Below are 72,089 nucleotides of genomic sequence, written 5' to 3' on the forward strand. Positions count from 1 at the left end.
CGCACGGATCCAGTGTTAAAGCACTTAGGCTTTCACACTGGGACTGCAGATAAGGAATTTTTCTGGTTGCTTCACAGGCGCTATTTTTAGCTCTAAAGCAACTGAAAAACGCCTCCAGTGTGATAGGGGTATAAAAAAAGTCCTGCAAGCAGCATCTTTAGGGCGCTTTAGGAGCATTTTGCCAAGGCATCCTTGAAGAAACCTCAAGGCACCCCAGGGTGCCTAAGGCAGTGGGCACCCTGGTTGAAAAACACTGTTCTAGAGTGGGCACCCTGGTTGAAAAACACTGTTCTAGAGCAAGTGTGTCAGGGAACCAACCGTGGAAGAACTGGCAGACCTGTCTTGCACGGACCAACGAGCACAGTGTGCAGACGCGCGCAGTGCGCATGCGCACGCAAATGCGCACAACGCGCATGCGCGCGCATACGGGCATTACTGCGCACGCAATGCGGGCGGGACTCCTGGCGTCAGTGCCCTATTTAAAGCTTTGTTGCAGCAGTTACCAACTGCTGCATGATCTTCAGCCTTTGTGTGATCCTGAGCTCTTGTTCCTGTTTTCCTGTGTACCTGTTGATGACCCGGCTTGCCTGACCAGACTTCTCCGTGCATGACCCCCGGCTTGTCTCTCGGCTTACCCTTTATCCTGTTCCTGTCTGCTTGTTCCAGCGTATGACCTCGGCTTGCCTTCTGACCTGCTCCAGCTACTTTCTGCTTCCTGTGTATGACTACCGGCTTGGCTCCTGACTCCGCCCCTGGGTTTTCCTGCCAGTCTACCTCATCTGGTACTTCCGTGGTACCCCTGCCTGACTACGTATCCTGGTATACAGCTGATCTCCAACATCTACTCAGCAAGTCGCAGCTGGCAACCCCTGCATCTCTGGGCATAGCACCCCCTGTGTCACCTCCAGGGGCCGTTCTGCACTTAGTCGCAAGGGAAGCCCTCTCAGCACTTCAGCCTCTGGTAAGGTACATGACAGAGTGTCAAATCCATAAACATCTAGAACCAAAATTTGTTGAGAACATGTTTATAGAGTACTTTCCTAAATTACGGAAAGCCAACAAAATCTATTTTTGAAATGAAAACAAACATGGACTTTACCTTTCTATAAATAGGCCCTTCCGGTAGTTGAGATGTCGGTGAGGCAGGTACTAATAAACAGGAACCCAACCAGCATTATATTTGGATAGTGTCATACAACGGGCAAGCCAGGATTTGCAGTAATTGCTCGGCTATAAAACATAATTGCTTTGATACAGAATAAATAAGGTCGCTGATTATTTTTATTGTTATTAGGAACTTGGCATTTGTGGCCAGCGGAAGGAGGTTTTTGCAGTCTGTAGCAGTTTTGGGATTGTGAATACGATTATGGGCATGGCCAGATCAGCTACTACGACTGTTACTTTTATGTACCCACCATCAGTCCCACTATATTGGGGTCTGTAGCTGGCCAAGGTGCAGGGTCCCAAGTCCTAATATGGTCTCTTTCATGGGAATCCATCCACTATCCATTGAATGTCCACTGAGGAATAGGATGAGGGTTCTGGAGGTAGTTGGGGACTCTGTAGCAGACTTGGTGGCCCTGTAAGGGATGAGATTTCTGGAGTGAACTGGGGAAAATGTGGGAGATGGGGGTCTCTCCAGGAGGCTGCTTGATTTGAAGGGGCACTGTAGGACTTTGTGTGAAGTTGGGGGCTTTCTGCTGGGCTGGAGGCTCTGTGGCTATCTAGGGGCACTAAAAAGGGTCTGGGGGCACTTTTGGAGGCTTGGTGGCACTGTATGAGGTGGGGGGGCACAGTGGGAGCTGAGGGCTAGCAGAGTTCCTGCGACCATGCTGGAGGCCGTGGGGCACAGCGGATCACTATGGGAGCTGTCTGGTGATGTGGGACGCCAAAGGGCACTGCAAGTTACTATGGGAGGGTTGAGGTGGCACTATGGGAGCTGGGTGGTGAGGTGGGAGGCCGAGGGGCACTGCAGGTCACTATGGGAGGATTAGGGTGGCACTATGGGAGCTGGGTGGTGATGTGGGAGGCCGAATGGCACTACAGGTCACCATGGGGGGGGGGGGGGGTTAAGGTGGCACTATGGAAGCTGGGTGGTGATGTGGGAGGCTGAGGGGCACTGCAGGTCACTATGGGAGAGTTGAGGTGGCACTATGGAAGCTGGGTGGTGATGTGGGAGGCTGAGGGGCACTGCAGGTTACTATGGGAGGGTTGAGGTGGCACTATGGGAGCTGGGTGGTGATGTGGTAGGCCGAGGGGCACTGCAGATCACTATAGGAGGGTTGAGGAAGCACTATGGGAGCTGGGTGGTGATGTAAGAGGCCGAATGGCACTGCAGGTCATTATGGGAGGGTTGAGGTGGCACTATGGAAGCTGGGTGGTCATGTGGGAGGATGAGGGGCACTGCAGGTCATTATGGGAGGGTTAAGGTGGCACTATGGAAGCTAAGTGGTGATGTGGGAGGCCTAAGGGCACTGCAGGTCACTATGGGAGGGTTGAGGTGGCACTATGGGAGCTGGGTGGTGATGTTGGAGGCCGAGGGGCACTGCAGGTCACTATGGGAGGGTTGAGATTGCAGGATGGGAGCTGGGTGGTGATGTACTAGGCTGAAGGGCACTGCATGTCATTATGGGAGGGTTAAGGTGGCACTATGGGAGCTAGGTGGTGATGTGGGAGGCCTAAGGGCACTGCAGGTCACTATGGGAGGGTTGAGGTGGCACTATGAGAGCTGGGTGGTGATGTTGGAGGCCGAGGGGCACTGCAGGTCACTATGGGAGGGTTGAGGTGGCACTATGGGAGCTGGGTGGTGATGTAAAAGGCTTAAGGGCACTGCAGGTCACTATGGGAGGGTTGAGGTGGCATTATGGGAGCTGGTTGGTGATGTAGGTTACGGAAGGGCACTGCAGGTCACTATGGGAGGGTTGAGGTGGCACTAAGGGAGCTGGGTGGGTATGTAGAAGGCCAAATGGCACTGCAGTTCACTATGGGAGGGTTGAGGTCGCACTAAGGGAGCTGGGAGGCAATATGGGAGGCAGAGGGTCACTGTGGGTCAGTATGGGAGGGTTGGGGGGCACTATGGGAGTTGGGTGGCGATATGGGAGGACAAGGGGCACTATGCTTGAAGTCTAGGAGGAGGTAGACCAGGTCAAGCATTGGGTCATGGCCTGGTGAGGTATGTAAATGGTCTACATCTACAGCAAGGGCATTATCCTACGCTGCAGTTTGTTTTTTATCTACAGGAGCCCCTGTACTAGACTTTATTCTGCACTCAGGTCTAGGTTTGCTTTTCTCCACCAGTGTCCAACACACACACAGGGAGGTGTGAAGTGTGGAAAAGGACCATAAATCTCTAATGGCTCTTCAAATACCTCAGTGTACACAACATCATCCTTATCCAAACCCTGCTAATCCCACCAAAGCTAACCCCCTCCTCACTGTGTGAGTAGACAGGGACCCTCTCCATTATATGAGGTGACAGGGGCCCCCTCCATTATATGAGGTGACAGGGGCCCCCTCCATTATATGAGGTGACAGGTGCCCCCTCCATTATATGAGGTGACAGGGACCCCCCTCCATTATATGAAGTGACAGGGACACACTCTATTATATGAGGTGACAGGGACCCCTCCATTATATGAGGTGACAGTGACCCCTTCTATTATATGAGGAGACAGGGACCCCCTCCATTATATGAGGTGACAGTGACCCCCCTCCATTATATGTGGTGACAGGGACCCCTCTCCATTATATGAGGTGACAAGGACCCCCTCCATTATATGAGGTGACAGCGACCCCCCTCCATTATATGTGGTGACAGGGACCCCCTCCATTATATGAGGTGACAGGGACCCCTCTCCATTATATGAGGTGACAAGGACCCCCTCCATTATATGAGGTGACAGTGACCCCTTCTATTATATGAGGAGACAGGGACCCCCTCCATTATATGAGGTGACAGGGACCCCTCTCCATTATATGAGGTGACAGGGACCCCCCTCCATTATATGAGGTGACAAGGACCCCCTCCATTATATGAGGTGACAGGGACCCCTCTCCATTATATGAGGTGACAAGGACCCCCCTCCATTATATGAGGTGACAGGGACCAACTTCATTATATGAGGTGACAGGGACCACCTCGATTATATGTGGTGACAGGGACCACCCTCCATTATATGAGGTGACAAGGACCCCCTCCATTATATGAGGTGACAGGGACCACCTCCATTTTCTGAGGTGACAGGTGCCCCCGCCATTATATGAGGTGACAGGGACCATCCTCCATTATATGAGGTGACAGGGACCACCCTCCATTAAATGAGGTGACAGGGACCCCCTCCATTATATGAGGTGACAGGTCCTCTTCCCTGCCTATGTACTGAGCTCTCTGTACTGATAACAACAATCCCCCACCCCCTCACTCTCCCCCCTCCTCCTCTCCCTCTGGCACATTCTACCCCAGCAACCAACAGTCCCTTAGCAACACGGCCGACGGCTTAGCCAATCTGACGATGCAGCACACGCCGGGCCAATGGGAAGGCGAGGCCACAGCGAGGCCAGGAGAAGCCAGAGCCGCCATTTTCATTCCGCTGAGAGACAAAAGAGAGGAAGGAGCCGGAGAGCCGGGCCGAGGGAGGACCTCAGGTAAAGAAATTAATGAGGCCTTCATACACCGAACCTGGGGGGGACAGGCCTGGGGGGACACCGGGGTGTGGCAGGGAAGGTGATAGTAATGGATGGTGACCGGAGCACTTGTCGGGGGATTCCCAGTATTGCCTGTCGGGTTTATTCGAGGAAACCAGTTAACGGACTAGAGGGGTGCATTATCATGTCTATTAGAGGTGAACAGAGGGACTACAAGTCCCAGAATTCCCTGTGTCGTCTGTTAGAGGTGACCCGTGGGGGACTACAACTCTCAGCATGCCCTGTCATGTCTATATGAGGGGGGGCTACATGTCCCAGAATGACCTGTGTTGTCTGTTAGAGGGGACCAGAATGCCCTGTCATGTCTATTAGAAAAAACTTGTGGGGGACTACAACTCTTAGCATGCCCTGTCATGCCTATTAAGGGTGAACAGGGGCACTACCAGACCCAGAATGCCCTGTCATGTCTATTAGAAAAAAATTGTGGGGGACTACAACTCTCAGCATGCCCTATCATGCCTATTAAGGGTGAACAGGGGGGCTACCAAACCCAGAATGCCCTGTCATGTCTATTAGAGGAAACCAGCGGTGAACTACAACTCTCAGCATGCCCTGTCATGTCTATTAGAGGTTTAAAGGGGCATTACAAGTCCCAAGATGCCTTGTCAAGTCTGTGGCAAGGTGAATAAAGGGGACTACAACTCCCAGCATGCCCAGGCAGGTCAATTAGAGTAGGTCTATAATTCCCAGTGTACTTTTTTGGGTCTATCGGAAGAGAACAAGGGGACTACATGTCACAGAATGCCCTGTCAGGTCAGTTAGGAGACCAGCGGGGGGTCTGTAAGTCGCAGAATATCCCCATCTGCTCTGTTAGAGATGATCAGCAGGACTTCAAGTCCCAGGATGGTCTGGTAAGAGAACAATGGAGAGATTACAACTCCCAGCATGCCCTGTCAGGATAATTAGAGGAGGTAAAATGAGACTACACCTCCCAGTATACCCTGTTAGGTCTATCAGAAGAGAACAAGGGGACTACAAGTCACATAATGGCCTGTTAAGTCGGTTAGGGGGGGGGGTCTGTAAGTCGCTACAAGTCCCAGGATGCTCTGTCAGGTCTGGTAAGAGAACAATGGAGAGATCACAACTCCCAGCATGCCCTGTCAGGATAATTAGAGGAGGTCAAATGAGACTACAACTCCCAGGATACCCTGTTTAGGTCTATCGAAAGAGAACAAGGGGGGGGGAGGGTCTGTATGTCGCAGAATATCCCCATCTGCTCTGTTAGAGGTGACCAGCAGGGCTACAAGTCCCAGGAAGCTCTGTCAGGTCTGGTAAGAGAACAATGGAGAGATTACAACTCCCAGCATGCCCTGTCAGGATAATTAGAGGAGGTCAAGGGAGACTACAACTCCCAGGATACCCTGTTTAGGTCTATTGAAGAACAACAAATGGCAGAATGCCACATTAGCTCAGTTAGAGGTGATCGGCTGGGACTACAAGTCCCAGGATGCCCTGTCAGATCAGTTTGATAAGACCAGTGGAGGACTACAAGTCTTAGAATGCCCCATCCCAGGTGGATAAAAATCAATGGCCCAGATTCAAGAAGCAATTGCGCCTGTGTAACCATAGGTTTACGCAGCGCAATTGCTTACTTGCTCCGGCGTTACGAATGCTCCTGATTCAGGAACATCGTAACGCCGACTGCAGCCTAAAATCTGCGTGACATAAGGCTCTTATGCCACGCTGATTTTAGGCTGCATTCTTGCGTTGACCGCTAGGGGGCGCTCCCATTGTGATCAGCGTATAGTATGCAAATTGCATACTAACACCGATTCACAATTGTTGCGCGGGCCCTGCGTACGCAAGTTACGTCGTTTCCGTACGGCGTGCTTAGCGTAAGGCTGCTCCTGCTAATAGCAGGCGCAGCCAATGCTAAGGATACCCGTCGTTCCCGCGTCGCGACGTTCGATTTTTACGTCGTTTGCGTAAGTGAATCGTGAATGGCGCTGGACGCCATTCACGTTCACTTTGAAGCAAATGACGTCATTTGCTGCAATGTATGTCGGGAAAGTTTCCCGACGGAGCATGCGCTTTACGATCGGCGTGGGAACGCGCCTAATTTAAATGATTCCCGCCCCCGGTGGGATCATTTACATTGCGCGCGCTTACGCCGGGCAATTTTGCCAGCGCGCCCTTGCAATTTATGGAGCTACTGCTCCGTGAATCGAGGGCAGCGGCGCAAATTTGCGGGGGGCGCAGGGCAAAATCTTTGCCCTGTGCCTCCGCAAAAAAAGAGCAAATCTCTTTGAATCTGGGCCAGTGATTTTTTTTTTTATTTATTTTAAAATCCTGTTTTTTTTTGTGGGGGGGGGGGGGGGGTGGATTTTTATCAAATTAATTTTAATAAAAATAAATTGGAGTAAAACGTATATCTACAGATAGTTTTCTATTTAAGATACATTAATCATTTTAGTTTATTCAGCATGAAATGGAGCTTAGTTCTGTAGCATGAGGCTGTATGTTCTACTATATTTACATTTTTGGTCAATGAATCCAAGCTGGGATAACAGGCACTGCATCGATGCATTCACAGTAATCATGAGATAAACCGACGATCGGGAATATTCCTTTATCCCATTGTTTTGCAAATCTATGTACACTACAAACTGTATGATTGAATCAGTTCTGATATCGCTGTTTTACTAACCTGACCGCTTATTATTCTAAATGGGAAACTTTCATTTTGTTTGCAAATATTAAAGATTCTAACTACCAGCAAGAATAAGTCTTAAAGAGCACCTGTCATTTCAGATCCATCATGGCAGCGCCTGTTAGCGGGCGTCCAATCACCTGCTGCCGCCACGTCCCTCCCCTTGTGTCACTGCCGCACCACCAGCCGTCCCATTAAAGTGAATGGAACTGTCGGTGAGCCAACAGCGGGTCAGGGGAGGAGCCTCTGCAGGACAGAGATGATAGTTGCTCTTTAAAAATTATGATTTAAAGCAGGAGAAAACTCGTCCATAAAAACAGTTTAATTTATGGCACATGCCGGAAATGTAAGGCTCCCATTGGTTGTGCTCTCAACCAAACTGTCAAACCATCCAATGGCTGGTGTCATACCTGATCATATGTGCAGCATCATGGCAGTTGTACATTAAATGGAGGCAAAGATGGCGGCTTCCTTGGCTGTAAACGATAGGAGGGTTTGCTTGCACTTTAAATCAAATCCACTCTGGTCCCATCAAATCTATTAGAGGAGACCGGAGGGACTACAAGTCCCAGAATGCCCTGTGGGGCCAATTAAATGAGACCAGTGGTAAACTACAAGTCCCAGAATGCCCTGTTGGGCCTATTAGAGGCCTAGATGGCCCACTCAGGGTCTATAGGATATAGCCAGCAGGGGACTACAAAACCCGGCATGCCCTGTTGGGTTTGTGAGAAGTGACTGCCAGATGACTACAAGTCCCAGCATGCCCTGTCCAACTTTAAAAGGGTCCTCGGTTGGTGGTAATGTCATGGTGGAAGGGAAGGACCCAGCAGGCATTTAGGCTCATTTTGCAATGGAGCTTTAAGGAAATCCCATGAAAATACAAATTTAGCTCCGTGGTTGTCATTCTGTATTCATTATTGTGTCATTGATGTAGAACAAGCATGCAGCCAGGGAAGTCTGGACTCCTCTTGTATACGGTGTAGATAGCGAGGCAGAGGTGAGAGATGACTGCCCTGAAACCGGCACATAAGTCATCGGTGGCATCGCCCGTGTTTTTGTCCTCGCAGGTTCTCTTTAATACTGATGCGCTTTCTCCTCTACGTTGCGTCACATTGTTTGCATCCGCCTTCGGGCTCTGCTCCCATGGGGGGGAGGGGTGATGTAACACTGGTGACAGGGAGGACAGATGACTACATCCTGCATATAGCATGGAGGTTCCCAGAGACCCTGGAGGATGGAGAAGAACCCCCCCCCCCCCCTACCACCGGCTGAACACCAAAACAATAGAAATCTCCTAGGCTTAGCAATGAGGGCATTGTGACCCCCAACCGAAGTCCTAATAAAAAAATACATTTTTAAATTGCCCCTGTGTGCTCGCACGCAGAAGCGAACGCATACGTAACACCTGCCCACATATGAAAACGATGTTCAAGCCACACATGTGGGGTATCGCCGTGAACGTTAGAGCGAGAGCAATAATTCTAGCCCTAGACCTCCTCTGACTCAAAACATGTAACCAGTAAAAAAAATGAAAGCGTCGCCTATGGAGATTTTTAAGTACCGAAGTTTGGCGTCATTCCACGAGCGTGTGCAATTTTGAAGCGTGACATGTTTGGTATCTATTTACTCGGCGTAACTTCATCTTTCACATTATACAAAAAAAATGGGCTAACTTTACTGTTGTTTTTTTTTGTAAAGCATGAAACGCATTTGAAAAATTGTAGCGCAAATACTGTGCGAGATAAAAAGTTGCAATGACCGCCATTGTATTCTCTAGGGTCTCTGCTAAAATATATATATATATATATATGTGTTTGGGGGTTCTATGTAATTTTCTAGCAAAAAATATGATCTTTACATGTAGAAATGAAGTGTTCGAATTGGCCCGGGCCTGAAGTGGTTAATAAATAACCCACACTCTCACCCTGCTCTGCCCCTTTTTTTTTATTTTTTATATAAAACCTTATTCGCACACACCTACATCATCTACCCTCAGCTGGTCAACTACTTCCTATGTCATGACCTAAAGCCTGACCAGGAAGTAAGGCAGAAGTAATAGAGCAGTGTGTTTAAACGGCTATGAAGAGAGTTAGGTAATCTGGTGTAGAATTAATGGAAAACTGTTTTATTTTTGCAATATAAGTACTGTATATTGGTACATAGGGGAGCTGGAATTTAGAAAAAAAAAAAAGTGAACTAATCTTTTAAGCATTTGACACTTCTGAGACTTTCAAATGGCTGTGTCCCTTTGTGTGCTTTCACAATCAATGGCCAATTGCACCCATTGGATCTTTAGGGTGCTTAGGGCATGCTGGAGCTTGTAGTCCTGTCAGATTGACCTGTTAACCTGCATAGAATGCTATGCTTTGGAAACCATGGGGTCCGGTGGGTTGAAACCTATAGGCATTATTATAGAATGGAAATTGTTTTTTATTTTAAAGGGAGTCTGAAGCCAAGCACCTTCATAGGATGTTCAAACAAAATAAATACGTCGCTCAGAGCAGTGGCCTTAGTATAAAGCCGGAAGTTGCAGTCCAGGTGCCGAAGCTGTGTCCTCCCTTCCCCCAAAAATACATTATAGTCAACAGAGAGAGACAGCTGGCAACTCCATAAACCTCAGATCTTTTTTTTCCATACCAGTGAGTACAAAGACAGTGGCAGATGCGTTTCGGCGATGAGCCTTGTTCACAGCACACACCTTCATAAGATGCTTTAGATACAAACTGCTGTTCTATGGGGGAAATTATTCCTCCTCTGTGATTCTAGTAATTGCTGGAGATAGATAGATATATATATATATATATATATATATATATATATATATATATATATATATATATATATATATATATATATATATATATATATATATATATATATATATATTTTTGCACATTTCATAGAATATAAGTGTATAATTATGATAATATTGAACATAACATCTACATGCTAGATCTTCATATTTTTCACCAGTCTTTTGTGTAAGTCCTTGTAAATGTATCCCACAAAGTCCTTGGCTGTTAGATCTTTCCGGATATCATTTACAATCTAGCTGAATAGGTTCGGCTTAAGTGGGAGGAAAGGTTTCACAACCAACATACGTGTTACATTTTACTTCCCCAATCTCTTCTAGATCTTTCACACGGCCATTTAGCTACATACGCTGGATTCTAGTGACAGGGATCAGTGGATTCTTCAGTGCATGTTTTGCTCGGCTTGTATAAACTAATGATGGCGAGGCAACAATTATCAGGTATATTGTTCCGTCTTTCCTAAAACTTTAAAAGCTACTTTCACCTTTTACAAAAAAATAATAAATGCACATTTTTTGTGTTTTTTGAGGTTAAAGGATCTGCATTTATTTATTTTTAAACAGGAGCCTGCACTTTCAGTCTCCTGCACCCAGCTTTCTGTCCGTACCTTTTGTAGCAGCTGTCAGCTTGTAAGCTGTAGGGGGAGTGTGACTGGACTACGAGCATGCTGATCAGCATGCTTGCGGGCCCATTCATTCTACAATGACAGATGGGACTTGTAGTTCTCATTTACAGGTCCCTGTATATGAATGGTGCAGCTGTACGAGCGGAGCCTTGCACAGTTTTTAAAATATGACAGCGGGTAAGGGGAGAGGATCCCCCCCATCTGCTGTCCCGGGGATCGGAAGGATCAGGGGTGCTGGGGGAGGTTGCTGAACATGTTCCACATGTTAACACTGGCTGTTATGCAATAGCTACTTGAGGTCATTTAAGTATGCTCCAAGCTTGCCTTGTATGATTGTATTGGGCCACATCTGAGTGGCTTTGCCATAGCAACCGGACTCATCCCAGTGCAAATTACAAGATGAAAGTAAATACTCAATGACTGCTGTAGCCAAATTTAGATCCATTGCATTCATTAACAAGTCATTATGGTCCTTAAAGCTGTTTTTTTGCTTTTCCTTTTGAAAACAACTTCTGCTCTTAAGGAAAGGAAATCGGATATTGGGCTCTCACCATTCTACTTACTGAGCCATTAGGCCGTAGTGCTGGTAGAAAGCAGGTACAGCCATTGTAATGGTAAAGTGGAAAACCACTTCTGTATACTTGGTTCATAATGACTGATGACTTGTGTAATAACTGATAGATTAACAGATGCATTCTGTACCATTCCTTGTAAGGAAAATGACAATATGTCTCAAGGTTTGATGGAATATGATCTTGCATAATGTTATATTTATTCCTTGGTGGGGTAGGGGCTGTGTTTTGATGTAGCTTGGGTTGTGAGGACATGTCTTGGCTGGAAAACACCACCCAGTGTCAAATGTACCCACTTCTAGGATCTGACAGTGATTAAGGCCTGTTCTGCCGATGTCCTGATACATGTTCTGGTCATTATCGCGTTTGCCAAGCTAGTTCCTATTAAAAAGCCCATTTAGAACTGACCTGACCTAACCCTGTCTGTCCTGGAACACACTCCCTTCCATAAATCTTGGTTGGGGGGGGGGGGGGGGGGGGGGGGGTCAGTGACCTTTTACTGTTTGCCTTTTATTTACAGTTTATTTTAGACCCATGGCATTATCATCAATCAATGCAATGCCCTCCTATTTCTGTTCATGCTTTATTTATGATTTGTTTTAACCCTCTAGGGCAGTGGTCATCAACCCCGTCCTCAGGCCCCACTAACAGGCCAGGTTTGCAAGATAACTGAAATACATGACAGGTGATATCATTTGCTGCTCAGTGATTGCAGTATTCTAGTCTGCATCTCCCCAAGGAAATACATAAAACCTGGGCTGTTAGTGGGCCCTGAGGACAGGGTTGATGACCACTGCTCTAGGGTAATTAAAGGTAACCTGTCATCAAATTGGTTGCATTTATTATTTAAAGTGATTCTAAACGTGTTTTTTTTAATTATTATTATTATTATTATTATTGAACCTGCTCTGTACAATAATTTTGCACAGTGCAGCCCTGAGCCTCCCTTTTCTTTTCTTTTCTTTTTTTTGGGTCCCCTGTCGGTGGTCCTGGCTCTCCAGCAGGCTTGCTCCTGAGAATGGACATTGCCCATTCACACACAGAATCCCGGCTTGGCCCTGCCCCTCGCTCTTCTCATTGGCTCACTGGCTGTGAGTGACAGCAGTGGGAGCCAACGCAGAGAGAAACCAGAGAGAGCCACTGCTCTCATGTGCATCACTAGTTCAAGATTGTGCTCAGGTAAACTATTAGGTGAAGCTGTGGTTTTTCCTGAATGCATTAAGGTAAAAAACATTCTACCTTTTTAGAACCACTTTAAAGAGGAAGCAAAGGTAAAGCGGAATGGGCTACTACTATGCATCGCATAGTAGCCCATTATGTGTCACTTACCTGAAGGAGAAGCCCTCGATGTCCCAGTCTTCCTCGCTAGTAGTGAGCGGCCATTGTTCACCCCTCTTCTTCCGGGGTCCGAACTCGGGCTCTGTGACTGTCTGGAGTTGCGTGACGTCACTCCGGGAGCCGTCACTTACAGCATGACCCCATTCATAAAACGGCACGCTCAGTGCGCCTGCGTCATTGTCTACGGCGCGCATGTGTCGTAGACTTGGGTACAGTCTATTTTGCAAATATCTCCTAAACCGTGTAGGTTAAGGAGATATTGCAAGCACCTACAGGTAAGCCTTAATCTAGGCTTACCTGTAGGTGAAAGTTCTGCCTTAGGGTTTACAACCACTTTAAGTCCTTTGGGGGGGGGGCCCTCAGTAATGTTTCTTCTGCATTATGAAATCTCTGGAATTCTGCATGCAACACCAATCGCACTGCTCTTGCGAGATGCGCAGGGCTGTCATTTATTCTGAATGACAGCGCCCCCGCGCATCTCAGTCGGCAGCATAATCGCGGGTCTGGGAACCGCAGGGAAACCACATGATCGAAAACACCATTGTGCCATGTTTTTGTGCGTGTACACGACAGCCAAATGAATGGGCTGCTGTGCCCGAGCAAACGTGGGATGCACAACCCGCACTAGTGTGAGAACCGAGCCTACGGCTTCTACTGCTGCTTATTGATCCATGTTCTAGTCCAGTTCTCCTTGGATATAATGAACACTATTGGGAAAGGAAAATAATGTGACTGTCGCTGTTCACTTTAATTTTTCAGCACATTGATGCAGAAACATTTGCTCAGGTCTGGTTGCTATGAGCATAAACTATTCTGTAGGTTTTATATGAAAACAAAGAGGGAAGTCTCAAGCAATGGTGTCAAATAAATAAACTTAATAAATCTGTTATTCATTTATAGATTTTCAGTTCTTAATGGAAAAGTGTGTGTATATTCTTTCCCAGGCATATCTCTTATGAAATCATTGACTTTTCAGGCCGCGTAGAATTCTGTGGAGAGGGTTTTGCTCCCAAGTGAAAATCCGGTTCTGACCAGTTTCAGTTATCTTTGTCAACACAACCTGGATCCGTCTGACCAGCACCAATTCCCCTTTTTTATGGTTCCTGCATGCTTGCTGTGATCCAGTTACATTACATTCTCACTAGAAATCTGCATACACATTTATGATACCATTTGTCAACCTTTTAAATCTGATAGGAATGGAATGAGTGTTGTTATAGTTGCCCGGGGCTAGATAAGCCTCTTAAATATTTGATAGAATGTTCTATTTATATGGGAAAGCTTCAGATTGCAATCGCCTAATTCCATGTTTTCTGTATATAGTTCATCTAATGAAAGCCTTTTTATTTAGAAAACTAGGTCTGAAACACTTGTATTATGTAAAGGTTTGCCCTAAGATCAAGGACTTGTTATGATTTTGAAGAAACCCATTCTGAATCTCTGTTCTATACAGACAGCTGACTGCTTCACGCAGCTCCATGAGAAAAGCCCAGAACATATGTAGGTGGCATCGTTTAGTTGGCTGTACCTTGGGAAAATGCTCAGAATGCATGTGGAGAATCCGCCTCAACAACACCGGGCATCTTGCTGAAAGCAACATTATGCAAATGTATATTAAAAAAAACATTAAGCCTTTAAATATATCCATAATTTGAATTACTGCTTGAAATCAATCTTCAGCTGCCCACAGTTTCCTGCACAGCAGAGATCAGAGTGGGAGGTGATACTTTGAGACGGGCTCTGCTGCAGATTAAAAATGTTTTATTTCTATATCATATATCTAAACCCAAGGACAAAAGTGCACCATTCCTTGGGGCTCATACACACAGGCGTGCACTTTGCTGCATATAGATACGCACATGCACACTGGTCCAAAACTAGAAAAATCTGCATTCGCTGTCGGGCGTGTGGATCAAATATAAAGTGATATTAAAGGGAGATTTTATTTTTTATATATACACACACACACACAATTACAACAAAGCTATCATACTTGCCTGGTCTGTGCAATGGTTTGGCAAAGAGCAGCCCAGCGCTTCCTCTTTTTAGGTCCCACGTTGTCGCTTCTGTCCCCTCTCTCCTGCCACGTTTCCTCCCATAGCAAGTAGCTTGCTATTGGGGCACCTGAGCAGGCTCGCTCCCAAGCCGCTGCACTGTCTGTCCATTCAGAAGCAGAGGGTGGCTCAACCCCCCCCCCCTCTTTTTTTTTAGGTCCCACGTTGTCGCTCCTGTCCCCTCTCTCCTGCCACGTTTCCTCCCATAGCAAGTAGCTTGCTATTGGGGCACCTGAGCAGGCTCGCTCCCAAGCCGCTGCACTGTCTGTCCATTCAGAAGCAGAGGGTGGCTCAACCCCCCCCCCACCTCTCTCTCCTCCACTAGCTGTGATTGACTGTAGCAGGAGCCAATGGCTCCCACTGCTGTCTCAGCTAATGAGGAGGCAGAGGCCATGGAGAGCTGAGGCTCTCGTGCACATCACTGGATGGGAGAAATATTAGGGGGGCTGCTGCATGAAGAATGCATGAAAGTAAAAAACCTTGAGCATTTTCAACCACTTTAATGTTGTATGCATGGAAATATTTGTGCTGAAGTTTGCATGCGTACAGCATACCTGAACCCCATTGGATGCCACAGCCACCGCTCAACACCAACATGCAAATATTAGCTGCTGTTTACACACTGATGCCTCCATCTCCCTCCTGAGAGAGATATTTATGCGGCAGTGGTGCTTGCACAGAATGACTTTGGATGTTTCTGAATGACTGAAAAATTCTGACATTCTGAAAATGTACTGCTGAATAAATGACTCCCCAATACTTGGAGCAATGTGTTTGCTACACACTTGTGATATTTACATGCTGGTCCGGAACAGTGGTCTATGTACACTGGACTCTTATAACTATTGCATGCATACATTGTATAGGCAACTATTTACATGGGATCCTTTTGCCAACAAGAGCCTGTGTAAATAGTATGTAATGGATGCATTTTTTTTTTTTTAATAAAGGATACCTATTGATCTTGACAGAAATGTCCTTGTCACATACTGTGAGGTGAACCAAAAGCACAAAACAATGTTATCTTCTTTCTGTAATCTGCTAATCTCTTTACCACCATGTAATAGAGATGTAGACTTGTTTGAGGGCTTGTCTGTTAAGCTTCCTTTTATCAGGACACCACTGCACGTGTATGGTGTGAGCAGGGCACATACAAAACAATTTGTTTTCTGTGTGCCCTGTTCACACCATTCATATGCAGGAACATTCAGTTTAGCGGACATGATGTAAACAAGGCCTATGGGGGTGACAACCATTTTTCGCTCTGTAGAACCGGATTGAGGAGTGAGTGTAGCCACCCTAGGATGAGAAGTGTGTTTTATTTACTGGATTACTAGAGAGGGGGGGGGGGGGGGGGGAACAATGCAGCCACCACATGAACTGGTGTCTGCATTATATATGTTATGGGTTCAGATGCGCTTTAAGGCAAATATGAGATGTTTGGGCAATTTACAATACAAGCACACAAACAGGACTGTAGTAGTTTTCTCATACGCCATCATAGTTTAAAGTACATGTGAACCCTCACCTTGTCAACCGACCCCTTTAATTTAAAATAGAAATGCAAGTCAGAACGTTTGTGTATAGATATAAAAAAACATTATAAATTCCCTTCTTTTTTTTATTATTTCTTTTTTATAAATGATCACATAATCTCTGTTCTCGGCTGCTTATAAAACCGAGAGCTGTGGTAGGAGAAACAAAAACACACTAATGATCTTTCCAGTAAATGGTTATTTGGGGGGGGGGGGGTTCATGACAAATCTTGGAGGGTAGGCACAGCTAGAGAACTGACCACTAAGGATGAGCTCTGGTGTGTTCGCATAGAACACGTGCAGAGCCCGCCAGGAAGTGTGCACGGCGCTGCGCTAATCACAGACAGGGAGACATTTCACGATCCCTGCAGCCGAGCATCGGGACAATGTCTCCCTGGCTGTGATTAGCACATCGCCGTGCACACTTCCTGGCAGGCTCTGCATGTGTTCTATGCAAACACGCAGGAGCTCATCCTTACTGACCAATCATGCCTAGTGTGGTCAGTTTTTTAAAGTAGGAAAGCAAGAGGGACTGGCAGGAACACCAGGGATTTCACACAACGAAGGCAATACAAACGGAACAGGAGACTTTTTCAAACAAGTACATAGTACAGCAGCCACATATCAGGAATATGAAGTGTTGGGTTTACATATTCTTTAATGAGCAGATGGGTGACAGAAGAATCTACAAAGCAGACATCTTTTAGATTTCATGATATGCTGCTATTAGAAGATAGAAAAGTCACAACAAATAAGGGTCTTGAGTTTTAATTTTTTTCTCTTTTGGGTTTAGTGTCGCATAAAGAGGAAGTACACCCTGATGTGTTTTACTTCCTCTTTATTCCCCTGCAAAATAAAAGCAAAACAGACTACTATGCATCGCATCCTAGACCATTGTGTGGCACTTACCTGCAAACGAAGCCTGCGATGTCCCTTCTGGTGGAAGCATCCATCTTCACCCCTCTTCCTTCTGGGGCCGTGGACTCCGGCTCTGTGACTGGCCGGAGCCGCGTGAAGTCGCACATGGGAGCCGCCAGTCACGGCACATGCTGGGCAAGAAACAGCACGGAGGGCCGTTTCTTCACTGCGCCAATGACAACATCGGCTCACTACAACACAAATATCTCCTAAACAGCGCATGTTTGGGAGATATTTTCAGTACATGGAGAATTAAAGTAGTCAAGGAGGTTTGCCCTCCACTTTTATTCTCCACAAGTGTAGATGTTGATGGTTTCTGTACTAATGATTTTATTGGAGCCACACATGATCACATGCATACTGTATGACCCTAATTGTTTCACATGTCAGGTATTGCATTTCTATATAACATAAAAGTATTGGTTGATAGATGTCAAACCTGCATCCTGTGACGTTTGCTTTAAGAGTGAAATGTCTGGATGCTCGGGCTTCCTGTTTCTGCTCTGTGCAGACTCTTTACTGAACATTTAAATAAACACTTCCTTCCCCTCCTCCTCCTCCTCCTCCTCAAACAAAACTGCTGCTATTCCTTCTACTTCTGGGATCTAATGGTTGACACTTTCACTGACTTCTTTATGCCCCAGAATGGAAGCAGAGCAGGCTGTGTGCCACATTCCACATATAAGCATTGCTAGAAAAAAAATAATAATAATGAAGCGTGTATTAGTTTAATGACGTTTTGGGTATGCATAGATTATACAAACTTTTAAAGTGGTTCACAAAATATTACCATAATTATCATGTTTTATATGACATCCTTTCCTTCATGAATTGGAATAGACACGTTGCCTTTTAAAAATATTACCCGCCTGGCTGTCATGCTGATCCCATGGGAAGTATTCAAACCACAACATGATTTTAACAAACCATGTTGCAAATACAGTGAAACCTTGGTTTACGAGTAACGCGGTTAACGAGCATTTTGAATAACGAGCAACTGACTCCGTTTGCGAATGTAACTTCTGTAACCCACATTTTTTTAGTGGAAGTACTTTATCACTCATCTCCCACCTTAGGTCCCCCTTAAAGGGGTTGTAAAGGTACAGTCCTCCTTCACTTACCTCATCCTTCCATTTTGCTTTTAAATGTCCTTATTTCTTCTGAGAAATCATCACTTCTCTGTAACTACCCACAGTAATGCGAGGCTTTCTCACTGGTGTGGAGTGTCGTGCTCGCCCCCTCCCTTGGACTACAATTTAAATGTGAAAAAATGACAATGGTCCCAAAAATGTGTCAAAATTGTCTGAAGTGTCCGCCATAATGTCGCAGTCACGAAAAAAATCGCTGATCGACGCTATTAGTAGTAAAAAAAAAAAAAAATAATTAATAAAAATGCAATAAAACTATCCCCTATTTTGTAAATGCTATAAATTTTACGCAAACCAACCGATAAACGCTCATTGCAATTTTTTTTTTTTACCAAAAATAGGTAGAAGAATACGTATCGGCCTAAACTGAGGGAAAAAAGTTTTTTTATATATTTTTGGGGGATATTTATTATAGAAAAAAGTAAAAAATATTGCATTTTTTTCAAAATTGTTGCTCTATTTTTGTTTATAGCACAAAAAATAAAAACCGCAGAGGTGATTAAATATCACCAAAAGAAAGCTCTATTTGTGGGAAGAAAAGGACGCAAATTTCGTTTCGGTACAATATTGCATGACCGCGCAATTACCAATTAAAGCAGCGCAGTGCCAAACTGTAAAAACACCTCTGGGCATTTAGCTGCATATTGGTCCGGGGCTTAAGTGGTTATACAAAAGTGAAGTTACTCTAATTTCTGTGGCTCACTGGAGGAATGGTCTCGCTGTGTCTTGTGATTGCGGGTGTTTCTTTTTTCTGTCCCTGCCCCCATGTGCACAGCACCTGGGTTACTTCTCTACCGATGATGGTTATCTCTTGTTGATTATATAATTGCTATATAAATTGACCGCGTGCTTAACAAACAACAACTGTTCTCTCCTGCTGCCAGTTGTCTTGGAGAAAGAGGTCTGATTACAGAGTCTAGAAATGTCTCTGCACTTGTTACAGAAAATTCTGTGCGATATTCTCCAACTTCCGCTGATCTATATTGGACTGTTGGCTCATCTCTGTGACATTACTGGTTAGTATATAGAAACTTGGGGACTGTCACATGACTTTAACATTGGGAAATGGATCACATGATTTCCTTGTGTGTGTTGTCATTGAAGGCTTCCTTGTTTGAACACCCGGTTCTATATATATATCATTGGAAGATAACAGTCATATGTATAGTTGTTTGTTCCAGTGATAAGGATGCAAGGATTCCATTTGGAATTTTGTGGGAGTCGATGACAAGGAGGTATGGTGGAGCAGGAGGAATACATGATTTTACTGCACACTCCGTATAGTATTCCAGTATCCGTTTATTTCAATTTCTGTAGTACGGGTGTTCACAAAATGTCAGAATGTAACTTTAAATTATCTAAATTTAGCAAACCTAAAGTGACTCAGTAATGTGAAAAATATAGAAGCTGCCACTGCTGACCCTCTTGAAAATGCTAGTTGCCTGGACGTGTCTGGATTCCATACTTCTGAGTCACAGACCTGGAACAATCCTTCTATTAACCACTTGACCCCTGGAAGATTTAGCCCTCCCCCATGACTAGGCCATATTTGGCAATACGGCACTGTTATTTTACCCGACAATTGCGCGGTCATGCAACACTTGTCATTTTTTCCCACAAATAGAAGATTTATTTTGGTGGTATTTTATCACCACTGTGGTTTTTATGTTTTGCACTATAAACAAAAAAAGACCAAAAATTGTGCAAAAATACCCATATGCAATAAAAAAAAGAAATGACAATTTCTTCATAAATCTAGGCCAATATATATTCTGCTACATATTTTTAGTAAAATCCCTATAGTCCTACATTGATTGGTTTACGCAAAAGTTATAGCGTCTACAAACTATGGTGTGTGTTTATATATAAGGGCCGAAACAACTAACCGATTAATCGATTATGAAATTAATCGATTACAATTTTCATAATCGATTAATCGCTAGGTAACATAATGGGGTTAAACGTAAAATTAGCCCTTTATAGTACAAAAAAGCAAATCTCTGCTGTAAATATTACTTTTACTGTCCCACAGTAAAAAAATGTACTCCTGAAAAATGAAGCGATTATTTGCTCTTTTTGTACTTATTTTGTTTTTTTAACCTCATTATGTTACTAAACATCTCAGGCCGGGGGTCACACCTCTGTTTTTTGGTGCTTTTTGCAGAAACACACTACAGTTCATTTACATGTTTTTCTATGGGACACGTTCACATCCATGATTTTTTTCAGCTGCTGCGTATTAATAATCGGCCAACTAATCGATTATGAAAATAATCGTTAGTTGCAGCCCTAATATATATATATATATATATATATATATATATATATATATATATATATATATATATATATATAATTATATTTGTTAAAAAAAAATCTTATACTACAATATTGCGGTGGACAAATCGGACAACAACTGACACTTTTTGGGGGCCAGTGACTGTAATAGTGATCAATGCTATAAAAAAAAATGCACTGTCACTGTACTAATGACACTAGCAGGGAAGAAGTTAAACATCGAGGGCGATCAAAGGGTTAAATGTGTGCCTAATCCGTGAATGCTGTGCGATTCCTGTCCGAATTGCCTTCGGTTTTCTCACTGCTTTTGTGTGAACTCAGGCTTGACTTCAGCCGGAGTTCACACATGAGCAGTGCGGGAAACCACATGCATATCAGACAGGAATCAAACAACATTCCCGTTCAAATTGCTTGCGATTATTTGCAGTGCGATTTGCGCCTATTCATTTTGTATGGACTCCGTTTCGGGTATTGAGAGCGTTTTCACGGGTACACAAATACGGGTACACAAATAGCTGCGCATTCCTAATACAATTCCACATTGTCTTGGTTCTGTTTTCTTTAGGCTCGGTTTCCACTTATGCGACGTGGGACTGCAAAGTCGCATGACAAGTCGTAACCCATGATTTCCGATGAGTACCGTTCATATCTGTGCGACTTCAGAGTAGTCCCTGCACTACTTTGGTCCCACTTTGATGCCACTTGAGGTCCCTAGACAGCAAGAATAAACAGGCATTGCTTCAAGTCGCAGCAAAATCGTGCAACTTTGGGGTTGCAGTAGTGGAAACGGAGCCTTATTGGCCCAATTCTCCCCCCCCCCCCCCCCCCCATCAAAATTTTCAGATCCATATAAGGTCAGCCATCCTTGATGCCTTGTTGACTCCTGTGGTATGCTACATACATAGGGCCGAAAATACATTTTCAAATGGCAATTTCCCACGGGTTTTTGACTTTTCAACAATTTATTTGTTTTGCTGGTGGTGACATTTTTCTGTGCAGGGTCTGGGTAATGCCTGTGAACGTTGTGTAAGGTCTTTTATGTAATGGTGCCTTTTACAAAGCTTGTTAAGGAAATCATGTTTAGGTATAGTGATCGTGGCACGTTCCTTTCCATCCGTCACACAATACTCGCTTTGTCACTCCGCTGTTTTGCAAAGCTCTTGGTAAACAATGTTGATTCTGTGCTGAACAGTGGGATTAGCCCATAAGTTATAGAGAATCATTCATCATATTTTCATTCCTTCCTTCCTTCCTTATTTTCAAGTAATGGTGGTTAAACTTAACAGCCTGGAAAGCAGCTTGCTCCTCAGGGCTATGCTTTCATACTGTGCTGCAATGTACAGTATATGGAGCTGTGCCAGGGACCTGCACATATATATATATATATAGTATATATGCTTCAGGACTTTGCAGGCTCATTCCTGGAATGGCTCTGTATTTGTCTCACAGATAAAGATAAATAAAGCTGTCTAGGCAGAGTACATAGTTCAGCGTTCAGAACACACTCTTCTCAGCCAATATTTTTTTTTTTTATTATCTGTGCATTAGGCACTAGTGATATTGCCAAAAAAGTCACTTATACTTCCCTCCATTGTGCAGTTCGTTTTGCACAGAGTGGCCCCGATCCACATCTTCTTGGGCCCCTCGGCGGCTGTCTCTGGTCCTCCCCGCAATTACTCACCACAGTCATGCGAGAGCTCGCATGGTGGTCAGTAATTACGGGCGCGCTCCCGTGATACAGCGAGCGGCCATAGCCGCTCACTGTATCACTCGGCCCCACCCCTCGGCGCGCTGCGTCACTGGATGTGATTGACAGCCGCGCCAGCCAATGGCTGCGCTGCTCTCAATCCATCCGCTCTAGCCAATCAGTGGCCAGGCTGAGCAGAGAAGTGGATCTCGGGACCGCGCGGGACCTTCGAGGGGTCTGGTAAGTATAACGGGGGGGGGGGCGGCATTATGAGATGTTGTTTTTTCACCTTAATGCATAGATTGCATTAAGGTGAATTTTTTTTTTCATTTACAACTCCTTTTAAAATAGAATCTTAAAGCGGGGGTTCACCCTGAAAAAAAAATTTTCTTGATCTACCATACAAACGAGCATACTAGCGTCAGCTACAGTATGCCTTTTTTTTTGAGCTGTACTTACGGTTTAATCCGTAACATTCGTTTCAGACTCCGGCCGGGAAATGGGCGTTCCTGTGAAGAGGGGTACTTGATTGACGTCCAGCTATGGCGCATCATGCCTTCCGGAAAAAGCCGAAATAGGACGCCGACATACGGCGCCTGCGCAGTCAGCTTCTAGTCTGATGCGCAGGCGCCGTATAGCGCCGTGAAGAGCCGAGTCCTACTCTGGCTATTTTCGGAATGTGGGACGCGCCATAGCCGGCCGTCAACCATGTTTCACTCTTCATAGGAACGCCCATTCCCCGTGGGTGTCTGAAACGAAACTTGCGGGTTAAACCGTAAGTGCAGCGCATGAAAAAAAAAAAGGCATAATTTAGCTGATGCTAGTATGCTCGTTTGGATGGTCCAAAGTGTTTTTTTTTTTTTTTGTTTTTTTTTTGGGTGAACCTCCGCTTTAAGATGCTGAGCTTTTTTTACTTTGGGATTCTTGGCATACTCTTACAGTTCAATAATGGAACAGCCACTTTATTCCATTCTATTATACCAAAATTTGTATTATTGCAAACCCCCGTTGTTTTAATGCTGCTTCTATTCTTAATGACTTCACTGATCGATAAGTAACACAAGGACTGATTCCTTCTCTGCCAAGTCTAGACATCTATTGATAGTTACAGCAGGTTTAACCACCTCAGTACCGGGCACTCTCACCCTCTTCCTAGCCCAATTTACAGCTTTCAGCGCTCTCACACCGCGATCCCTCGGTTCTCAGGGCTCCCTGAGCAGAGGACGGTCAGTCACCGCTGTCTGCTCTGCGCCCCCCACGCTCACTGGGAACCAAGCGATAAACCACTGATCACTTGGGTTTCCAGAGTTCCCTGAGCAGAGAGCTGGTGACTTTCAGTCACCGCTCTCCGCTCTGGGTGCGAAGCGGCTGTCTCAGGCTCTCAGTGGCTCGGGTTGTGGGCAGATCATGACTTCATTGTCCCGATCTTGCCCAGGCCTGGAGCGGCTCTGTGAGGTCAGCAGGCTTCAGCCCCGCTGTCTGCTGAAAGCGGGTCACAGGTGTGCAGAACGAACTGCAAATCCAAAACGAGCTTTGGCTGTCCTTCTCCTTTAATTATTTGTTTTAGGGATTTACAAGCATGTTCACTGGTTATAGCACAGTTTGGGACTTGTAGTTCTTTTTTTTCACAAGAAAGGGACTTGTAGTTCTTAGTTCTCAGCAGTCAGGCCTGATTCACTTATGGCATTTTCTGTCCATTTTGCAGATTTGCACTACAGAACATGTTCCATAGGAAACCATTAAAAATGGACTGTAGTGTAAGTCTGCAAAAAGCACAAAAAATGCCATAGGTGTGAATCGGGCCTGAGACCTGGGATATACACGGTGTGATATACCCAGAGAATGGAAATGTGTGCTTTGTGTTTATGTATCAAGTGTATCATTGAACATGGGCCAGGGGACAGCTGGTGTGGTTTCAGATGTCCCAACTGAATAATTCATCTATAAAACATGATTCCACCAGGGGGGGTTGTCTTTTACAGCATCTACTGCATGCTTTTTTTTATTTTCTTCACACGTCATGTTAACGTTAACAAGGTATTATACTGTTCTTCTGTTAAACACTATTAGACACAGGTGTCACACAGATATTCCCAGATCCTCCCTTCCCAGGAGACTGTATAATGCTTCTTAGTAGAAGATCATTTGTTCCCAGCGGAGCTTTCTGCGCCACAGGCAAGGCAGTCATGACAGCTTCTTTATCCTGGCAGCAAAAGATGTCAACGTGACAGAAAACCTGTATATATAAATACACCTCACACAGGTAGCAAAACATATCTCTGTGCATAATGGAAACTGTTGCCTCTCAATTTGGTAGTACGGCTTAGATTTCTTGTTTATCACAAGATCAAAAAAGTAAATTATTCAGAACAGCCATCTTTAAACTTTATATATAATTTCTCAGCCTTTGCTGTTTTAACTACTTGCCGACCAGCCGCCGTAGAACAGTTCTACGGCGGCAGGTCGTCTCCCCTGCGCGAGAGCCCGTAGTATAACGTCGGCTCTCTAAGCGACCGCTCGTCCCTGACTCCCATGCGCGTGCCGCGATTGCTCGTTACAGAGCGAGGACCGGGAGCTATGTGTGTAAACACACAGCTCCCGGTCCTGTCAGGGAAGGCATTCCTGACCGTCTGTTCATACAATGTATGAACAGAAGATCGGTCATTTCCCCTAATGAGTCCACCCCCCCCCCTACAGTTAGAACACACCCAGGGAACATACTTAACCCCTTCCCCGCCCCCTAGTGTTAGCCCCTTCCCTGCCAGTGGCATTTTTATAGTAATCCAATGCATTTTTATAGCACTGGTCGCTATAAAAATGCCAATGGTCCCAAAAATATGTCAAAAGTGTCCGCCATAATGTCGCAGTACCGAAAAAGATCGCTGCCATTACTAGTAAAAAAATATATATTAATAGGAATGCCATAAAACTACCCTCTATTTTGTAAACGCTATAACTTTTGCGCAAACCAATCAATAAACGTTTATTGCGATTTTTTTTTTTTTTGACGAAAAATATGTAGAAGAATACGTATCGGCCTAAACTGAGGAAAAAACGTTTTTTTATATATTTTTTGGGGATATTTATTATAGCAAAAAGTAAAAAAAAAAAAAAATTCTAAATTGTCGCTCTTTTTGTTTATAGCGCAAAAACGAAAAAACGCAGAGGTGATCAAATACCACCAAAAGAAAGCTTTATTTGTGGGAAAAAAAGGACGCCAATTTTGTTTGGGAGCCACGTCGCACGACCGCGCAATTGTCAGTTAAAGCGACGCAGTGCCGAATCGCAAAAAGTGCTCTGGTCTTTGACCAGCAGTATGGTCCGGGGGTTAAGTGGTTAAAGTTGAACTCCAGGATATACAGATCTTGTCTAAATACGTGAGTCCTGTGTATTCATCCCTGAATCTTTGGTGAGCTTTGTGTATTACTCCCAGATCTGTGTAGTATTCCAGTGTGAGACTTCCTGTAATAAAGACCAATCACCGCTGCTCTCTCTCCTTGTGCAGGATGACTGGTCTTGTCTCCGCCCCCTCCTGTAGTTTTCTGCAGGCAGCCTGTAGTGGGTGGAGCCTGCTTGGCTCCTTCCACAGCTCTGCTCTCTGCACAGGCTGTGTATAGCACAGTGTCACTGCTACTTTTACCAGGTTAATTGTATCAGGGTTTGCAAAATCACAAATTGTATTTATTTATAGATGTGAATCGTGTGGTGAGGGCTCAGAGCCATGGTCAGGTTTTTACTGCTTTCTGTGTCTCCATTAGAGAGATTAAAGCGGAGGTTCACCCTAAAAACATGTATATAACATTACATTCTGCATACTTCCAACATTTACAGTATGCTGTTTGTTTTTTGCTGTACATACCTTATTATTGCTATTTTCCACCCGGCTACCGGGTACTCATTCCTGCGGGAGTAGGCGTTCCTATGCAGAGGCGCAGTGTCATGTGGAACTTCGCCCAGATGATTGACCTCTTGAGAAAAACTTCCCCTCGGCGGATAAGGCACGTCACAAGTAGCCGAACTGCGAGTCGGGGCTATACGGCGCCTGCGCACCGACTAGAAGCGGTGTAGAGCTGACTGCGCAAGCACCGTATAGAGCCGACTCGCAGTTCGGCTACTTTCGGAAACTCGTGACGCGCCTTATCCGCCGGGGGGAAGTTTTTCTCAAGATGTCAATCATCTGGGCGAAGTCCCACATGACACTGCGCCTCTGCATAGGAACGCCTACTCCCGTGGGAGTGTGTACCCGGAAGCCGGGTGGAAAATAGCAATTATACGGTATGTACAGCAAAAAAGAAAAAAACAAACGGCATACTGTAAATGTTGGAAGTATGCAGAATGTAATGTTATATACATGTTTTTAGGGTGAACCTCCGCTTTAACTAATTGTCTTGATTACCAATGTCACCAGATCTAAATATGAGGGTAAAAGCCTAATATTGAGTTGCCACCAGAACATGAATATCGGGGAAGTCTTCCAGTGGGTACACTTCTATGAGGGGAAATGTCTCGCACTGAAAAGATTTCTGCTCACTTCCTGTTGCATCTACAGGACAGGAAGTAAAAGTTAATCACCCTAATGAGAAACATTTTTAAATAACAAACATATAATATTTCCCCGTTTTGCAAAAAGTGGCACCGATCCTGGTCTTCTGGGGTCCCTTTTGTGGCTGTCTTGGCTCCTCCCCGCAAGAGCTAACCCCTCTCTGGGAAGCACTCTCCCAAGGGGGTTAGCTTGCGGGCGCGCTCCCATGTGATTCACTCAGCAGCCATAGCCGCCAAGTTAATAACTCGGCCCCGTCCCCGACATGCCGTGTCATTGATTTGATTTTTACTATTTAATTATTTATTAAAATGCTTTTTGAGAGCGCAGTCATTGCCCAAAGACCTCGATGCGCTCATAGAACCAACATATCCATATACAGAAAAAAGATCTCTCATTCCACTAGACAGTAACAATCCTAAAATCATGTAATAAAATTTAAAAAGACTAAAAATAATACTAATATCTGACCCTAAATAGGGCCATACACTTGAGAAAATAAAGTTTTTAAAAACTTCCTGAACTTTAAAGCGGGAGTTCACCCATGTATTACATTTTTTTTTTCTCCCCTTAGCTTCCTGCTCGTTCGGTCTAGGGGAATCGGCTATTTGTATTAAAATATGAGCAGTACTTACCCGTTTTCGAGCTGCATCTTCTTCCGTCGCTTCCGGGTATGGGTCTTCGGGAGCGGGCGTTCCTTCTTGATTGACAGGCTTCCGACGGTCGCATCCATCGCGTCACTCGTAGCCGAAAGAAGCCGAACGTCGGTGCGGCTCTATACTGCGCCTGCGCACCGACGTTCGGCTTCTTTCGGAAAATCGTGACGCGATGGATGCGACCGTCGGAAGCCTCTCGGAAGACTGTCAATCAAGAAGGAACGCCCATTCCCGCAGCCCATACCCGGAAGCGACGGAGAGGATGCATCTCGTAAACGGGTAAGTACTGCACATATTTTAAAACAAATAGCCGATCCCCCTAGTAAAAACGAGCATCCATCTAAGGCTAAAAAGTGCCCTCTAAGGGTGAACCCCCGCTTTAATAGATCCTTCTCAAGTCTCATATATAGAGGTAAAAAATTCCAAAATATTGATCCTTGTACATCCAGGAGACAATGTCTGCCCTGCTATCAATTATCCAATGAAGAGGTAAGCTGGAGGTAAGCACGCAGGATCGCGCCCACGGAGTTTCGTGGCTCAGGTTAGTACAATGGGGGGGGGCTGGGGGGCCCGAGAGCGCAGGGTGTTTTTGCATCTTAATGCATAGGAAAACACTAAGCTTTACAACCCCTTTAACCTTCCCTAACTCTGTCTAAAGTGAAAAGTTTTTGACTTTAAAGTTTTAAACGTTTAAATAACAAGAACCATGTGCACTTGGTAATGGGTTTCTGCTCTTTGCTCTATGTTATGACATTACTGCTTGTTTAGCACATTATGTGTTCCATAAAGTATGTTCAGGTGATGTTGTGTCACCGTATAATCTTTCCACAGATCAGTGTGTTGAAGCTTTTCTAATGCTCAGGCAGGGATTCCCCATAATGGAACTAAACTGCCTTTAATTACCTTGTAACTTATTCTGTACTTTGCCAAGAAATGTTTGAAGATTTAGCACTTTGCTTAGAACTTGAGTCTTAAAATATCAGTGTTCCTGCTAAGACCTGGAGAAACTTCCCCTTCTGATTGATTGCCTTGACTTTCTAGAAACACATTGATACAGCATGCTATTTAGTGTTTGTATTGTGAAATCTGGAAGGTAAAATTACAAAACAGAAGCTGATAATTTGCTTCGGTGCCTTGAAAAAGTATTCATACCCCTTGAAACTTTCCACATTTTTGTCATGTTACAACCAAAAACGTAAATGTATTTTATTGGGATTTTATGTGATAAACCAACACAAAGTTGCACATTATTGCATTATTATTTATATAGGGCCAACAGTTTGCGCAGTGCTTTACAACATGGGGGCAGACAGTACAGTTGCAAATCAATACAGAGGAATCGGAGGGCCCTGCTCATTAGAGCTTACAATCTAGGAGACAAAATTGTGAAGTAGAAGGAAAATTATCATTTTTTTTTTGTTTATATGTGAAAAGTGGGGGGGGGGGGGGTACATTTATATTCAGCCCCCTTTACTCTGATACCCCTAACTAAAATCTAGTGGAACCAATTGCCTTCAGAAGTCACTTAATTGGTAAATAGAGTCCACCTGTGTGTAATTTAAACTCAGTATAAATACAGATGTTCTGTGAAGCCCTCAAAGGTTTTTTAGAGAACCTTAGTGAACAAACAAGGAACACACCAGACAGGTCAGGGATAAAGTTGTGGAGAAGTATAAAGCAGGGTTAGGTTATAACAAAAATATCCCAAGCTTTGAACATCTCACGGAGCTTCTGTTCAATCCATCATCCGAAAATGGAAAGAGTATGGCACAACTGCAAACCTACCAAGACATGGCCGTCCACCTAAACTGACCGGGCCGGGTAAGGAGAGCATTCATCAGAGAAGCAGCCAAGAGGCCCATGGTAACTCTGGAGGAGCTGCAGAGATCCACAGCTCAGGTGGGAGAATCTGTCCACAGGACAACTATTAGTGGTCTCTCCACAAATCTGCCCTTTATGGAAGAGGGGACAAGAAGAAAGACATTGGTGAAAGAAAGTCATAAGAAGTCCTGTTTGCAGTTTGTGAGAAGCCATGTTGGGGGACCCAGCAAACATGTGGAAGAAGGTGCTCTGGTCAGATGAGAACAAAATTGAACAACTTGGCCTAAAAGCAAAATGCGATGTGTGGATTAAAACTAACACTGCACATCACCCTGAACACACCATCCCCACTGTGAAACATGGTGGTGGCAGCATTATGTGGTGGGGATGCTTTTCTTCAGCAGGGACAGGGAAGTTGGTCAGAGTTGATGGGTGGAGCCAAATACAGGACAATCTTAGAAGAAAACCTGTTAGAGTCTGCAAAAGACCTGAGACTGGGGTGGAGGTTCACCTTCCAGTAGGACAACAACCCTAAACATACAGCCAGAGCTACAATGGAATGGTTTAGATCAAAGCATATTCATGTGTTGGAATGGCCCAGTCACAGTCCAGACCTAAATCCCATTGAGAATCTGTGGCAAGACTTGAAAATTGCTGATCACAGATGCTCTCCATCCAATCTGACAGAGCTTGAGATATTTTGCAAAGAAGAATGGGCAGAAATGTCCCTCTCTAGATGTGCAAAGCTGGTAGAGACATCCCCAAAAAGACTTGCAGCTGTAATTGCAGAGAAAGGAGGTTCTACAAAGTATTGACTCCGGGGGGCGCCATACAAATGTACCCCCCACACTTTTCACATATTTATTTGTAAAAAAAAAAATTGAAAAAACATTTATAATTTTCCTTCCACTTCACAATTATGTGCCACTTTGTGTTGGTCTATCACATAAAATAAATTTTACGTTTTTGGTTGTAACATGACAAAATGTGGAAAATTTAAAGGGGTATGAATACTTTTTCAAGGGACTGTATATGGGTATATTAAAGTGGTTCTAAAGGCAGAATTTTTTTTTTACCTTAATGCACACAGAATTTCTGACAAAAGGCCAGAAAACATCCCCTGATAGCCTGCACTCATGGTTCAGTATATTATTAATAATGTGGCGACATTAGGTGATCGCTGATCTCCGTGTCTCTTCTGGTGACTGTAACTCCGATCTAACTAAGAAAAAACAAACAACAAAGTGCTCTTCCTCTCCCCGTGTGCCAAGGTCACATAAGAAGTATCTGGGTCATTTCTGTATACACTTTTTTTTTTTTTTTTAGTTTGTTGTTGTTGTCTAACTAGGGTGATTATGAAATGATATTGAATGAGTAACCTGGATATGGATAATTTCCAAAAACCAGGCAGACAGAAAAATGACAGCGGATATCTAGCTTTAATAAATACTCCCCGTGTCGTGTGACTCCTTGCAATGCCTGTCTACTCCTAGGTTGGGCTGATGGCTTCAAATATTCTGCATTTTAAAAATGGACCAAGACATTGGTGTGTCAGATTCCTTGATATATAATGTCAGTGCAAGAATATGGCATCAAATCTGGATGGTATATTGTTACAATCTAATAAAAAAAATTGCACAACACTTTTTTTTTGTCTCAGTCTTTACTAGCAAGTGTGTGCAGAGAATAATTCCACTTATTGTCTATATGGTTACAATCATTCATAAGTTGCAGATACAGTACAGACCAAAAGTTTGGACACACCTTCTCAATCAAAGAGTTTTCTTTATTTTCATGACTATGAAAATTGTAGATTCACACTGAAGGCATCAAAACTATGAATTACCACATGTGGAATTATACATAACAAAAAAGTGTGAAACAACTGAAAATATATTTCATATTCTAGGTTCTTCCACCTTTTGTAGCAGACACATCTCTAGAACTGGTAAGAGGAGACGGTGTGAATCAGGCCTTCATGGTAGAATATCTGCTAGGAAACCACTGCTAAAGAAAGGCAACAAGCAGAAGAGACTTGTTTGGGATAAAGAACACAAGGGATGGACATTAGACCAGTGGAAATCTGTGCTTTGTTCTGATGAGTCCAAACTTGAGATCTTTGGTTCCAAACCCTGTGTCTTTGTGCGACGCAGAAAAGGTGAACGGATGCACTCTACATGCCTGGTTCCCACCGTGAAGCATGGAGGAGGAGGTGTGATGGTGTGGGGGTGCTTTGCTGGTGACACTGTTGGGGATTTATTCAAAATTGAAGGCATACTGAACCAGCATGGCTACCACAGCATCTTGCAGCGGCATGCTATTCCACCCGGTTTGCGTTTAGTTGGACCATCATTTATTTTTCAACAGGACAATGACCCCAAACACAACTCCAGGCGGGGGAAGGGCTATTTGACCAAGAAGGAGAGTGATGGGGTGCTGCGCCAGGTGACTACCTCTTGAAGCTCATCAAGAGAATGCCAAGAGTGTGCCAAGCAGTAATCAAAGCAAAAGGTGGCTACTTTGAAGAACCTTTTTTTGTTATGTATAATTCCACATGTGTTAATTCATAGTTTTGATGCCTTTAGTGTGAATCTACAATTTTCATAGTCATGAAAATAAAGAAAACTCTTTGAATGAGAAGGTGTGTCCAAACTTTTGGTCTGTACTGTATAAAGACCTTATTCACGTGGATGCACAAGTGTACAGTCGTGTGAAGGGCAGTGTGTGCCCACATGGAATGCACACATGTTTTGTGCATATCTGTGCAGACAGTCCCGTTCATGTCAACAGGGATACAGCTGTCGCTCCCAGTTTGACAGCTGTGTGGTTGCAGACAGAATTTGGGAATCATGACAGACAGATATTGCCTTTTTGGGGTAAAGACTGACTCTGCTTAGAAGTAAAATATTACTCTTTGACAATGTAGGCTATATACATTTTTTTTTTGTGCGTTTTTTTTTACACAACATGCATAGGGCGGCCCATTCAATTGGATGGACCACCCTACGTTCCAAAGAAGCTCATGTGCCTTTTTCAGCTTTTCAGACGTTGAGCTTTGTATGTATTTTTACAATTCATTTGTTTTTTAGCCCTGGTTCACTTTAATGTGATTTGACATGTCAAATCGGCTGCTATTGCCCGCAATGGAGCCGTCCCAATCCCAAAAACTGACGATTTTTTAGGTGCGATTTCAATAGACATCTGTGCAGGAAACCGCACAACCATTTTCCCTCCCCAGTGTCATGTGACTCATTAGTGTTGCAAGGTCTCAGGTGTGAATGGGGAACAGGTGTGATAATTTTGGTGTTATCACTCTCACTCTCTTGTCTCTGAAATCGCCAGACTGACATGCGGGAATGAAATCGTGCGAGTTCAGATGAACTTACACGATTTCAATCCTGCGGCAGTATGAACCTGGGCTTAAAGAATAATTTCACCTTCGGGAACATGTTGCACCTGTTTTCAAGGTGGAACGTGTAACACGTTCCTGCCGCAGCTCGGCGTTCCGAGCCATCGGTGTAACGGCAGTACAGGGAGAAGTTACCCGTATCGGCAGTTTTCGTACACAGTGAAGTCGCAGAGTTCTGTGAATGAACTACAAGTTCATTCAGAATACATATTGGCCTAAATTTATGAAGAAATTAGATTTTAATTTTTTTGGATATCTTTTAGATTGAAAAGTAAAAAAATATTTGTTCAAAATTGTTGGTCTTTTTTGTTTATATCGCAAAAAATAAACCCGCAGAGATGATCAAATGCCACCAAAAGAAAGCTCTATTTGTCGCGGTCATGCAACGCTGTACCCAATCGTCATTTAAAGTAATGCAGCGCCGTATTGCAAAAACAAATGTCCTGGTCATGAAGGGGGGGGGGGGGGGGGGGGTGAACCTCTCGGAGGTTAATAATGAATGCAAGTGTGACGGCCGCTCTGTGAACCTGAAGGTGTGACAGGTGTTATTGGTGAACTCGCCAGGCGTGACGGGCGCTCTGTGAACCCGCCAGGCGTGACGGGCGCTCTGTGAACCCGCAGGTGTGACAGTTATCAGTGAACCCGACGGGCGCTCTGTGAACCCGCCAGGCGTGACGGGCGCTCTGTGAACCCGCAGGTGTGACAGGTGTTATTAGTGAACCCGCTAAGGCGTGATGGGCGCTCTGTGAACCCGCAGGTGTTATTAGTGAACCCGCCAGGCATGACGGGCGCTCTGTGAACCCGCAGGTGTTATTAGTGAACCCGCCAGGCGTGACGGGCGCTCTGTGAACCCGCAGGTGTGACAGGTGTTATTAGTGAACTCGCTAAGGCGTGATGGGCGCTCTGTGAACCCGCCAGGCGCTCTGTGAACCCACAGATGGGAATAGAACCTTATGATGCACTTGCAGGTCATTTTTATGCCCTGTTTTCCTCTTTGCTCTATTAGCCCAGCATTGTATTTCAGAATCTCACCCAGCTCTTGTGTTTTGATTCAGTTATTTGGGAGTCTGTTATTTGTACCAGTATTACGTCTTGTGTTATGGAAAGGATTCGCCATCCCCGTCTCCAGTGCCCTTAAACGAAAAGCAGATGTCTCCAGATCGGGTTTGTTGGCCGCTTCTCACAAGTCCTCTCCATTTGATCTCGTTGCTCGGCCTCAACAAAAACAAAAAAAAAGTCCGCGATTTTACGTATAATAACACAGAGTCGTTTTTCTTGCCAGGCGGTCTTGTTTTTCCTATGAGATATTAAGAGGCTTCCAAGCAGCCTGTTCTGATTTGTCGTTCTGTTTCGTACAGAATATCCACACAGATTGCAGCTGGCAAGAAGGAAGAACTTTTTATATAGTTCCATTTTATTTTTTGTCAAATATTCCACTGCTTGTATTTAGAAAGACTACACTGATGTAGTTACAATAGTATATGCAGCCATTATCTGCTCAAAGCAGGAAAAGCTGTTCTTGTTAGCTGCTTCATATTCAGCTTATCAATTCCCATTTATTTTATTATAATGTTATTAAAGTGGAACTAATCCCTCCTATCTTTACAGGAATCTGCCATCTTAGCCTTTGTTTGATCAGCAGTTGCCATGGTGCTGCACATTAAACCAGTTATTTGATTTTTAGTTTGGTTGTGAACACAAGCAACTGTGCTAGTTATCAGTGACTGCATGCCTTGAATGTTAGTGAGGAATGAGTTAAATCAATGGGTTTAGTTCTGCTTTAGAGTTCTGTTAAAGTGGAACTAACTAAAGGTAGAACTACTTGCCTTAGTTCCAATGTTCCCACGTCTGCAAAGTCCATCACTTGCGCCGGTATCTTCTTCCAGGCGTCGGTCTTTGCTGACAGCCAATCGCGGTAGTCATGTGACCATAAGCCCCGTCTGGCTCCAAGCATGGCAAACCCCTTACAGGGCCAGCGCCAAATGGGTAGCATATACTTTAATGTGGTAGTAAACTCTCATTCGTTATTTTTACCTACAGGTAAGGTTCTAATAGAGCTTACCTGTAGGTAAAATGAATATCTTCTAAACGTGCATAGTTGTAGGAGATTTTCTAGCCAGCAGCAGCCGGTGACGTCACTGGCGCATGCGTTCTGAAGGAACGGCATACCTGTGCTGTTCCTTCAGAGCTGTGTGACGTCAGCTCGGGCCCTCCAAGCAGACAAACCCAGAAGGAAGACCAGGGGAAGATGGAAGTGCCTACAGTGGTGACAGCACGCCGCTCGAGGGTTCCTTTTTCAGGCAAGTCCTTCAAAATGTATGTAATGCACAATAGCACCTTAAGGCTGTACCGCACAGGGGGTAACCTTCTTCTTCCCTTTTTTTTTATTTTAGATTATTTGCATATCTTCATAAATGTGGGAGAAGAGGATATGTAGTACACAGGTGAACTAGGCAGGGATGTAATACTGCCTGAGATTACAGTGCAGGAAGTTAGGAGCACCAGGATTTATGGGAGAATAACAGGTATTTTTTTGCAGCAGCGTTGCGCCATTGACTCCCGCGTCTGTCAATCAAAGTCAGTGAGCCAATGAGGAGGGAAAGGGGGCGGAGCCGCAGCTCTGTATCTGAAGGGACACAGGGAGCTGCGGCTTGGTTCGGGTGCTTGCTGTGGGGGCAGGAGGGAGGGGCCAGAAGTGCTGGTGAGGGACCCGAGAAGAGGGGGATTTGTGATGCTCTGTGTAAAACCACCACACAGAAACAGGTAAGTATAGACATGTTTGTTTTTTTGTCACTAAAAATGAGACTTTAATATCACTTGAAATTTTGCTTAGACATCCACTTTAACTAATCACTGAAACCAGATCCCCAAGCAGTATGTGCCCATCTCCCACCATTAAAAGCTCTGAAAGTCATAGGAGGCATGTGAGATTTGGAAGTCTTCCACCTGTATAAACTGATCAGAGCCACACAGTGCCCACAGACCTTGATATAGCCTAATGGGGTTATCGGAGTAGAAAGAAATAACCTCTAAATGCTCTTAGAGGCAGCAGACATTCTCAATCCTTTTTAACACAGAGTAACCCTTCAAATAAATGTTAGGCCTCTGGTAACCTCTGCTAGAAATGACTATACCAACATACATTTGTATGAACTGTAAATTGAGATATAAGAATAGATAATAGAATAAGGCCGGCATCACAGTGCGCAGTGTGGGTGTAGCTGTGGTTTTAGCCATGTGCCATAGAATTTCTGTTGGGTTGTGCAGTTTCTGAAAGCACACAAACAGTCCTGCATGCTGCATCTTTGGTGCACTTTCAGAAAATACGAAACCTAATAGAGGTCTATGGGGCTGTGGCTAAAACCATGGAAAAAGCACACAAAACTGCAGATACACCTGTGGCCAATCTGCAATGCAGCAGTGTGAAGCCAGCCTAAGGCATGTAGAGTGTGATACCCTGGGCTACTCCTTTTTCTTTTTTTCATCAAAATGAAACAAATATTATAATTGACAGAAAAGCAGATGTGTCCCTATATAGTGATTGTCAGAAAAGTTAGTCCTTACATTGGTGATCAGTGGGAAGAACCTTCCTTACATTGGTAATCAGTGGGAAGAATGTCCCTTACATTGGTGATCAGTGGGAAGAATGTTCCTTACATTGGTAATCGGTGGGAAGAATGTCCCTTACATTGGTGATCAGTGGGAAGAATGTTCCTTACATTGGTAATCGGTGGGAAGAATGTCCCTTACATTGGTGATCAGTGGGAAGAATGCTCCTTACATTGGTGATCAGTGGGAAGAATGTCCCTTACATTGGTGATCAGTGAGAAGAATGTTCCTTACATTGGTAATCAGTGGGAAGAATGTCCCTTACATTGGTGATCAGTGGGAAGAATGTTCCTTACATTGGTAATCAGTGGGAAGAATGTCCCTTACATTGGTGATCAGTGGGAAGAATGTCCCTTACATTGGTGATCAGTGAGAAGAATGTTCCTTACATTGGTGATCAGTGAGAAGAATGTCCCTTACATTGGTGATCAGTGGGAAGAATGCTCCTTACATTGGTGGTCAGTGGGAAGAATGTTCCTTACATTGGTAATCACTGGGAAGAATGTTCCTTACATTGGTGATCAGTGAGAAGAATGTTCCTTACATTGGTGATCAGTGGGAAGAATGTCCCTTACATTGGTGATCAGTGGGAAGAATGTCCCTTACATTGGTGATCAGTGGGAAGAATGTCCCTTACATTGGTGGTCAGTGGGAAGAATGTCCCTTACATTGGTGATCAGTGAGAAGAATGTCTATTACATTGGTTACTGGGAAGAATGCCTCCCTTAGGCCTCTTTCACACGGGGTGGACTCTTTTTTTTTTTTTTTTTGATCAGCAGGGGATCTGTCTACTGATTGGAGTAGAGCGGGCGGATGACAGGTCTGTGTCCGCTCATTTCCCTCTATTGACTGTAAATGGACAGATGGAGGAAGGTGGATTTACTTTCATGTGTGTTTTTTTTTTGTAATTTCCAAGCCATTTGGGAATCGTAGGTAGGCGGTTGTAGTCCGTTTTTCTGGTCCATAGGGGTGAATGGAGGGTCAGATCAGGTCCTGAAAAACAGGCAGGCAGAACTGATCAGACCCTTCAAGTGAAAGGGGCCTTACAGATTCAGTAGCTAAGTGAACCCCTAATGGGAGGAATTGTGGTTGACATTGGCTGTCCTAAACTGACACCTGCAGCTGTAGAATGTCTGTGTAGGTTACGCTCCACTTGTTGGAATCCTTCTCTCTAGAATGCTCTTTAAAAATGTAAAGCAAGTGCTGTGTATAAAACCTGGCTCCAGTAATGTTTTCTTGAATCCCTAATTATCTGAGGGACTCTGGCCCTGGAAACGGATTGAAGCAACAAAGCAGCCGGAAAGCTGGAATGTGTCACGTCACCGTGAGCCTGCTAATGATCTCATCTGAGAGTCAGCAGGGTGTGGCCGGCACTTGTTTCTGTTCATGTTTTCTTCTCTGCTTCTTCTTCTGTGTTTTCTATGTACTTCTAATGATCTCAGAGCGCTGTGCGCTTGCTGTGGCCGAATAGAAGCATCTGTCAGGGGAACTGTGTAACGTTTGGTTGAGGTAAAATCGGATGCAGTAAGGGGCATAGATGTTTAGATCTATGGAATTGAAATATTATTTTACAGGATTTATATTGCGCCAACAGTTCATCGCTTTACAATATAAAGGGAAACATAACAGTTACAATACAAGAGGGTTAGGGCTCTTTCACACGTCCCTTCAGTTTCTTTCGTCCGCTCCGTGGGCTCAGCGGGGATCCCTGCTGAGCTGTCGGCGGATAGGGCGGTCCCCGCACACAGTGCAGGGACCGCCCTGTCTGAGCTCCGCTCTGCCCTATGGGGAACCGGATGCAGACGGATCGTCTGTCCGTCTGCATCAGTTCCGTTCCGCCGGACGGAAGAAAAATAGGGTTTTCTTCCGTCCGAAAACCAGATCCCGACAGACGCGGACGCTAGCGGATGCTCAATCCGCTAACGGACGCGTTCCCATAGGGATTCATTACAAGTCCGTTAACGGACTTGTAATGAACGGACAGGCGGAACGGACGTCTGAAAGGGGCCTTAGGAGGGCTCTGCTCATAAGAGCTTACAATCTAATAAATATGTAGTTGCATGGAACAGATACACAGGACACAAACTCTACCTAAAGAGGTAGTAAACCGTTGGCTGTCTTTTTGTTTTTGTTTTTTTTTTCACCTGCAAGGTAAAGTCATAATGTGCTAGTGTGCATCACATATTAGCACATTATGTTAAACTTACCTGAAGACGAAGCATTCCAGCGCTGCACTGTGAATGCTGCAGACGCTTCCACATTCACCTGCTTTTCTTTCCATGTTTGCGGACTCCGGCTATGTGACTGGCCAGAGCCGCAATGACATCACTCCCGGGCATGTGCGCGGGGAGCAGCCGTTTACGGCACAGGACTAAAGAACGGCCCGGGTGGCCGTTCCTTCAAAACGCTTGCGCCAGTGAGGTCATCAGGCTGCATGTAATGTAAATATCTCCTAAATTGTGCAGGTTTAGGAGATATTTGCAGTACCTAATAAGTAAACCTTATTATAGGCTTACCTATAGGTACAAGTCAGAAATGGGAGTTTGCTCCCACTTTAATAGATCCATTCCATGCATTTGCACGTTTTATTTAATTTCAGTGTCTCAGCCAGAAGAAGTCCTAATGCTGCCTTTCTCTTCCTGGGATCTGTGGGACCCCCAGAGCTAGGGGTTCTCTGAGGGGAGAGCAGTGGCAGAGATGTACCCCAATACCACCAAAGCGTCACTACTGAAAGCGATGCTCCACACAAAGGGGGAAGCTCACTTTGCTGCTGAGAGGGCTGACGTTCTCCCGGTCTTTCTTCCAGGTTTGCAGGCTCCGGCTATGTGATTGGCCGGAGCTGCAATGGCGTCAGGAGCCCAGGGTTCCATCACAAAGCTCTGAAGGTCTACCAAGGTATGCTGGACCTTCAGAGCACATGCGCCAGTGACGCAACTGGCTGCATTCAGGGTGAATATCTTCTAAATGTTGCACGTTTTGAGATATACATTTTTACCTACAGGCAAGCCTTATTATAGAATGACCTGTAGGTAAAAATCACCAACGGGTTTCACTTTAAAAACAGGCGGTTGAGCTGCGGTTTGACCACCCACCTAGAAGATGGCATAGAACTGCTCAGGGTTGTACATGTCGTGGCAAAATACCCCCATTGTGCTCGGCAGGCAGTACCACCCCACCACACAGGGAGGCCTCCTGACCGGCAGAACACATTGCCAGCTGCTAGCGACTATTGCTACCAGCAGTAATAGAAAGTAAATAAATCCAACTGGCTGTTTGTACCCAAGTTGATCAATAGAGACCCGATCAGCCGGCCCATACATGGATCAGCCGGCCCATACATGGATCAGCCGGCCCATACATGGATCAGCCGGCCCATACATGGATCAGCCGGTCCCTGCTGAACTGCACATATTTTGGTTCATGTATGGCCAGGTTTACCCTTCTTTGCCTTGACTACTGAAGCAAACCTGCTGTTACTTTGCTCTGACTTTCTTCTTTATTATTGATCCCTGTGTATGTTTAGCTGGGTGAACCTGATAACCCTTCTAAGGAGAAGAGCTCAATTATCACAGCCGCCTCAGCAGTACTCTTCTCTTGTCAGTCTGATTGAACAGTCAATATTTAAGTGCCTTAGGTAGGAAGATAATAGTTTAGGTTCAACGGGTTTTTATAAAGCCTTGATGAGAGTTTATTGTCAGTGGATCCCCTTATAGGAGCATCATTCTCTAAATATATTCCAATAATTGAACTACAAAAAAAAAAAAAAAATGAAAATATTTTGGGGGGTGATTAGTGATTAGATAAAGCTTCAGTGGAGACACTTTTTACCCACGAAGACTCTTAGCGCCCTTTCACACAGGGGCAACACGACTCTTTTGGAGGCGACCTGAGCCCACACCACAGGGCGACATGGGGCGACTTACAAGGCGACTTCAAGTCGCCTCCAGGACAGGAGGCTTTCCAGTGGCCAATCAAACTTGAAACAGCTCTGTGGGAGGGGGGGGGTTTTCCCTATAAACTATTTTCACTTCCTGAAAATTTGCTGCAGTAAAGACAGTGATCCGACTTCTGAGGCGACTTCCATTGAAATCCATGGATACAAGTCGCCTAGAAGTCCGATTGAAGCAGTACAGGAATCTTTTCTGAAGTCGGAGCGACTTCAGTAGTGTACATTAAGACATTCACTTCAATTGCTTTTCTCAACAGTGCGACTTGGGGCGACTTCAAGTCAGATCCCAAGTTGCCCCTGTGTGATTAAGCTTCTTAGTGAGTGAATGTCCCTTCTTAGGGGGAGATTTCCTCTCACTTCCTGTTGTCTCCCTCCATTTGTAAGTCGGATGTTTGTAACCTGGGGACTACCTGTACACATTTTATTATACAATTTATATAAGCAAAATGTCAAAAACATTTGCAGAAGAAACCAATTACAGAGTGATGTGCAGCAAGAGCTGCAGACGCTCGTTTTTTTTTTTCTTTTATAGCTTATTTTTTTTCTTTTTTGTTGAGCGTTTTTGATTGGGCCTCTCTCTGCTCCAAAAGAAAATCTTGGCACAGAACCAAAAGCATTTGCAGTCACAATTTTTTGCCACAATTGTAGCACGAAATATAGATGATCCTACAGCTTTCCATAATTCTTTTAGAGAGAAAAAGAAACCCAATGTCATTTCAGGATTAAACAAATGAATATACAGTAACTAGATCAGCCTTGGCCCGAACGACTGACAAAACGGCCTACAGCGCCCTCTGCTGGTAAAATGTGTAGAAATCGGAGCATGGATCCTGGATATCTTAGCACTGTGTATCTTTTTAAGAAGTTATTATTTTTTAACAAGTAATTCAGCTAAATGCTGCATATTTTTCTGTTTTTTTGCAAAGAATTTTATTAATACCCATAGCAACTTCACAGCTTAACATTGAAAAGGATACATCATGAATGATCATAACAAAAAAATAATAATGGTGTAGCATTTTAAGAAGGACAAAATAAAAATGCTAGTAAATTAGACACGCGTTTTATTTTTTTAAAGATCTCCTCTATTGTAGCAGTAGTAAAAAAATGCATGCTATCATTTATTTCAAATACAGAAAATGTATATCATCTGCCATTATATCCCTGATGTGATATATGTTACAGAAAATAAAGTATAGTGTTCTCTGCTTGATTTTCTATTAGTTTCTTTGCTAAAAACCCTTTGGGGGGTTGTTTACTAAAACGAGAGAGTGCAAAGTCTGGTGCAGCTCTGCATATAAACCAATCAGCTTCCAGGGTTTATTGTCAAAGATTGATTGTAGAAGCTGATTGGATACCATGCACAGGTGCAACAGATTCCTAGTGCTCCAGTTTTAGTAAATCTTCTTTGTGTGTTTTGACAACGTCACCATGTTTATACTAACATTATGGGGCGATTTAATAAATAAAACTGTAGAGTACAAAATCTGGCGCAACTCTGCATAGAAACCAATCGGCTTCCAGGTTTTATTGTGAAAGCTTAAAGCGGTTGTAAACCGCATAAACTTTTTTTTTTTCCCCCAAACCTGCAATGCAAAAGGCATAATAGGCTAGTATGCATCGCATACTAGCCTATTATGAAATACTTACCTCGGAACGAGGTGTGTACCACTTACCTGGTCCACGCCGAGCAGGATGTCATCTTGCTCCGGCGTGTCTTCCGGGTATCGCCGCTCCAGCGCTGTGATTGGCTGGAGCGGCGATGACGTCACTCCCGCGCGTGCGCGCGGGAGATTTAAAATCGGCAGGGTCCGGCGATGCCGGTCCTTCAGCCGTGGAGTCCCCCCTGCGCATGCGCCGCCCGCATTGCGGGGGTAATATCTCCTAAACCGTGCAGGTTTAGGAGATATTCTCCTTACCTACAGGTAAGCCTTGTTGTAGGCTTACCTGTAGGTAAAAGTCCAAATAGTGGGTTTACAACCACTTTAACTGAACAAGCCGATGTTAGAAGCTGATTGGCTCCCATGCACAGCTGCACCAGATTTAGCACTCTCCAGGTTTAGTAAATCTCCACCTTTGTGTGTTTTAGATTAAATCGCCTTGTTTTTATTAACATTATGGGGTTGATTTACTTAAACTGGCAAGTACAAAATCTGGCGCAGCTCTGCATAGAAACCGGCTTCCAATTATAGTGCCGGTGACTTGTCGGTATGGTTCCTCTATCGAGATGGTTCCTGTAAGGACTGCGCAGGCGCAATTCTTTGCCGACGGAAATCTCCGAACCTTGGCCGGCATCCAGGCTCATTCCTTAACATCCCCGTGTATTGGAGGATGGTTAGGGCCGAGCGAGCGTAGCGAGGACGTGAGGCCGACTGGCCACTTACCTCAAATTCCACGTCGCCCTGGAGGTTCGGTGATTTCCGTCGGCAAGGATTGCGCCTGCGCAGTCCTTACAGGAACCATCTCGATAGCTGGAACCATATCGTCAGCTCACCGGTTCACACTATGCGGTGCGGGAACCTCATGCAATTTTGAACAGGAATCGCACTGCATTCCTGATCATATCACATGTGATTCTTCAGCAGTGCGGTTTGAGCCGTTGTTCTGTATGGCTCGAATCGCACCAAAAACATGCAGGACCCACCCCCCCCCTTTTTTTTTTGGCTGTACCAGAATCGAATTGCATTAAGTGTTCTCCCCCATGCAATCAGATTCTGCAAATCGCACTGCACTTTGCAACTTGATTTCAGGGTATCCTTAACTTAATGTACACCCCTGCAGCTGTTTGCGTGAACTGGTTGCATTTTGGATGTGGTGCGGAATCTGCAGCGCGTACGCGTGAACTGCCACTTATTGTCAAAGCAAAAGTTAAAAACTGATTGGCCACCATGCACGGCTGCGCCAGATTCTGGGTGCTTTAGTAAATCTGTTTTTTATGTATGTATGTGTATATAGATATATAATTTTATTTAACAATCTTTTACTTCTTTTGATGTTTAAAAAATGTTTATTACATTTACACTTTCTACTGACCAGTATATCATACAGCCACCCTGTAATGCAGGGGTGGTCTCCCAATGTTTAGCAGCAATTATTGTGCCCGCTTTATTGATTTCATTACATTTAAATGGGCTATTTACTTTTTTACTGACGTCACGGCTATTGTAAATTTCATTTTTTTTTATATATATATATATATATATATATTAGTGTTATTCCCAGACTGCCCTGTATTGCAGGTCGTGGTCTCCCATAACAGAATACCATCAAGCGTTAAGTTTCTTTGGCTGTTGTTTCACATCAACATTCAATGTTTTAGAAAGGGAAAAAAAAAACAGCTGAGAGCAGCAATGTTTTTTTTTTCCTCCACCTTCTTTTGTCTCTGCAGCTTGCCTTGGGGGCTCCTCCCAGCCTGCCCAAGATGCCTATCTGATTGGCTGGATGTCACGCAGGAGGAGCCAGCGAGATTGTTTTTCTTCTCCTGCGTGACATCACTGTATTTGTCTCGGTGCTGCAAGCCTGGGAGCTCAGTTGAGGATTTTTCCCGTCTGAGGAGAGACTTGCCGTGGATTATGTTTTAGGAAATGATGAAAAGCTATTTATTTTTCACGCGCGGACTGAATCTCACATTTGACTAAACGAAAAGGACCTTTTTTCTTGTTGCATTTTGTTTTGACAGAGACGTTCGAAACGGGTAAGCCACACGTTAAAGGAGGACAGATCTGAGAAGCTATTTTGCGGCTCGCCCTCTCTAATGTGCAGTAACAATGAGCCCAGCATTCGGAGCCATGGAAGTGGAGCACTACGGAAAGGGAGTCCTGCTCGAGCCTTTTTTACACCAGGTCGGAGGACATTCTTGTGTCCTTCGCTTTAACGACAAGACCATCTGTAAGCCTCTAATTCAAAGGGAGCACCTGTTTTACGAAACGCTCCCTGCCGAAATCCGAAAATTCACACCACAGTACAAAGGTAGGTTCTCATTTATTTATTTTATATTTTTTTGTGGTGGGTCACCACTTTTTATTTATTTTATTTTTTTCACTGTCCTTGTATAAAATGTTTGCCATGACTTGTTTTCCTGAAGGCTCTTTCTTTTTACGAAAGCAGTTTTATGGGAATGATTTTTTTTTTTTCCATATATTTTGATTGTTGTCAGGGACAGGCTGTGATGCGCGTGTGTTGGAGATTTACGATTGGGTCTCTTGGCTGGCTAAAAAGCTTTAGAATTTAGACAGCTGTGCTTGCGGCCCTGTGTCTCCCTTAGACTGCGGTGGGTAAGTGAAACCTCAGGAGACCAGCGTTTTTAAAACAACCTGGTCCCGTTTCCTTTCTCTTTCTCTCTCCCAATTTTATTCTCCTACTTTTCTTCTCTGGCTGCCGAAAAGAGGTTGGTTTTAGGTGGAAAAAAATCCACATTTATTTTTCTTTTTTTAACTTCGATTTACTTGAGTTTTGGTTAAACTGTTATGGTAACGAAAAAAAAAAAAGCTGCACAGGCCGAGTATTTCCTGTACCTTCTACATACTTTCCCTTTCAGAGGAAATGAAAATGTATTTTTGGATTAAAGGATTGCAGCAAACTCCCTCGGAGTGAGTCACCTCAAGTAAGCAAGTGGAGTTCCCGCTACGAGGGCTATGCGCTCCAGAGTCAGTATTCTTTGTTCCTGAGTAATAACGTTAATTGCAGGTGATTCAGAGATTTGGGATATGGCCATTTTTTTTTATTATTATAATATATTCGCTACACAATGCTGCTGGGGTGTCCTTACCAGCCGTACAGTCCTGTCTTTTGAACATGGAACAGGTAAACAGGGTGGTACAGGTATGGAGTCACTGCACTATTTATTGCAAACAAACACACGGGTAAGCAGCCATGACTTTAAAATGTTACCGTAAAAAACGTATAAGCTGTGTTTTTTTTTTTTTTTCCCCCATTATTTTTTTCTTTTATTAATTTTTTCTCTGGTGTTCTAGTTTGTGATTATGGTGGAGAGTAGGAAAACGGCTCCACACAGTCCTGACTTTCCTCGGCGATAAAGCTGAAAGCTGTTTGCTAGTTGCCGTCTACAATTTTTTTTTTTTAACCCTTAGCCCTTCCATTTGTGCTTGAAAGCAGCCCGCTGTTGTCCCCAGCTCTCCTGTTTTTAGTCCCAGGTCCGCCTGCCCTGAGGGAAGCGAGCGACAGCAAGTACAGCAGACACTAGGACCAAAAATAAAGGGACAGTTCAGGACTATTGAGGACTTTTATGGCACTCCTGGAAAACAGCTGAATGGCTTAAAGACTAATAAATTAAATAAAAAAACAAAAACAAAAAAAAATGGGTGCACTAAAGACTACTGTACTAAGCAAAAGATGCTTTAAAAAAAAAAAAAAAAAGAGTTCACCATGGATGATAGGTTTTCTTTGTGTGTTTGCGTCCCAGTTTAATAACACTATAAATAAAGACGCTTTTCACTAATACTATTAAAAAAGTTTATAAGCTATGGTGACTCTGAATAGATGCATTTTAGGTAGTTTTTGCTGTATTGTTTGTCTATTCCCCCTGTTTTTTTATTTTGCTCCGCTTGCACATCTCCTAATCTAATGCCTTGATCCCTTCATAGTTGTGTGACATTAAATGCCTTTTTTTTATTTATTTTTTTATTCTCGCTTTGCTGCAGTGCATATGAAACACATGGTGTTTCGCTGCAAGATGTAAATAAAGTTTGTTTTACATCTTTATTTCACATGCTACCAATAAAAAGAATATTTATTTAACTTCAATAAATATTTTAATAAATGGAAATTGTCTCCTGTTATTATTTTGTCAGTGTTGTGCTTTTGTTGGGGATGTTTTTTTTTTTATTTTTATTTTTTAAATATGAAATGCTTCCATACAGCAATTGTGCCTTTTGAATTATGCTGTCTCTTCTGTGTCGGGTGTTTTTTCTGTGTTTAGCCGCTTTTTGATATCTGCTAGGTTGGCAGATCAGGTTGGGCCTGTCACAGGATAAGTGCTAAGGATTGGGTAAGACCACAAACCGCTGTCATTGTAAAACCTTTTTTCATATTAAACTTCACCTTCCACTTTGTTCTCTAAATGTGCCCTCCTCTGTGCCCCTGCAGGTGTGGTGTCGGTCAGCTTCGAAGAGGACGAACATGGCAATCTATGCCTAATAGCCTATCCCTTAAAGCGGGACCAAGACAACCTAGAAAACGTAGACTATTCAGACTGCAGCGAGCCAAAAAGTAAAGTGCTCAGGTGGTCTAACAAGAAGGCCCTCCTGCTGGAGAACGACAACCTTGCCAAGGAAAGAGTTCGACAGCACCGGAAGGAGGAGAAAATCAAGAGGTGAGCCAGTGGAAGCAGTCTATTTAGGTCCCCCCCCCCCCAATAATGGTATTTTAGTTATAGATAGAGCTTGGTAGGCGAAGTCAGCCCCTTACTTCCTATACACCTTGGGCATTTTTGGGAAAAATTTGGGCCATTTTCCACAACCCCACCAATCTTCTGCCGCCTCCTGTTACATTTTTAATCATGTCAAATAAATAAGAAAAACAAAGGGAATAGTTGGTGTCTCTTTAAAACGGGCACAACAGGTGTGCAAGACTCCAAAACTTGAAGATTGTACCAGTAGAGTGAAGTTTTCAAGTTTTTGTAATTAAAAAATAAAATAAAAATCAGGTGGTTTAATGTTTAACTTGAGTGTTGTCATTATCTAACTGGGGGGGTCTCCAAACTTCCTTAAAGTGCCAGATTACTGTCCTTCAGACTTTAGGGGGCTGGAGTGTGGCCATCGGAAGTTGAACATTTCCAGTGGTATTGGGCAATGCCTTGGGTTTGATGGTCAGAGAGAGTAAGAAAATGACATGGTACCTGTGGTCAGTAGGAGAAGAAATAGTGCCTCATTGTTGGTATCAGTTGGAGAAATAGTGCCTCATTGTTGGTATCAGTTGGAGGAATAGTGCCCTATTGTTGGTGTCAGTGGGATGAATAGTGCCCCATCACTGGTGTCAGTGGGATGAATAGTGCCCCATCACTGGTGTCAGTGGGATGTATAGTGCCCCATCACTGGTGTCAGTGGGAGGAATAGTGCCCCATCACTGGTGTCAGTGGGATGAATAGTGCCCCATCACTGGTGTCAGTGGGAGGAATAGTGTCCCATCACTGGTGTCAGTGGGATGAATATTACCCCATTGTTGGTGTCAGTGGGTGTAATAGTGCCTCATCACTGGTGTCAGTGGAATGAATAGTATTGTTGGTGTCAGTGGGTGGAATAGTGCCCCATTGGTGTTGAGAGGGGTGGGGGGGGTTAGTGGCCCATTATTGGTTTCAGTGGGAAGGACTGGTGCCTCATCAGTGGTGTCGGTAGAAATAATAGGCCCTAAGGGCTGGATAAAGGCAAGCAGAGGCCCGCATCTGGCCCATGGACCACAGTTTGGAGACCACTGATCTAATGGAGAGCATGTGGGTAAAACATTGCTACATTCTTACCCTGGTGCTAATTTGCCTCTAAATGGAATGTTATAGCTTAACAAGCAAAGCTATGTAGCAATGGTGTGATATATTCTGACTAAATAAGGCAGTGCTCAATGCTCATTAGCATTCAGTTGGCTTTGGTTTCAGTGCACTGTGGATACTCTGTATATGCTGAGATAGTTTCATGGTCAGGCACCCCAGGTGATGTGTATATTGAGAAGGTTTCATGATCCAGCACACCAGCTGGTGTATATGTTAAGATGATTTCATGGTCTGGCACCCCAGGTGGTATATATGTTAAGATGGTGACATGGTCCGCAACCCCAGGTGGTGTATACGCTGAGATGGTCTCATAGCCCAGCACCCCAGGTGGTGTATACGCTGAGATGGTCTCATAGCCCAGCACCCCAGGTGGTGTATACGCTGAGATGGTCTCATAGCCCAGCACCCCAGGTGGTGTATATGTTAAGATGATTTCATGGTCTGGCACCCCAGGTGGTATATATGTTAAGATGGTGACATGGTCCGCAACCCCAGGTGGTGTATACGCTGAGATGGTCTCATAGCCCAGCACCCCAGGTGGTGTATACGCTGAGATGGTCTCATAGCCCAGCACCCCAGGTGGTGTATACGCTGAGATGGTCTCATAGCCCAGCACCCCAGGTGGTGTAAATGTTAAGATGGTTTCATGGTCGGGCACCCCAGGTGGTGTATACGCTGAGATGGTCTCATAGTCCAGCACCCCAGGTGGTGTATACGCTGAGATGGTCTCATAGTCCAGCACCCCAGGTGGTGTATACGCTGAGATGGTCTCATAGCCCAGCACCCCAGGTGGTGTAAATGTTAAGATGGTTTCATGGTCGGGCACCCCAGGTGGTGTATATGTTAAGATGGTTTCGTGGTCAGGTATGCCAGGTAATGTTGATCTCCAGTTTCTAAAAAAAACCTTGCTGTCCACTGTCTTCAGACGTCTCTTAGAGACTTGTAGCTAAGATACAGCTGGAGTAATAATCTATTTCTGCACTTAGCAAGACCATACATTTAAGTTTATATGTTGCCCATTACTTACATTATTTTGCAATAATTCTTCTGCAGTAGTGCATTTTATCTACTACTTTGAACCAGGCTAATAGCAAAAAAAAAAGTTTTGACTATACCCTTCAAATGTCTCTTTTTTCTTTTTTACAGCCACATGCTAGAAGAAGAGTTTGAATGGTTAAAGAAATCTGAAGTCTTGTATTATAGTGTGGAGAAGAAAGGGAATGTTAGTTCGCAATTTAAGCACAATCCTTGGAGTATGAAATGCCACCAGCAACAGCTCCAGCGAATGAAGGAAAACGCCAAACACAGGAACCAATACAGTATCCTTTTCTACTAATGGCCACTTACAGTGTGTGAACCAATTTCTTACTGTTACTCTTTTGTGTCCCCATTCCCCTGTGCACTTGCGCTCAGCCTTTGTATCAAAAATACCATCCTCCTGAATCTTATTCACATCCGCAGTGTATAAATGGTTGGCATCAGGTCTCGCTGTATACAGTTTTCTAAAGAAAATCCATTTTTGTCACTGTCTGTTTTCAAAGTTTCTTACCTGGCGATCCTGTCAGTAACAGAACTTCTTTTTAAAGCTGACAGTGCCAAGCCACTGCATTGTATTTAGCAGCAGCATTGTCAGCTTGCCGCATGCACTCCTTGTTTTGGATGTTGGGTTGTCTATCGGGCAGCTTAGCGATCAGCCGAAAGAGCGTGCACAGCAGCCTAATGACACTGCTGATTGCAATGCAGCGACTCTGCGTTGTCATTCAAAAATAATCTCCAAGTAAGAAATTCGGCAATAATTTCACTAAAAGCCATCTGCTTAAAAAAAAAAAAAAAATGTGTACAATGGAGGCATGATGCAAAACATACTAAAACATAATAATAATTTGGTGTTTATGTACACTTTAGGTTCCTGCAGTCCCTCCTGACTCTTTCACATTTTTGTGGCCTGTCTCTGGACTCGCTTTAAATTGAGCCAGTCAGCCGTAAATTAACTTCTTAATGCCAGCTGTATGCATATATGTGGCAGCAAACGAAGTGGACCTTCTGCTATGCTGCTTCTGCATAAATGTATTTGGCCAGTTTTGCTGTGTAATGCTGGGAGCACACTTAATTATGCACCCCAGAACGGTGACTGTGCTGCCACCAACAGCTCCCGGTCACCTAGCAACGGTCGGGAGTTGGTGAGATGGGATCACAGTGACAGCCAATCGGGAAGCTCATTTAAAGGGTTTTTTTTTTTAAATAACAAACATATCATACTTACCTCAACTGTGCAGTTCGTTTTGCACAGTGTGGTCCCGATCACCATCTTCTGAGGTCCCCTGGCAGCTCTTGCATCGGTAAACCCCCTAGGAGAAGCATTCTCCCAATGGGGTTACCTTGCGGGCACGCTCCCGAGTTTAGCCATTTGCATGTATAGACCCAAAATCCCGGCATCATTGTGTTTGATTGACAGCAGCGGGAGCCAATGGCTGCGCTGCTATCAATCTATCCAATAAAGAGCCAAGAACCCCCAGGCAGAGAGGAAGAGCGTGTCACGGCCGAGGCAACGAAGGGCTCAGGTGAGTAAAATGGGGGGTCGGTCACTGTCAGAAGTTTTTTTTTTTTTTTTTACCCTAATGCATAGGATGCATTGAGGTGAAAAAACACAAGGGTTTGCAACCCCTTTTAATGCCAATTTCTTTAAAGAGCCTGCTTCTGTTGGTGGGAAGGTAGTTTTAATAGAGAAGCATGATTTTTTTTTTTTTTTTTAACAATCATATTTACCTAGGTGGAAGCAGCAATGATGCATGTCTCCTGCCGGCTCTAAAACTGAGAACCGAGCAATCAAACACTACTGATCACTTTGGTTTTCAGAGCTCCCTGAGCAGAGAGCTGGTGACTTTCAGTCACCGCTCTCTGCTATGGGTGGGAAGCGGCTGGCTCTGGCTCTCGGTGGCTTGGGTTGTAAATGGCTCATGACCATATTGTCGCGATTTTGCTCCAGTCTGGACCGGTTCTGTGGCATCAGCCAACAGCGGGCTTCAGCCCTCTGTCTGCTGAAAACAAGTTACAGGAGTGCAGAACGAACTATATTCCTGTGATCCACAGTAGAAGTACAAGCAAAACAAGCTTTGACTGTACTTCTCCTTTAAACATGCTTGGGATGGAGCACAACTTTCTGTATAGAAAAGCACTGATTTTGTTCTGTCTGTTAGTCGTAAAATATGGAGGCTTTCCTCGTGGTCGGAGGTTTCGGCAACGTTTCATTCCCTTGTCCAAGTATAAATACCTAAGACCCGGTTCACACTAGGGCGGCACGACTTCGGGGGCAACTCGGCAAGGCGACCTGAAGACGACTTCAGATGCGACTTGCAAAATGACTTCTGTATAGAAGTCAATGCAAGTCGCCCCAGAAGTCGTACAAGAACCTTTTTCTAAGTCGGAGCGACTTACATCGCTCCTATTAGAACGGTTCTATTGACTACAATGGGACGCGACTTGTCAGGCGGCTGAGTCGCCCCAGTGTGAACTGGGTCTAACGTATGTCTTTCAGAGTAGAAGCTGAGTGTGTGTAGTAATGTGTATTTACTTTCTGGACTGTGGCTGCTGAAGAACAGTGGAAGTATAGTGCATACTGTTTTTTTTTTTTTTTTTTTTTTTTTTTTTATTGATTTTTGTAATACATGAGAGAGTTCCCGTTAATCGATTGACTACTTGTGGATCAGCCAGTTTTCCCCGCCTTTTGCACCCTGTCACTGCTCGCTCGCTGTCTTGCACGTAGCAGAGTTTGCACCCTTCAGCAAAGGTGACTCTGTAGTCTGTTTAATCTCTGTTTATCATATCTTAAGCAGTCTGGTGATTAGACTTGGTACTGGGAAGTAAAAGCTGATTAAATCTAAATGCCTCGTGTCACTTCCAATGTTCTCCTCTCGTACTAAGATGTCTGTGTCTTTCTGTAACTTTGAGGTTCAATCTTCTGTAATACCATTGACAGGTGACATGGGTCTGAGTCTTGTCTGGACATACACAAAGCGGCAGCAGCAAAGAGCCAGTTGCCAACAGATCATCTACTGACATAAAATCCATAGAGTGGAAGTTTCTAATCTCTTTTTGAAAGTCTTGTAACTCTGGAGTATAAAAGACTTAGTTGTTTACTGTTCCTATAATAGCCAGATTTATTTCCAACCCGGAGAACAAATGCGTCTTTGTATACACACTCAGAGTATCAGTAATCTGCATTATTGCCATATAAAAGGTTTTCTTTGAACACTTCTTTTTCAATTTGCTTCTTAGCGGAAGGAATCTGTATCCGAGAAATGTGTTTTTAAATGATAGCTTATCTAGAATATATTGCTTTAGAAGTATCTAACTCAGGCTCACTCTGCTCCAGCAGGAATTTGTAGTATTGGTTATGATAAAAGACCTTAGATTAGTCATGACAAAAAGTTGTGTATGTTCTTTAACTAATCAGAATTCATCTTATTGGAAAACCTGACATGTCGGTATCAAGTACCATGCGTCCTTGACCTGAAGATGGGCACGCGACAGCATGGGGACGACGCATCGGAGGAGAAAAAAGCTAACCAGATCCAGAAGTGTCAGCAAAGCACATCTGCAATCATTGGGGTTCGTGTTTGTGGGATGCAGGTGAGTTTCCAATAAATAATAAAAAAAAAAAAGATTACTTTGTTCACATGAATACAGACTGCTTGTTCTATCATATTGCTAGCCGGGGTCTACCAGTGCTATAAAAGCAGCTTTCTATGCTCTCCAAGCTGGCCACAGAGTATGCTGGGATTTTTCATTGGCTAATTCTTAGTTCATGATATGATTGTAGCAAGAGGAAAGCTCACCCAAGCTCTACCGCCATATAGTATAGTTGGTGTGTAGTTCATGATACGATTGTATTTTAAGCATTTTTATATCCCCTGATTTCTATTAAGCAAATCAGTACACCGAGGATCATTTAGAAAAACGTCCAAAAATTTTAATGCATAGAAACGATCACAAAAAAAGCAACATTTCGAAGTCGCACAGGACCTCTTCGTCAGGCAAGTGATACAGACATAATGCAACACAGTGATATATATAAAAGACAGACACCAATTTGTATATATATATCACTGTGTTGCATTATGTCTGTATCACTTGCCTGACGAAGAGGTCCTGTGCGACTTCGAAATGTTGCTTTTTTTTTTGTGATCGTTTCTATGCATTAAATTTTTTTGGACGTTTTTCTAAATGATCCTCGGTGTGTGGCGGATATATCTGCATGATTGCCTTTCCAGTTCCCAGCTGGTAATCGCTTCAGCACCCTCCTTTCTTATTGGCCGTTCTCCAGGAAGGTGTGCAATTGGAATATTTTTGAGACTGATTTCTATTAAGACTTGGAAAATTTGAACATTGCCCTTGTTACTTGTTAGCAAGTTGCTGATCTCTGTGTTAAAAAAGGTGCCTATAAACCAGCCTTTACCAACCTTTTCAACACAGAGGAACCCTTGAAATAACGTTTTGGTATGAGGGAACCCTTTATAAAAATGACTATATAGTCCAAGATACATTGGTATGATGGTCATTAGGAAGAACGCTCCTTAGGCTCCATTCACATCTAGGCGGACGAAATCGCGGCGTTTTGTCCCGCGAATTGCGGCGGCAAATAGCGGCGTTTTGTACCGCGATTTGCGGCGACAAAACGCTGCGATTGTCCGCCTGGATGTGCCCCTCTATGGAGATGGTCCCCGAACGCCGAAAGCCGCCTGAAAAAAAGGTCCGGGACCTTTTTTCAGTTGGCAGGCGTTCGGCGTGGAGATGTGAACCATCTCCATAGAGGGCAATGTGTTTCCAGCCCTCTGGCGGCGGCACACTACAGGCGACAAAACGCCTAGGTGTGAATGGGGACTTACACTTGTGGTCATTGGGAAGAATTAACCCCTTATAGATCGCTAAAAAGATCAATAGTGTCAGTGGGAACTTATCTGAGAAGCAGAAATTGTTCATTGCTCAATGAACCCCTAGTAGCCTCTGGGGGAACCCTGATTGAGAAACCCTGCTATAGACTTACCACCATCAGTAATTGCTCAGCAAACACAAACTTATAAGGCTTTGTTCATCTGGGCGTACTTAAAGAGGAACTGCAGTCCGCTCACATCATTTGTAATAAAAACATCTTTGCCATTCTGAAGCTTCTCTCCAACCACTTTGCATATTATTTTATATATACTGTGATCCTGTACCTGCCAAATATGCTGGCGAAATCTCCCTCCACTAAGTGGCTGCAGCCGTTTTAACTGTGGGCAGCTGAAGCTGCTGCCTGTTCACTTCCTGGATTTACACAGACACACACAAATGTTCATTGGTCCTCTTATGACTCATCCCCCCTCCCTTCCTGGCAAACTCTCACAAGAGGGAGAGTGAGAGCTGTGCATGATGTCATAAGCCTAGGCTAATGACCAGACAAACAGGAAGTGGGCTGTATAAGGGATTTACTGGCAGAAAAAAAATGTTTTACTATCCAAAGTTAAAACAACAACAAGGGCAGAAGATTTAGTAGATGGAAAGATGAAAAAATGGCTGAAGGTCCTATTTAACTGTACACCTATGCAAGGTGTTCCATGCATCCCATGCTGGCAGTCCCATTTGTGTCAGTTGGGACAAAGTCATAACTCCAGCCAAAGCTTTTTAACTGGATCGAGTAGGTAAGGGTTAGAACAGTTTTTTGCTGTAGGTAGGTACAAAGGCATCAACAAAAACACATTTTCTAGTACAATGAGAGAAGTGTAGAAAATGTGTAGGTTTTTGTATTGCTTGGTTACTAATCCACACGCATGTCAGACACATGGCAGCCCCATAAAAATATATGGGGTATATTTATAAAGAAGTGAATGTCACATTCACCAAACCTTAATTACATGTGAATCTTCCCGGTGCTTGTTTTTTAAAGTCTCACCCAAACCCACATCCTAAAAAAAATAAACAATAAATGGTGTATTCCGTGCTGTTCATACTCGGTCACTCTGAGATTTTGTTTTCTGTATTCTGCAAAAAATAAAAAACCTGGTTGATCCTTCTTATCTCTATCTCCCCCTTCTGTCCCTAATTCAGCTAGGGATTTTGCAGTGGCAACTCTGCACATGCTCAGTTTTCAGTGAGTTTCTATGCTGAGCATTTTCTCTCAGAAGACCATGTGACTATAGTCATACATGTGGGTGTATTATGGTAAATGACAGCCCACTCCCTCCTCCTCCTCCTCCTTGCCCACTAACCAGCCAAACACAATGGGGAGGGGGGGATATTACATGTAGATTGATGGAGGCTTCACCTTCCTCGTATTCTAAGACACAGGCTAGAGGGGGGTCACACAGCCTGTTTTTTTTGTTTTTTGAACATGTGACCAGCAGCAGAGGACTAGAAGCTCCTCCTGCTTAGGTTTCCCTGCAGACAGACTGGGAAAGATCTGGGTCATGTGACCGCTGTATATAGATTAGGAAAGGGGTACTTGGATGTTTTTTTTTTTTTTATTAAAATGATCGTGCCATCATCCATATACAGACATAGAAGGGACAATGTAAATTATACAGTGTGTGTTTAGTATCAATTTTAAATTACAGGTTGCCTTCACTGACTGGTGAATGTTACATTCACTGCTTTATATGCCCCCCCATGTGTTCTCTTATAAAAGGAGGGAAGTGGCTTTTCCAGAGTAAGACGCGGGGGGGGGGGGGGGGGGGGGGAAGGTTGTACAGAAGATCTAGATGAAAATGGTGATTAGCATTGTTGTATGAACGGCCGTGGGAATTGTGTTTTCTTATTCCCTTAATAATGTCCAATATATTCAAGTCTGGTGGGAAATTATAGCTGTTTTTTTTTACTTGAAGTAAATCTATTTGTATTTCCTTCTAAGCCACTTAGTAATGGAAAGCTGAGGTGGGCACCCTGTTTATATCTCATTAGGAGCAGAATGATTTGATCCTGCAACATGAAAGGGTTGATTATAACCCTTGTCATCCGAAGGGGAGGACATCACAGCAAAATCACTGGTTGTGTTTGGACATTGTGCACCCGGGGATGACAGCCTGGAGAATACCAGACTCCACTGAGTGCAATTGTCTAAGCCCTGTGTAAACACCGGCTGGTCTCCTTGTTTCATATTTAATATAACAGTTTGGAAAACAGCGCTGGTTACAAAATGTTCCCATGTATTGAGTAACCTGGGTTGGTCTTGGCTCTTTAGTCTATTATCTGCCTCTCACAAAAAAAACACATAAAAATGAAACCACCACCTCCTCCTGTGCTGCAATATTACTAGGAGGATGACCGCCCCAGTGCTGGCATAACTAAATGTCAGTGGTGCCAGCTGTCATATTGTTTTTTAGACAGGTTCCTTTGGAAAGTGAGCGATTACACGAACGGTATGACAAACAGTTTGCTAAAGCACCCATGTGTCATCATTTAATTGGCATTCTTCTTTTTTTTTTCTTCTTTCATACCGTCTCAACTTTTCCTCCTTTGCTGAATCTCAGTGGTGCCGATCTCCTCCAGAATTTACTAGACACTTCTTTACATGAACTCCAGTGACAGCTGCACATCGTGGCTCTGGACTGGTTTCCTTCTAGTAATAAAGGATTGTGCTTGCACAACATGTTTTGGCATGGCCCCCTGTAGTCTTTGTCCGTTGTATGTTTGTTTGACAGAGAGATAACAGAGGAGCAATATAGTCACCCATTGGCAGAATGTGACTGAACAGGGGCCCTAATGGCAGGATCACCACGTGTTGTTATTTTAAAGAATTGTAAAGTGACATCTAAAGTTACATCAACGTGGTAAAGCTTATATGAAATTGTAGCACTTGAGCTGAGGTATATATTGGTGATTGTAAAGCTTTCTGCGTCCCCCTATTAAAATAATATATAGGTTATACTTGCCTGCTCTGTGTTTTTTTTACAGAGAAGCCACGATCCTCCTGTTCTGGAGCAAGGAGCGCGAGACGGCGCTCCTAGCTCCACCCCCCATGCACCCGCTGACCATCAGTGCAGGAGAAAAGTTACTTATTTGCCAGTATATATTCTCTCTCTCTCTCTCTCTCTCTCTCTCTCTCTCTCTCTCTCTCTCTCTCTCTCTCTCTCTCTCTCTCTCTCTCTCTCTCTCTCTCTCTCTCTCTCTCTCTCTCTCCCTCTCTCTCCCTCTCTCCCTCTCTCCCCCCCCCCCCCTCTCTCTCTCTCTCTCCCTCTCCCTATAAAAATGTATTCGCTTGATCGCGCAATTGTCATTCAAAGTGTGACAGCGCTGAAAGCTGAAAATTGGCCTAGGCAAGAAGGGGGTGAAAGTGCCTGGTAGGCAAATGGTTAAAGGGCCTGTAGAGATGGGGAGGAGCTTTATGTACTGGAGGAGGTATGCGATTCTGAGCAGAGATCGTGCTGTGAGCTCAGGCAGCACATGCATAGTGAGAGGAAGTGTTTGACCTGAGCAGAGGATTCACATACTAATAAAGCAGAAAAGCACTGGGGTGCCGACAACTCTGGAGGGATCAGCCATTTCAATAGAGGTTGGATAGCATGGTTGGCTCACCATCAGAAATAAAGTAATACACTAAGGGCAGGATTGCCAGATACTACATTGAAGCGAAACTAAACTCGATTTAACAGTTTAAAAAAAAAAAAAAATGGTTACATCCCCGGGGCTGTCATATTTGGTTGTGCTTTCAACTAAACTGTGAAACCATCAAAGTGATAACTGATCACATGTGCATCACCATGACAGATGAAGATCAAACCGGGGCCAAGAGAGCAGCTCCCTTGGCTGAAAACAAAAGGGAGGTTTTAGTTCAGGCTAGTAGAAGCATTTTGGGAATTAAATGATGGAAACCTTGCAAAACACCTACATTTTCATAAGAGCCTTGTCATGAAATGTTACTTAGATTGATTATTGTGCACTTTGAATAGTCCAGATAGCCCAACTAACGACCTTGTTCTCCCACTTTCCTTTCAGGTCTATCAAGCTGGGACGGGGCAGTTAATGTTTATGAACAAATACCACGGCAGGAAGCTTTCGGTTCAGGGTTTTAAAGAAGCACTTTACCAGTTTTTTCACAATGGCAAAATCCTACGCCGGGAACTGATAGACCCTGTCCTTAAAAAACTGACAGAACTCAAAATGGTTTTAGAAAAACAGGAGTCTTACCGGTTTTATTCCAGCTCCCTGCTCATCATCTACGATGGGAAGGAGTTACAGGAAGTTTCCATGGACTCAGACCCCGAAGATCTGGGGGACTTGTCGGAGGAGTCTTCGGACGAATCGGCGGGGGCCTACGCCTACAAACCTTCTAGTAATAAACACAGCTCCAGCAGCACGGTCGACGTGCGGATGATAGACTTTGCGCACACCACCTGCAAATTTTACAGGGAAGACAGCGTTGTACACGAAGGCCTAGACACCGGCTACATTTTCGGACTCCAAAATTTAATAGCCATTATTAAAGAAATAAGAGATGAAAATGGAGAGTGAAAAAACCTGGAAGAAACTACATTTCGTACTGAAGCACTATAACTAACTAATGTTAATTCCAAAACGACGGCCACTATGTGGTGGTCGAAATCAAGACAGGGTTCCATGGGTGTGACCCGTGAGACGACCTGTCCAAAAATAAAAAAAAATAAAAAACAAGAGGGCATTTACTTAGCTGTGCTGGACAGAGCACCGGTTAATATTGTTATACTTTATTTATTTTAAATATTTCTAAAACATTCCATATTTGATGATTCAAATACCTCTGTTACACCTGTGTGTATATATATTATTTTTTTCAATAAACTTCCTTTTTTTTTTTCTTATCCTCTCCTCCCCCACTTTTTTTTTTGTCTACCCTCTCCCTTCACCCTTTTTTTTGTTTTTGTTTGTCGTGTTGCAGCCACCAGCCGTGGAAATCAAATGGACTCTATTTAACATTAAGCTTGGCCCTCTGTTACATACCTGAGGCTATAACGTTTGCCTGAACTACAGTTTATATGCCAGATTATCCATTATTGCATACAGAAAGCTAATGAAAAACACAAAAAAAAAATAATGACTCTGTATTGGATATTATTGCCTGGTCCTAGCATTGTAATCTAAAATTTCTATTTATTGGGCCCCCGAGCCCAAGTTACAATAGCAGTGTGGAACATGATGTAACTTCATGAACATATGTGCCTTTTTGAATCACACGCAAATACGAAATGTCAACCGGGCCGAGGCCCCCCCCCCGCTTTGTGTGAATCAAATTGATATGTTCCTCCGATAAGCCTTGAAGTTTACCACAAATGCGTTCCATGTCATTTGCACTTTTTATTTTATTTGCTTCTTTGAAGAGATCATTAAACCAAATACAATTTTTTTGTGATATGCGTTTGTTAAGGGGATCAGTAAAAAAAAAAAAAATTATAAAAAAAAAGCGAATTACATGCTTTGCTGACACAGAACGGGTATCTATACTTTAAAGGGAATTGCTGTGTGAAAAGCCCCCAATGGAAGCTGCTATGCTGTATGCCAGATTCTAGCTCCAGACCAGAGATGTCATTCCCGCCGGGGATGAAGACGTGTCGCTTCAGATGCTACGGGGGCAGTCAAAATCCGGCAGCGTCCATATGAGGCTTTTAACACGTGTCTTTGTTTTGGTGACAGGTTCCCTTTTTAAAGTGATCAGGTGCTTTATATACATGGGAGGTCGCCATTTTTTTTTTTGGGTGAACTGGCCCCATCATCAAAGGTTTTCATGATTGAAAATGCCTGAAAGAAGAACTGCCCAAGCTGCTCCTTCCCCCACCAAGATGTTTCTGTTTTTCTGAAATATTAATGTATTTGTGTGCTGGGCGCAGATCTGTGAAAGAGGGATTTTTCAGACATTTCCCACCCTGAAGTGATGGCGCTACTTCAACGTTCAAACCCCCTGAGAAAAAAAATGGCACCTCGCATGTTTATAGGCCTATGTAGACTTAAAGCGTGCCTAAGCCCAAAAATGAAGATGGAATGTATGGCAGCTTACCGCTCCTTAGGTGAGGTGACTTCTTTTTTTTTTTCTTCTTCTTCTTCTTCTTCTTCTTCTTCTTCTTCTTCTTCTTCTTGTTCTTGTTCTTGTTCATTTTTCACCTGGTGATCCAGCCAGTAATACACTTCCTGTCCTAGGTGACAACGTCCACGTGCTGTACTCTATAAAGGAGCAGCGTAGTCACCCTAGATTTCTCAACTTTTTTGAAATACAACTCCCCTTGTCTCATCTCCTTTTCATAGGAATGAGCAGATGTGTAGGCCTGTGTTTTTTCAACTCCAGTCCTCAAGGCGCCCCAACAGGTCATGTTTTCAGGCTTTCCATTATTTTGCACAGGTGATTAGATCAGTTTCACTGCCTCAGTAATTACCACAGCCATTTATTTCATCTGAGGGAAATCCTGAAAACATGACCTGTTGGGGGGGCGACTTGAGAACTGGAGTTGAGAAACACTGGTGTAGGTCACAGAAGATGGCTTGGAGCCTCCGTTCACACTGCTGCGACCCCCCCCCCCCCCCATGCAACTTTTTGTGATTTTGCTATTGCAGTCCATGACACAAGTTACACCAAAGTTGCAGGAACTTTTTTTTTTTCTTTGATTGCAACTTGAATCGCATTGATTGAGGCGGCATCCTTTGAACTTGAATGTTTTTTTTATTGTCATGCAACTTTGTGATGCCAGTTGCATGATAAATCTCAGCAGTGTGAACCCAAGGCGGAAGGCTAACGTGTGAGATTTCAGATCTGTACACGGGAAGCTACAAGGGCACTGGATTTCGATCATGCAGGAAATATTCTTACCCTGACACAAAGAAAACTAATGCAGCCCCCCCCCCCCCCCCCTACACACATCTAAGGACTGGTAAGCTGCAGCGTGTTGTATTTTTAGTTTTGGGTTTAGATCAGGGATATGCAATTAGCGGACCTCCAGCTGTTGCAGAACTACAAGTCCCATGAGGCATAGCAAGACTCTGACAGCCACAAGCATGACACCCAGAGGCATGATGAGACTTGTAGTTTTGCAACAGCCTGAGGTCCGCTAATTGCATATTCCTGGTTTAGATGCACTTTAAAGAATTATTGGCACTCTAAGGGTGTTTTCTGTTAAAGAGCCATCTGTTAAAGACCGGGTTTCGTTCTGCCGATTTGTGTTTTTGTTTATATCTATATATCTATATTGCTGTAATACATACGGTTCAGTTTTGGTTTAAAGACGAATCGGATCATTTCTTTGCTTGGTGGTGAAGCTCCTGTGGAGTTTGCGAAATGTAGGGACTTTGACCATCATGCCTTGTAGAAAAGGTGGTAATTATTTATCCCTAGGTGTGTCTCCTTTCCAGAGCTGGAGGTTTTATAAGCAATATGTTTTGAGAACGTAGCTTGTGACCCATCTGATGTAATTACCAGCGAGCACAATCGCAGTTCCCGAAGACACAAATAGAGAACTTGGAGAGCTTGAACAGCTGTTGTTTTAACAGTAACTTCCATGACAACCATTCAAACACGACAACGGCAATATACAGAGGTTCAAATCGGTTTTCCGCCCGGTTGGCATTTTGTGGTCTGGGACAATTTTTTTTTCTTGAGAACGCGGCCTAAGCCCTCTGTGATGTCACACGTTCCTGGCACATCTATGGGCTGCCTTCCCGGGAATATTGTTTTCCTTTTTTCTAAATGGCTTCCTCAGATGTTTGTATGAAGTTGGTACGTTCTCTCTATTTCTGTCTTCAGGGAATGCTGTTGGGAGAGACCCGTCGTTGTCAATCAGTGAGCAATGGATACTCTTTTTGTGTTCATGGAATAGTAAATAAATATCTTCTATGACTTGTAACTATCTTGTAGAGGCTGTGTTTTCTCTTCTATTACACACTTTCTAAATTTGACTACATTTGACTCTTTTCATGTTTTATTTTGGGGTATTTATACAGCGCTGTCAATTTACGTAGCGCTTTACATATACTTTGTACAAGTAAAGCCTTGGATTGTGAGCATAATTCATTCCAGAAACATGCTTGTAATACAAAGCACTTGTATATCAAAGTAAATTTCTCCATAAGAAATAATGAAAACTCAAATGAAACGTTCTACAACCATTTTATGTAAAATGTCGCTCCACAAATGGAAGCCTCCATAAGGGGATTAGAAGCAGAAATTAATCAGGAGCTACAGAGTATAAAAGAGAAGAGAGGCACCTCTAAAGCCCCGTACACACGATCGGACCTTTGTCCGACCAAAATCGCATCGGAGTAAAATAGAACATGTTCTCTATCTAAACTCCGATGGAATTCATTGGAATTTCCGATGGGGCATACACACAGTCGGAATTTCCGATGGAAAATGTCAGTCTGACTTTTTCCATCGGAAATTCCGATCGTGTGTACGGGGCTTTAGTGTAGCAGTAATATGTTGCTAACCCTATTGCAGGGATAGGCAATTAGCGGACCTCTAACTGTTGCAAATCTACAAGTCCCATCATGCCTCTGGGTGTCATGCTTGTGGCTGTCAGTCTTGCTATATCTCATGGGACTTGTAGTTCTGCAACAGCTGGAGGTCCACTAATTGTATATCCCTGCTCTATTGCTACACTTAGAGGCGCCTCTCTTCTCTTTTACACTCGGTTGTCACATGATGCTACTTGTATATCAAGGCATCGCTTGTATAGCAAGTCAAAATTTATAAAAAATATTTGCTTGCCTTGCAAAATGCTCTCAAACCAAGGTTTTACTGTACATTCAAATCAGTCCCTACCCTCAAGGAGCTTACAATCTAAGGTCCCTAATACACATACTAGGGCCAATTTAGACCGGATCCAATTAACCTACCAGCATGTCTCTAGAGTAGGGTTGCCACCTCATCCCTTTAAAACAGAACACATATTAATTACACAGGTTCTGAGGCTAATTTAATGCAGATAAGGCACCAAGTGAGTTTAATTGTCACCTTAACCACAGAACCTGTGTAATTAATATGTGTTCTGTTTTAGGCTGGGTTCACACTACTACACTACTTTCATCCTACTTTGCTCTGTGTTCAAGGTTTCCCTATGAGAGCGTCTTGTAGCGTCCTACACAAGGCGGTCCGACTTTGAAAATGCAACCTGTACTACTTTTGGTCCTACATTGATCCTACTTCAGGCCTATTGAATATCATTGAAGTTGGACCGAAGGAGTATCCTGTTCATGAAAGTAGGATGGATGTAGGACCAATGTAGGATAAATGTAGGACCAATGTAGCAGAGCAAAGTAGGATGAAAGTAGTGTAGTAGTGTGAACCCAGCCTTAAAGGGATGAGGTGGCAACCCTACTCTAGAGTGTGGGAGGAAACCGGAATACCCACACAGGCACAGGGAGAATATGCAAACTCCAGGCAGATTGTGTCGTGGTCCGGATTCAAACCAGTGACCCATGAGAGCTTTTTTTAGATCTGCCAGAAACTTAAAGTGGAAGCAAACCCTCCTATCGTTTTCAGCCAAGGAGGCTGCCATTTTGGCCTCTGTTTAACTTCCAAACTTCCATGATGCTGCACATGTGATCAGTTATGACACCAGCCATTGGATGGTTTGGTTGAGAGCACAAGCAAACATGACGGGTAGCACTTCCGGTATGCTGGGAATGTTGGCTATTTTTGAAACTGGTTTACTTCTGCTTTAAGCCACTCTAAATACACACTTTAGACATACACTGATCGTCCATAACACTATGAAAGTAAAAAAAAAATTGGAAAGTGTAAAGATTTGCGTGACTTTGACGAAGGCCAAATTGTAATGGGTAGACCAGTGGTCATCAACTCCTGTCCTCAGGGCCCACTAACAGGCCAGGTTTTATGTATTACCTTGGGGAGATGCAGACTAGATACAGTGGTCATCAACCCTGTCCTCAGGGCCCATTAACAGGCCAGGTTTTATGTATTACCTTGGGGAGATGCAGTCTAGAATACTGCAATTACTGAGGAGCAAATGATATCAGCTGTGATGTATTTCAGTTATCTTGCAAACCTGGCCTGTTAGTGGGCCCTGCAGGACAGGGTTGATGAACACTGGACTAGAATACTGCAATCACTGAGTAGCAAATGATATGATATCACCTGGCCTGTTAGTGGGCCCCCGAGGACTGGAGTTGATGACCACTGGGGTAGACAACTGGGTCAGAGCAACTCCAAAACTACAGCTCTTATGGGATGTTCCTGGTCTGCAGTAGTCAAAAACCGACCAAGAGTGGTACATAGGGGTGCAACGGATCAGAAAACTCACGGTTCGGATCAGGAGTCACGGATCGGATCATTTTTCGGATCGGCAAATAAAAATAAAAAAATCTCCCCCACTGTAATATTCACATCTCCCCCCCCCCCCACCAACTATAGTACCCCCTCGGTGCAGACACCCCCCCTCCTCTTAGTACAGAGACCCCCCCCTCCTCTCAGTACAGTGATCCCCCTCCTCTCAGTACAGTGACCCCCCCCTCCTCTCAGTACAGTGACCCCCCTTCTCAGAGTACAGTGACACCCCTTCTCAGAGTACAGTGACACCCCTTCTCAGAGTGCAGTGACACCCCTTTCTCAGAGTACAGTGACACCCCTTTCTCAGAGTACAGTGACCCCCCCCCCCAGCTAGTACCGACAGACGAGCGGTGTGTCCCACGAGTGCGGGGCTCCTCCTCTGTGGGTGTAAACAGAGGAGGGCCGCCGCGGTTCCGGAGCTAGGCCGAAGCCGCTGCCTTTCCTAATGTTACGGCGGCGGCTCCGGAGCTAGGCCGAAGCCGCGGCCTTTCCTAGCGTTATGGTCGCGGCTCCGGAGGTGGCCGAAGCCGCGGCCATAACATTAGGAAAGGCTGCGGCTTCGGCCTAGCTCCGGAGCCGCCGCCGTAACGTTAGGAAAGGCCGCGGCTTCGGCCTAGCTCCGGAGCCGTGGCAATCCGCGGATCACAGTGTGCTCCGATCCGAAGGGAGTGACCCGTTCGGATCAACTGTGATCCGTTGCACCCCTAGTGGTACAAGGAAGGAGAACTTGTGTCAGGGTTCTGGGCATCCAAGGCTCCTTGATTCATTGGAGGAACGAAGGCTGGACTGTGTAGTCCAATCCAATAGAGGTGCTACTGTAGCCTAAATTAAAGTTAATGCTGGTTCCAATGCAAAGGTGATAGAACACACAGTGCATTGCAGTTTGCTGTGTACGGAGCTACGTGGTCGCAGAGAGGTTGGGGTGCCCATGTTAACCCATATCCTCAGCCAAAATTGCCTACAATGGGCATGTTGGCATCAGAACTGGACTACAGAGCAATGGAAGAAGGTGTCTTTAAGGTGTTGACTTTGGCTCCAAATTCTCCAGATCTTAATCCAATCGAGCATTTGCAAACACTGAGGCTGGGTTCACACCTATGCGAATTGGATGCAGGTTTCACCACATTCAATTTGGATAGCAGGAGAATGTGACCCGCCCTCTATGGAGCCGGTTCACATGACTCCGGGGCGGCTGCGGAGCGCACTGCACAGAAACTCTGTGCGTCTTTGCCTCCGTTTCAGGGTGGAATTCAGGCAAAGTTTCTGCCCTGATTCGTCCCTGAAACGGAGAACAGGGACGGAAGATCCGCGGCCGGTTTAGGTGTGAACCGAGCCTCAATCTATTCTTGCTGGACAAATGACGCTTGAGAGGGGACATGATAGCGATTTACAAATATCTCAATGGCGATCCCGGCGTAGGAAAAAAAAACATTCAGATCTGAAGGAGTGTAAGAGGACACAGGGCCACCCATTGAGATTGGAGGAGAAGCGGCTTAACCTTAAACTGCAAAGGAGGTTTCTCACTGTCGGGGCAATAAGGATGTGGAACTCTTCCACAACTGGTGGTGGCTGCGGGGAGTATGGATATTTTTTTTATGAGACTCTTGGATGTGCATCGTAACAACTTGCCGACCGCCGCACGACTATGTACGTCAACAGAATGGCACGTGCAGGCAGATTGGCGTGCATTGCGAGTGCGGCTGCTTGTTTCGGCAACTTGATGTCCCCGGGAGGCCCGCAATTGCGGTCGGCAAGGGCAGAACAGGGGAATGCCTTTGTAAACAAGGCATTCCCCTATTCTGCCTAGTGACAATGTCACTGATGACCGTTCCCCATGATCAGGAACGGTCATCAGTGACATGTCACGTGTAGCCACGCCCCCTAAAAGTAAGAATCACTCCCTAGGGAACACTTATACTGTCATTTTCACAGTAATAGTGCATTTTTATAGCACTGATCGCTGTAAAAATGACAATGGTGTCCGATGTGTCCGCCATAATGTCGCAGTCACGATAAAAATCGCTGATCGCCGTCATAACTAGTAAAAAAAAAAATATTAATAAAAATGCCATAAAACAGTCCCCTATTTTGTAAAAGCTTATTGCGATTTTTTTTTACCAAAAAATGAGACTCGGCTGATCGGAGCAAGGGGTCGATTCCGACCCCTTACCACGTGATCAGCTGTCAGACAATGACAGCTGTATATGTGATGTAAACACAGCCAGTAATCGGCGGCTGTCAGAGGGACCCGATGAAGGAGAGGTGCCATCTGCATAACAGTGCTGTCTACAAGTGACCACCAGCCCCACCCATCAGTCCCCACAATTCCGCCCACAGTACCACCCATCAGAGCCCTCAGTGTCACCTATCAGTGCCACCCATCAGTGCCGCCTTATCTGTGCCTATCAGTGCCCACCAGTGCAGTCTCATCAGTGCATATCAATGAAGGAGAAAAATTGCAAAATTTTATAACAAACTACCGTATTTTCCGGCGTATAAGACGACCCCCTAATTTTCCAGGAAAATTTTTGGTTTTGGGATATACTCACTGTATAAGACTACACCCTTTTTTTCAAGCCCCACTGTGCCATTACATGCCCCCACTGTGCCATTACATGCCCCCACTGTGCCATTACATGCCCCCACTTTGCCATTACATGCCCCCACTGTGCCATTACTTGCCCCCACAGTGCCATCACATTACATGCCCCCACAGTGCCATCACATTGCATGCCCCCACAGTGCCATCACATTACATGCCCCACAGTGCCATCACATTAAATGCCACCACAGTGCCATCACATTACTTGCCCCCACAGTGCCATCACATTACATGCCCCCACTTTCCCCCCCACTGTGCCATCACTCACGTTTTGCAGGCCGGTGACAGTCTCCGTCTGCTGCGAGCGTCCATGATTTCAAAGCCGCGCGCCGTCTTCTCAGCGTGTCCTGTGATTGGCAGCACACAAATTTTCCCAGTAGCGCCTCTGTTCTATGTTCCGCCAATCACGGATGCCTTCTCATCTCGTCCGAGGATGAGAAGGCATCCGTGATAGGCGGAAAACAGAACAGAGGCGCTGCTGGGAAGATTTCTGTTCCGCCTATCACAGGACAGCGAGGACGCGCTGAGAAGACGGCGCGCAGCTTTGAAATTATGACGATCGCAGCTGCACGGAGACCGTACCCGGCGTATAAGACGACCCCCGACTTTGGATGCATTTTTTTGCATCCAAAAAGTCGTCTTATACGCCGGAAAATACGGTATGAAACATTTTTTTTTCGTACATTTTCCATGTTTTTTTGTTTGTTTAGCAAAAAAATAAAAACCCCAGCGGTGATTAAATACCACCAAAAGAAAGCTCTATTTGTGTGAAAAAAATGATAAAAATTTCATTTGGGTACAGTGTTGTATGAGCGCGCAATTGTCATTCAAAGTACATCCTCGCTGAAGGCTGAAAATTGGTCTGGGCAGGAGGGGGGGTTTAAGTGCCCAGTAAGGAAGTGGTTAATGCAGGTCACTGTGGCACATTGTGTGAATGAGCCCTTAACGTGTATGTAGGGAAGGGTTAAACCCCTGTGACAGTTTGTTCTTTCAATGTTTGTATCCTGTTGGGTAGATCTTCCTTCACTATCTGTCCCAGACATACCACATGAGCTGATAAGTAATCATTACAAGGTGAAGGAATTTCCTCTCTTGGAGAGTTGTCACAGGAGCGAGTGTCCCTATTGGAAAACTAACTCTTCCCGTTCTGAACACAACTGTTAAAGTGTGGGATTTCTTATCAATTTATGTCTCTTTGACAACTCAGCGGGACAAATAGGGGAGGTGAAAATACCTACCGGGGACACAAACGGCAATAAAAACCTACCAGGGGTGTTAACTCTGCCCTACTCCATCCAAAAATTAAAACATCTAATTGACTATATGAACACTTTGGGGTAGATTCAGATAGATTAGCGGATCTTTAGATCCGCGTAATCTATCTGATTTACGATCCGCCGGCGCAAGTTTGAGAGGCTAGTGCTGTATTCAGAAAGCACTTCCCTCGAAACTTGCGCCGGCGGATCGTAAATCCCCCGGCGGAATTCAAATTCCGCGGCTAGGGGGAGTGTAGTATTTAAATCAGGCGCGTCCCCGCGCCGATTTAACTGCGCATGCCCCGCCGGCTAAATTTCCCAGCGTGCATTGCTCCAAATGACGTCGCTAGGACGGGACGGGAACGTAAATTACGTCCATCCGTATTCGCGACCGACTTACGCAAACGACGTAAAATTTCAAAACTCGGCGCGGGAACGACGGCCATACTTAACATAGGATACGTTGCATATAGCAGGGGTAACTATCCGCCGGAAAAAGCCGAACGCAAACGACGTAAAAAAAAAGCGGCGGGCGTTCGTTTCTGAATCGGCGGATCTCCTCATTTGCATATTCGTTGCGTATACAAATGGAAGCGCCACCTAGCGGCTGGCGGGAGATTGCAGCCTAAGATCGGACGGTGTAAGTCACTTACACCTGTCGGGTCTAAGGGAGATCTATGCGTAACTGATTCTTATGAATCTGCGCCGTCGTATCTTAGCTTTCTACTTAGGCCGCCGCTAGGGGCGTATACGCTGATTTACGCCTAGAATGCGTAAATCAGCGAGATACGTCTATTCACGAACGTACGCTTGCCCGACGCAGTAAAGATACGCCGTTTACGTAAGGCGTTTTCAGGCGTAAAGTTATTCCACCAAAAAGCTGGCCTAGCCAATGTTAAGTATGGACGTCGTTCCCGCGTCGAATTTTGAAAATTTTACGTCGTTGGCGTAAGTTGTCCGTGAATGGGGCTGGACGTAATTTCCGTTGACGTCGAAACCAATAAGTCCATGCGGCGTACTTTGGAGCAATGCACACTGGGATACGTTCACGGACAGCGCATGCACCGTTCGTTAAAAACGTCAATCACGTCGGGTCACGATTTATTAACATAAAACACGCCCCCCTGTTCCTCATTTGAATTAGGCGCGCTTAGGCCGGCACATTAATGCTACGCCGCCATAACTTAGGACGCAAGTGCTTTGTGAATACAGCACTTGCCTCTCTAACTTACGGCGGCGTAGCGTAAATACGATACGCTACGCCGGCTGAAACATACGCCGCCCTACGTGAATCCAGCTAATAGGCTTTTAGCAGAGTTTAGGAGCTGCTGCAGTTAGGTGAGGTTCAACCTCCCTCTCCTGAACGCGGAAGAATCGCGTTCAGGAGAGGAACGTTTGACCGTCGGTCACGGGAAAATGTGAAACCACAGTAAAATTGTGCTGCGATTTCCTGCAGCCACGGTAAATGACAGCCAAGTGTACGTGAAGCCTAATTCTGCTCAGCTAGTTATCCCTGACACACCCCCCTGAGGGTCCATTGGATCAGAAATGGGTTGTGTCATCCAGTCTCATTGGTGTCCGTTTATGAAGCAGTGATCCCAAGCATCGCCACTGATCACAGTCCATAAACAGTTTATGAAACAGAGATAATTGGGGGGAGAAGTGTTTGAACTTGTTCTCCCGCCGATGATCTCTGCGCAGTGAGAAGTCTCATTGAATGAGACAGTAATGGGCAGTTTATGAAGCTGCGATCTGAGCACTTCACTGGCGATCCGTGTCACACTTCACATGAGAAGCCAGGGCCGATCCTAGGCAGGGTGCAAGGGGTGCTCCGCACCCAGGCGCCGCAGAGGTGGGGACGTCGAAGCTCCAAAGTGCTCCCCTCCCTCCTCCTGGTCTGTGTCCAGAGGTGGAGCGCATGTAGCGGGTGCTGCGGTTCCCCACCCCGCTTGCTCTCTCCGCTGGCAACTGACAATAGCGCATACCTCCACGGAATCCAGGCTGGGTACCACAGCGGAGCCTAGTACCGGAACACGTTTCGGTACTAGGCTCCACTAATTCTGTCCGATGTGCATGGAGCAGTCTCCTGTCTGCTCCGCCCCCTCTGCGTGTGTCGGCTCTTTTCCCATAGGCGGTGTGATGAGAGGCTTCTGGGTTGGTCGGAGCTGCTGCCAATCATTCTGTGCACTCCCAGAAATGCTCTCCGAGTGCCAACCTCCAAGTAACCAAAGATACTACTTATGATGCTACTTATTTACTTATTTAATGTGCTTCTGCTCCCAGCGCGCCCGAGCTACAAGGATCTATTGGACAAGTACTGATCTATGGGGACACCTGATGTGGGGGGCTCTGATGGGGGACACCTGCTGTGGGGGGCTCTGATGGGGGACACCTGCTGTGGTGGGCTCTGATGGGGGACACCTGCTGTGGGGGGGCTCTGATGGGGGACACCTGCTGTGGGGGGCTCTGATGGGGGCAACTCCTGTGGGGAGGATCTGATGGGGGACACCTGCTTTGGGGGGCTCTGATGGGGGACACCTGATGTGGGGGGCTCTGATGGGGGACACCTGATGTGGGGGGCTCTGATGGGGGACACCTGCTGTGGGGGGCTCTGATGGGGGACACCTGCTGTGGGGGGACTCTGATGGGGGACACTAATGAAGACTTCTTAGGGGAGCATCTCTGTGTTTGAGTCGTAGCCATAGAAACATTTGTAATGGGGAGGAGTTAGTAAGATGACCATGCCCATGTGGGGGTGCCAGAAATATTTCTGCACCCAGGCATCTGTGACCCTAGGATCGGCCCTGTGAGAAGCCCCCCATCACATCAGAAGTCCCCCTTCACATAAGAGTCACCCCATCACAACAGAAGCCCCCCATAACATCAGAAGTCCCCCTTCACATAAGAGTCACCCCATCACAACAGAAGCCCCCCATAACATCAGAAGTCTCCCTGTACATCAGAAGCCCCACATCATATCAGAAGTCCCCCTTCATATAAGAGTCGCCCCTTCACATCAGTAGCCCCCAACACATCAGAAGTCCCCCATTGCATCAGAAGTCCTCCTATCACATCAGAAGTCACCTTTTCACATAAGAGTCACCCCTTCACATCAGAGTTCTCCCATCCACAAATCAGAAGCCCCCCCTATTCACATCAGAGGACCCCCCCCCCCCCCCCCATTACATCAGTTTCCCCATCACATCAGAGCCCCCCCACACGCACACACACAATTCTCTCTTCACATCAGCCAAAGTTTGGAGACCCCTGGCTTAGATAAACATTGGTGGGCATAAAATAAAATACTCCTCTTTACAAAAGAGGTCTCTTCTTGGACAAATGTGTACAAAGGATGAAACCTGTCAACAAGAAAACATAAAAAGGAACCAATTATTGAAAAATTATTAATTAATTTATATCGTCACCAAAGTTGAGTCACATTTTACCAGCATATTAAACCTATGAGCGCAGTTTATTACAAGATTACGGGTGATTTTGCGCACCTGCCTTATTCCATAACTCAAAGGGGATCTCCTCGTCACCAAGGTCTATCCTATATCCTTCCATTATCCCCGTATGAACACATTCCTATAGCATGCTGATATATTTATACGTCATTGGATAGTACAGAGCGCCTTCCTTCCGCAGTTCCCATGCTGTTCTGTGTAATCCTACCTGCGCCGGGTTTATACACATTACATATAACAACACAGTCACTAGGCGGGTGTGCTAATTTTACAATGTTGCTGTGGACAGTCAATGGATCAGAGCTGTCAGCACTGACCTCCCTCCCTGGCCACACAGAGAGCAGGGTGACAGCGATTAAAGGAGAGGCCAGATACCCTATATTACCAAAAGTATTGGGACGCCTCCCTTTACACGCACATGAACTTTAATGGCATCCCAGTCTTAGGCCCGGATTCTAGGGTGACCACGTGTCCCGGATTGCCCGGGACAGTCCCGGATTTTGCAGGTCTGTCCCGGGCACCTTCATTCCAGGACAATACAGTGTCCCGGAATGAAACTGACACAACCCCCCCCCCCCGGTCAATCTGATGCCCCCAAAAAAGGGTGCCACATCACCGCTTTACTCACTGACAGTATTTGTCCTCGCCAGAAATGCCTGGA

General features: G+C 44.7%; 1 protein-coding gene and 2 long non-coding RNA genes across 5 annotated transcripts; all 3 read left to right on the forward strand.

Moving 5' to 3' along the window:
• Positions 1 to 4,496: 4,496 nt before the first annotated feature.
• Positions 4,497 to 59,177, forward strand: IP6K2 (inositol hexakisphosphate kinase 2). Of its 2 annotated transcripts, XM_040358938.1 has the most exons (6): positions 4,560 to 4,644; positions 44,006 to 44,295; positions 46,432 to 46,657; positions 48,974 to 49,146; positions 52,281 to 52,456; positions 57,794 to 59,177. In XM_040358938.1, the coding sequence occupies exons 2-6, from the start codon at positions 44,094 to 44,096 to the stop codon at positions 58,307 to 58,309; spliced, it is 1,293 nt and encodes a 430-aa protein (XP_040214872.1). In that variant the 5' UTR covers positions 4,560 to 4,644; positions 44,006 to 44,093; the 3' UTR covers positions 58,310 to 59,177. The 2 variants fall into 2 exon arrangements, with proteins under 2 accessions (XP_040214873.1, XP_040214872.1); XM_040358939.1 differs by lacking the exon at positions 44,006 to 44,295 and having other exon boundaries at positions 4,497 to 4,644.
• Positions 33,448 to 35,426, forward strand: LOC120945078. The gene is made up of 3 exons (XR_005750538.1): positions 33,448 to 33,474; positions 33,576 to 33,625; positions 33,706 to 35,426. It is a non-coding gene; the product is annotated as an uncharacterized LOC120945078 (long non-coding RNA).
• LOC120945077 lies at positions 47,578 to 48,954 on the forward strand. 2 transcript variants are annotated; one of them, XR_005750536.1, is made up of 3 exons: positions 47,578 to 48,238; positions 48,323 to 48,490; positions 48,659 to 48,954. It is a non-coding gene; the product is annotated as an uncharacterized LOC120945077 (long non-coding RNA). The 2 variants fall into 2 exon arrangements; XR_005750537.1 differs by having other exon boundaries at positions 47,578 to 48,112; positions 48,155 to 48,490.
• Positions 59,178 to 72,089: the final 12,912 nt, after the last annotated feature.

The sequence above is a fragment of the Rana temporaria genome, chromosome 7 (assembly GCF_905171775.1).
Source record: "Rana temporaria chromosome 7, aRanTem1.1, whole genome shotgun sequence".
NCBI lineage: Eukaryota > Metazoa > Chordata > Amphibia > Anura > Ranidae > Rana > Rana temporaria.

Coding starts and splice junctions, on each gene's coding strand:
- IP6K2 (XM_040358938.1), top strand. CDS start 44,094: ATGAGCCCAGCATTCGGAGCCATGGAAGTGGAGCACTACGGAAAGGGA. Junction 44,296..46,431: donor ATTCACACCACAGTACAAAG/GTAGGTTCTCAT, acceptor GTGCCCCTGCAG/GTGTGGTGTCGGTCAGCTTC. Junction 52,457..57,793: donor TTCGTGTTTGTGGGATGCAG/GTGAGTTTCCAA, acceptor CTTTCCTTTCAG/GTCTATCAAGCTGGGACGGG.